General features: G+C 32.9%; 1 protein-coding gene across 1 annotated transcript; it reads right to left on the reverse strand.

The window, feature by feature from the left end:
- Positions 1-5746: 5746 nt before the first annotated feature.
- LOC127711482 (Na(+)/citrate cotransporter-like) lies at positions 5747-57618 on the reverse strand. Its single transcript, XM_052217550.1, has 14 exons — positions 57412-57618; positions 48081-48230; positions 47331-47446; positions 40214-40338; positions 39262-39355; positions 34457-34600; positions 32437-32571; positions 29921-30004; positions 26906-27001; positions 26011-26117; positions 17589-17716; positions 15241-15402; positions 14078-14215; positions 5747-9158 (listed from the first exon to the last, which is right to left on the reverse strand). Exons 1-14 carry the CDS (start codon positions 57529-57531, stop codon positions 8994-8996), a joined length of 1764 nt encoding a protein of 587 aa, XP_052073510.1. The 5' UTR covers positions 57532-57618; the 3' UTR covers positions 5747-8993.
- Positions 57619-72089: the final 14471 nt, after the last annotated feature.

The raw sequence follows: 72089 nt of genomic DNA on the forward strand, positions 1-72089 counted from the left end.
CAGACTGACGAAATCCTGAATGTAATTATGTAAAATAGAACAAGTGTTTTCTAAGGACATGTGTACATTATTAGTATGTCAACAATAATAATAATAAAAAAAAAACAATAGAGAAAAACATAACTAAAATAAACAACCCAAAAGAACCAAAACAAAAAAACTTGGACAGCTTTCAAGTAAACGGCAAAATGTTTGCCAATTTTAAAAATTCTGATAAGACAATCATTTGAAACAAAAACGTAATTTTTATCGAAAGGTAATGTTGAAAGCTTTTTGAAAGACCATGTGATATAAAAATTGAACGTAAGTTTTTGTATGAAACAGTGTTTTTGATCGTATCTGGATTTTTTGAGCTAAACCAAGTGCGTCGACAGGACGTAATACAGAAACCTAGTTTCTATACAATATGTCCAAAGGGTGATACCAAGAGGGTAATGAAAAACCATGTAAAACAAAATCATAGGCATTAAAATTTGCACCCTTCTTTCCTATTAACAAGATTTAGTAACCATGTCATCTGAAGTTTCCAAAAAATTTCATGGAAACAGCAAATAAAAAAAGAATGGTGCTTTTAAACATCCAAGATATATGTAAATGACTCAGAATTATTTTTTTGCAATGAAATGCAGGGTTAATTTCCTAGAACTGTCAAAATCAAGGGAATATTTTTTTGCGACCTATTTTGTATGAAACCGGATGTGACGAACTATGATTTGATCCTTATTTTAATTTACGCTAATGAAAATTTAAAAAAAATCATCGTATGATGAAATTGAGTATTAAATGCTTCTTGTTACAAGAGTATCAAATAAATTGAAACAGCACATAAAGAAATACAAAAATAGACAAGGACTTTATTCCTCTGATTAGATGAATAATGTAATGAAAAATCTTATTTAATATGGTTTCTGGCAGTAAATGAATTTGATTAAGTGTCCATGTTTGTGTATATTGTAAATAAGTTGTGAATATAAAGAGAAAAGTCTGGTCTTTATCAAGTGCAGTATTTATTCAATCAAAGACAAACGATTTGATTGTAATGAAGAAATTGACATTTCAACACATTGTTTTCTCTGCTTAACCTCAGGTGCAGGTACTGCTCAATGTTTTTTTTTGTTGGTTTTCGCATGCCATCGATATTGTTTGCAATAACTTAAAGATTAAGATTAGTTTACGAATTCTCAATTACGGATACAGTTTCCAATAAATGTTGCATCCATGTTGGAATTCCAAGCAATACATGTCTTGTGCATTGAAATCGACATATTAAGTTTATTTGGTTGACCGCTATGGAATATTTGCTTTACAGATTTCGACTGATATATTTCAATTGTCGGAACCACAATCCTGTCCCCGTTTCCTCGTATGTCACCTACCCGAGAAGACTGATCTCTTGCTTTGTACTTACACGAGCAACATTTGCCTATCCTTCGGACCACCTGAGATCAACCCGGTTTTTTGATAGGATTCGTCTTGCAGTCTTTAGCTTTTTATGTGTTGTGTTTTGTGTACTGTTGTTTGTCTTTTCATCGTTTTTCGTTGTTTACCATGTCATTGTCAGTTTTTTTCTCGACTTATGAGTTTGAATATCCCTTTGTTGTCTTTTGCTCATTTCTAGTTTTTATATGGTCTATTTTTCCCGTTCATAAATTGTGCAGATGTACTTATGATAAGGATCCATATTTATTTGAGCCTTCACGTTCTGTGGCTTTTGTTTTGGCCTTTTATCTTTAATCTCAAACATTCTGTCTTTTTGAAATTCCAAACATTACAGTGTAAGTATTTTTAGTTTTGTTTTGTTTTGCCTTTTCTTTAAACAAAGTATTCTTTATTAATTTTCATTAATTAAAGTTGTGTACAAATCTTTTAAGGATACAACTGTCTCATTAGAAGCCAGAACTACTGTAAAAAATAGGCTTACGGTAACATTACGTATTATAAATACATTGAATAAGCCTTGATTCTTGAACAAGAAACCATGAGCTTGGAGAGCAAATGGTTTGTTTTTTCATGAATCAATGCTTATCCATTGTTTCTTTAACATGAACTATTGTGTTGATGTCTATTCAAAATCAAGGCTTTTTCTTAAAAAGAAGGTATTGTAAGTAAGTTTAAATGCCCGATGACTAACGATACATTAATAAATCTAAGTTCACAATTAATTTTTAGAGAAATACTAATGTAACATAACAAACCTGTCTTTAAATTGTCAGGCATCTGAATATTATCCGTATTTTACAAAATAAGACACATTCGAACTTATTTCTAAGCATTTATGACATGTATGTTACCGAAATTTCTAGCAAAAAGCCGCGTTCTTGTCACATCACGATTTACTCGCATAGGGATTTGCGAATAAACATGTGTAAAGATATGTAGTAAAACAGATGAAAGCATACGGTATTTATAAAACAATGTAATCATTTTCGTTTCAAATGTGTGAAATAGCCAATAATAATCCAAAAATAAACGGAAAAACCCGCTATTATTACAAAAATATCCACAATATCATACAAAATAAGAAAAACGGCAAAACTAAAGAATAGCGTCAACAAAGAAAATACAGGGATTCGAATAAACCTAAACCGACAAATCTCTACCTTTAACTTGACCAACTACATGTACCAACTTATACTTAACGATTGTCTTGTATGTATACATGAGCCCTGTGGGACCGTTGTACTAATGTGTATTATATGTTTGTTTTTATATATAAAATAATTATCTAAAGTAGAACACATTGGTAGCCAAGAGGTTTCGTCGATGTAATGATGTCAGTCACACATAACAGATTTCAAGGAAGGGTTCAAATCCCACTGAAGGCTTATAAAAATTACAAAAATTAAAAGTAAGTTTTAAATCAATTCCATTAGTGAACAGAAATCAGTAACTTAGCTGAATTATCCTATATAAAAATATTATAAGAAAACGTTGTAACTGTAATTGGAATTTGATTTTACAACAACTTATTCTGACTATAGTCCTGCATACATAGAAAACAAAAGATGTACACATTTTATTAGAACAACGTAGAAGTCTTTTATATTTTCATATTAATTTCGACTACTTTTGTAGATTTCCTTTCCAAATACTATGGATTTATTTATTTTGGTGGGTACCAATTTCGTGGATCGAGGAAAAAAATGTATTTTCATTGATATTTGATTAATTTGTGGTTTTGCCAAATTCTGCATACAACCCTAAAGAAAACGAATCAACAGTATCTTCTGTTTTATCTGTATCAAGCTTAAGTTCAGAAAACGAACCAAATATCTTTAACTATAATGTTGAGGGCCGCTTTAATGTCTTGTCTAGATTTGACAAACAATGTTGTGTTTTCTGCAAGCTGACTGAATTTTCAACTGTATATTTTATTATCTAATGAGATTTGTAAACCTTTAATACTGTTGGCTTGTCTTAATCTACATGCTAAGATTTATACTGGTATTTTGAAGATAATAACACTGACCGGACAGCCTTGCATAACCGCCTCTGAATGTCAAAGAATGCAGAGATCCAACAATGATTTGTTACACATCCTTTACTTTTTGTATGCAAAGGATGTATTCTATTTATAAGTTATAAGACAAACGGACAATAGAAGAAATGTTTGTTTTAAATCATATAAGTACCGAATTACTGACTACGTACTGAGCTGATGATACCCTCGGGGACTGATAGTCCACCAGCAGCGGTATCGACCTGGTGCCGTAAAAAATAAAAACAACACTTTATAAATTTCATGCATCTGAGGCGCTTTTCTGGATTGAACTTCATTCTTTAGTTAAGGTGTAGTCATTGTTAGTTCCTCTATACACTCTTGAATTTCTTTACAATGTCATCTGTTTTTGTAAGTATATACCTTTCATAATATTCTCTTTCAGTTTCTAATATATTACTATGGCCATCTTTTATATTTCTTTGGTTATCTTTAATAAATATAATATCTTTGCGTGTTTTTCTAAACCAAGAAATATAAAGGACGAGGTGATGTAGCAAGATTGCCAGTGAGACGACTATCCACCAAAGTTAAAATGAAGTGGTAGTAAGCAATTATAATAGGCCACTGTACGTATTTAAATTATTTTCTCTTTCTTCGATCCATTTGAATATAAATGTCGTTTGGGCTTTCTTTTTTTTCGTCTGCATAATTTCTTAAAATACTTTTTTCTGTATCCGCATATCCTTTAATATTGATAAAATTGACAATGTAAATGGGGAATGTGTCAAAGAGACAACAATCCGACCAAAGAGTAGAAAACAGCCGAAAGCCACCAATGGGTCTTTATGGTTTTGAGATTTCGTGAATTTAATTCATTACCGCCGATTTCATTAAGATGTTTTATTTTGTTTACCAAATTTCCAAGTACTTCTATCTTTTCTTTTTTCTTTAGCCTTACAATAGTTGATAGTTGAATCCCTTACTTACAATGTAAATTTAGATAGGTCCTATCACACAATAGGTTTTTTTCTCATGCTTTTACTCTAAATTGATCTTTAAGTTTTGAAATAATATGTTGCTATTTGCTTTATTTTGTTCATTGGATATACTTTTGTTTAATTTAAAGTATCCCTTCCCCTGATCGTGTTTTGTATGTTTTTTTTAAGTTAAACTGTTTGATAATCTGTACATAATTAAAGGCAACAGTAGTATACCGCTATTCGAAATTCATAAATCGATTGAGAAAAAAACAAATCCGAGTTACAACTAAAACCGAGGGAAACACATCAAATATAAGAGGAGAACAACGACACAACAGAAACACAACACTAAAATGCAACACACACAGAAACGAACTATAATATAACAATGGCCATTTTCCTAACTTGGTACAGGACATTTTAAGAAAACAAATGGTGAGTTGAACCTGGTTTTGTGGCTAGCCGAACCTCCCACTTTTATGGCAATGTTAACTATAACATTAAAATGACAAGAATATAGACATTTAGACAATAGACATTTGATTATTGCTGGGCAGATATCTGTACTTATTATACAAAATGCAATTTATTATGTCAGAATTAATTAGAAACTAATCTATTCTGCCTGCTATATTGCTGTTGTGATTTCTTTATGTGTAAACATTTTTTGAAGGATTTAATACTCTCCAGTAATCTATTAGATTATTGTTTAAATCATACTTTTAAAACTATTAACAGGTTTTCTTTTTTTAATAGCAACAATCCTATAAGCATGCTTTAATCTTTCATAAATAAGAATTGATATCCCTAGGCTTTGGAATTTGAAATACCTAAGCTGCAGTATGTTTTCCCTCAAACTGATTTTCTATAATATTGCCAATGAGACAACTCTCCACCAGAGAACGAATGACACATAAGTTTACAACTATAGGTCACCGTAATGCATTAAACAATGAGCAAAACCCATACCATATATTTAGCAATAAGATGCCCCGAGATGACAAATGTAAAACAATTCAAACGAGAAAACTAAAGGCCTGATTTATGTACTAGTTAACTGGCGGTAAACCCTCCCATAACCTTGGATAGTGGTGTAACAGTACAACATAAGAACAAACTATAAAAATCAACAACATAAAAACAAACTATAAAAATCAGTTGAAAAGGGCATAACTCTTCAGATCGATACAGACGTTGTTTGTGCGAACAGTTCATTGCACATTTGTTGTTTACACCATTTATAAAGCCTTTGTATTGCTGTCTCTCAGCACCACCCTCCGACCCCATCCCAATCCCGTCCCCCAAATATTCGACAAATCAAAGAACAGATATGTAGCATTTTAATTTCAATTTCATATATACAACATGGTTCATTTATACACAATAAATTATACATTATATATACAACAATATTTACGTTTTTTATACTAATATCAATATAACATGTATATTTGTATAACACATTTCATCTTTTAAGCTTAATTCTATCATTTATCTGTTTTATCTATTATATTCACATTTTCAGCACACTTAAAAATAAGCTATTTTTAGGGTTTTCCATCTTTCTGAAAATTAATAAATACTGGTGATAATGACTTTGACCGTAAAAACAGTGAAAGTTTACACGGGTACAGTTTATCACCACTATGTTCATTAGGAATGAAATATATGGAAGTGGCGTAATTTTGAATCTTTTGTTTCTGTTGTAAATATAAGTTCATACTATATATATCCCGTGCACATAACATTATGTACAGGTATTTATAGTTAAACTGTATTAAGACCCCCTTTGTATTGCCACAATGACAAGTACACGGATATTTATTTGTTGATCGTACCCTGAACTTGATGAGTATTTTTCCGTAATCGTTTGATTCTATATAATACAATGAATTTTTTTGCTCATTTGAAATATTGGAGTGAGAAGATAGAGGGAAAGATGTATATAATTGACCTTTTTTTGTACAAAAAATTTAACTTGATGAATGTGGATCGAATGCGTATGTTCATGTTACCGCAGACTATCCGCGTTCATTTTGTTTACAAAAACGTGTTGACATTTCAAATAACACATATTGCAGTTGTTATAAAGATTTCGTTGTCTAAACGGCTGCGGACATGTAAATGAGGTATATTTAAAACACAAAACGTTCAAGTATTTTTAGACTTTTTGTCTCAATCACTAATTTTCTTTTCCTTGATAGATAGTAACATACACACTAAGATTACTATTTTGTATACAATATGCGATTATCAGTTTATCTGTTAAAAATATAATTATATATCTTTTCATTATTATCATGATTATTGGCATCAATTCAAATTTACTACTGTTACATAAATTTTTCATAATGTACACCATCTTTAAATATAGCATCACAAACTGACATCTTTTTTGTTTGTTTTTTACTGACTACAATGATCGTATCAGAATTAAGGATATACATTATATATAAAAAAAAATAAGCAATATATACAAGTATTGATCATACAGTATAAATGTATCCCAGATAAACGAGCCCTATTCACGTCTTTACATTTGTATTATTTAGATTGTCCCTATAATACCAAACCCATGATAGTCCAGAGTACTATGTTTATTAGATGTGTACCATTTTGAATTTGAATAATGAGCCATAGAAAGGTTCAAGTATTCAATGATAAATGTCTGATGAAATGTAAAATAACTTTAATGAAAAAACCTATAAACAAACGTGTTCCTTTGAATTTTTGCTAGTCTCCATTTAGATGAAGCTTGCTTTTGCCTTAAAACTGTACAATATTAATTTAATCACAATAACAGTTGATTTCATGAGATTTCAATCAAAATTACTAGGGTAATTGGCGTAGCGAAAATAATCGAGAAGTTAGGATTAAGGAGATTTTACATAGGACAAATCATACTCTTCTTCCCCTTTTTACAAAACAATAGTCAAGTGGCCAGCTTAAAGACATATCTTCTAGTACATGCACACATGTTAGCTGAGGCATTTATTTTGCCTTTTTAAATTCAAAGTTATAATACATTAAAATCATCAATTTATAAAAAAAGGAATAAGGAATAAAAAACAATACGAATCCTATGAATATAAACTGAGTGATACAAGTGTCCAAATCCTTTGTAGCATTCAACACCTGTTATATCAATAAAAAAAGGTTCCCTATGATTCATTGCCCCAAAACTTACAACATATGTAATAATGTTTAATGATTCATAGAAAAGAATTTGGAACTATGAGATATTTACTTTTTTCCAAATTAGCGGAGAAACTTAACAATATACATTTTATTAACGGTGACCTTATTAATTCGTAGGTAAGGCATTAATTTCAATTGTTATGTTGTCTTGATCGCCTTTTTGTGGTATTAACAGGGGTTTCTTTTACGTCTGTCTTGTTATATATGATGACACTTTAATATCAATTTTAGATAATATGAACCTGCCAAATTTATTGCACATCTTATCAATTTGATTCAAAAATTACCAAAACGGTTTTCAAGGGGAAATAACGATTTAAAGAATAACAATTAAACAAGGGTCACATACTTTTGGGTATATATATTTATACACAAAAAACAGACATAAAAGTCAAGACATACAGACAACCATTTGGGAGAAGAAAATAGCATCTGACCTTTTTGCCACATATCTAGTGAGATGAATTATATTAGCTCTTCTTTGTAATCCGTATTAGTTATAAAATGTAATAACGATGTTTTGAAATTAAAGTTTACTTATAAAACTAAGGATTCCACTTATATATTGCATGCACTCAATTAGGTAATGTAACCAATTAATAGACATTGTCCTCAAACAAAACAGTCCTATTGCATTTTTTCAAAATATATTCCAATTATTACAGCAAATAGCAATTGCAGTAAAATGTTTGAAGTGTGTTTTTGTCGTTTGCATAACAAATGATACCACAAATATACTGTACTTCAAACACCTACATGTGTTTTCAAAATTATGAAAACATCAAATCGGCAGATATTTATGTTTTCTATTTAGACTCCACAATCATCTCATTTGTATTAAAAAAATGACATGTTCCACCTTGGATGTAAAATTCTAATCATAATGAACCCTTTTAGCAAGTGTACCAAAAAGTAACGCAGATCAACAATTATCCTTTGCTATTTGTCCAGTGTGATCATACGATGAATACTTTTACAGAACTTGTTTGTTATTCTTTTGTAAATGGACCAAAAGGGACCAGGAATATGATGTGTTGCGTTCATATCGGCACTCAGTACATGAGTCAAAGAATAAGTTTTACAATAAAAGAACTCTGCTATTTTGTTTGAATAGTGTAATATTAAAGTGGTATATAAAAAACAGTTAATGTCAATTCTATCCACAGATGAATGTTCTTTCGCTGTTTGGTCATCTCCTAAAAACTATTTTGACGTCAGGGTTGCTTTGGTCGGTATACTTTATGTTAGATGATTTCTCTTGAGTAGATTTTTTTTAATATACTAGCTCCTGTTTACGTCAAATGATGTGCTTGCTTCTCACTTTTACTTGGCATCAAAATGTTTTTTTCTTAAATAAGTATAGGTATTGGATTTCACAATTCACACAGCTTAATACAATTTTCACTTGTATCGCTCGAATTAGTTGCCCTGAACATCTCCGGAATTGTATCAAGACCAAATATAGGTTCTGCCCATGTGTTAACTGCCAGCGTCAATACTCCGAGCCCGATAATATTCATAACAATACCAGCAAGTACCTATAAAATGTAAAATTAAATCTAATCAAATATGTATATTATTACCAGGGGAAAAAATACAATTACGAAAGAGTGTATTGATCCACAGAGGAATTATTAACATCAAAAAGGGTAAACTGTCAGATTACATATATAGCGTATATACTGTTTTGGATGTGTTAGTGATAAATGTGGATGCATACTAAATTCTATATTGCTTTGTAAAACAAACCAAACAGAACAATTTGTCCACGGTTATTGTTTCAGAATTAAACTAAAGGCTCTAAAGAGCCTGTGTCGTTCACTTGATTCTACTTTGGTTTTGGAAATAATGTAAAAATAGATTAAAATCATAACAGATACCCTAATAATGATTGAGGCCAAATTTGGTTTAATATTGGCACCGTAATTTAATCAAAAGCAGAAGACTTTTGTAAAGTTTACAGAAATTACCAATAAATTCATTGAACTTGTAGAAAATTACTTTATAAGGATATTAATTCCAAAAAGATGTCAATTGACAATCTTGCTCATTTTGACTTATATGTAGATCTTCTTTTCTTGATATTTTTGCAGTTTACAGTATATCTCAATCTATAAAGATGCATATATTAAGGTCTTCATCAGCACCTCATAAGGAACATTTATGCCATGTTTGGCTTCATTCCATTCAGTGCTCCTCTAGAAGAAGCATTTGTATGTATTTCCCATTGGGTCTTATGTTAAACTATGTCCCTGCTGGTTGCCATCTTGGATGATTGATTGGTTACAAAGTAACAACACTTGGCCAGCACCTCATTAGGAACATTCATGCCATGTTTGGTGCCATTCCATGCAGTGGTTCTCTAAAAGAAAACATTTGTATGTATTTCCCATAGGGTCCTATGTTAAACTTAGTCCCCGCTGGCGGCTATCTTGGATGATTAATCGCCTACAAAGTTACAACACTTGGTCAGCACCTCATAAGGACATTCATGCCATGTTTTATGCCATTCCATTCAGTGGTTCACTACAAAAAGACATTTGTATGTATTTCCCATAGGGTCCTTTGTTAAAATAAGTCATTCTAGGGCTGCATCTTGGATAATGGATCGGCTTCAAAGTAACAACACTTGGTCAGCACCTCATAAGGAATATTCATGCCATATTTGGTTTTATTCCATTCAGTGGTTCTCTAAAAGAAGACATGTGTATGTATTGTCCATATGGTCCTATGTTAAACGAAGTCCCCCGCTGGCGGCTATCTTGGATGATGGATCAGCTACAAAGTAACAACACTTGGTCAGCACCTCATAAGGAACATTCGTGCCATGTTTAGTTTCATTCCATTCAGTGGTTCTCTAAAAGAAGGCATTTGTATGTATTGTCCATAGGGTCCTATGTTAAACGATGTCCCCCGCTTGTTGCCATCTTGGATGATTGATCGCCTACAAAGTTACAACACTTGGTCAACACCTCATAAGGAACATTCATGTCATGTTTGGTTTCATTTCATTCATTGTTCTTTAAAAGAAGACAATTGTATGTATTGGCTATAGGGTCCTATGTTAAACGAAGTCCCCCCACTGGCGGCCATCTTGGATGATGGATCTGCTTCAAAGTAACACGACAAAACACGATATTGAAACTTGCAGTTACCAACGACAATTCTAAAATTCCACCCGAAGGACTGCCGATCAATTGGCAACATTCAAGACAAGGACATCAAACTAGACGCGCTCAGCGTCGAGGCAAGAGTGTTAAATGTTATTTATTTTTTAATGAACTACTGCAGTATGTATATTTACAGCAGTTATATTGAAATACAGTGAACATGGAAATATAAACAAACTATTTTGTCTTGGATACATATTTTTTTCTATTACCGGTAGTTGTTTTTGGCTTTAAACTAGCTTCCAGATTAAGTATTGAATTTTCAAATATTTTGGCCTCGTGCATCACTGGAGATACATTTATTGTCGTAATGATCATATGCTGCAAATAGGCATGGGGTAATCATAATCAGCTGTAATCAATTACATTTTGCAGTATAATCACATGTAATCAGTAATCATGCAATTTCTGATTACATGTACTCGTAATTTAATCGATTATAATGTAAAACTAGAGGCTCTCAAGAGCCTGTGTCGCTCACCTGTATTTACTGATGCTTTGGAAATCATGTAAAATAAGGTTAAAATCATAATTAATAGTATTAGATATTAGATATTATAATGATATCTAAGATAATAACAAAAAACTGCAAAATTTTTGTAAAATTACTAACTCAGGGGCAGCATCCCAACAACAGGTTGTCGGATTCGTCTGAAAATTTCAGGGCAGATAAATCTAAATCTGATGAACATTTTTTCCACCTGTCAGACTTGCTCTAAATGCTTTAGTTTCAGAGATATAAACCAAAAACTGCATTTTACCCCTATGTTCTATTTTTAACCAAGTCGGCCATGATGGTTGGAAGGCGGGGTCATCGGACAAATTTTTTCAACTAGATACCCTAATAATGATGATGGCCAAGTATGGTTAAATTTGTCTCGGTAGTTTCAGAGAAGAAGATTTTTGTAAAATATTACAAAAATTTACGAAAAATTGTTAAAAATTTACTATTAAGGGCAATAACTCCTAAAGGGGTCGACTGACAATTTTGGTCATGCCATCTTATTTGTAGATCTTACTTTGCTGAACATTATTGAGGTTTACAGTTAATCTCTATCTATAATAATATTCAAGATAATAACCAAAAACTGCAAAATTTCCTTAAAATTACCAATTCAGGGGCAGCAACCCACAAACAGGTTGTCAGATTTGTCTGAAAATTACAGGGCAGATAGATCTTGACCTGATAATCAGTTTTACCCATGTCAGATTTACTCTAAATGCTTTGGTTTCAGAGATATAAGCCAAAATCTACATTTTACCCCTATGTTCTATTTTTAGCCATGGCGGCCATCTTGGTTGGTTGGCGGAGTCATCGGACACATTAGATACCCTAATGAGAATTGTGGCTAAGTTTGGTTAAATTTTGCCCAGTGGTTTCAGAGGAGAAGATTTTTGTAAAAAGCTAACGACGACGGACGAGGACGACGACGACGACGACGACGACGACGGACGACGACGACGACAACGACGACGACGACGACGGACGGACGACGGACGACGGACACCAAGTGATGAGAAAAGCTCACTTGGCCCTTCGGGCCAGGTGATCTAAAAAAAGGGTGAATCATAATTACATTTAGGTTACATTTAGATAACATTGATATGATTACTTGCTGATTACAAATTTTGTATATGGAAATAGTTTTTGATATACAAGCATGAATACAAAATTATCAACTTATATTTACTATGATTGAACCTATGATCTATATAACAAGTTTAGTAAAAACCAAGCTTGGGCATATAGAGTGACAATGGTGTGACTTATTTTATAAACAGTTTACTAAATGAATTAACCGTCCGAATGTTTCATTTTGAGATTTAGTCCTTGTGATACCAAGAAAATTCTTTGAAAACAGTGTGTGTTCCCTGTTTATACCTATGTGTAGTTTACACAAAATTGTGTTTATAACTACATGGACATTGAATAGTATAGAACATTTATTTGGGGGATTTGAAACCAAATTTGACTTTGATGGTCGACATAAATGAAGCCATTTAAATGATAATGAAATTTAGAACCCAATTTTTTTTTTGGCAATTTGTATAATTTTTGGCGATGTGATGGTCGCAAATGCAGTTTTAGTGGCAACGCGTAGCGGAGCCAGTTAAACGGATTTTGGCGACCATCAAACCCCAATTGACGACGGCAACTCTTGACCTACGCTACTGTTATTCCGATTCTTATGCATTACAAAAAGAAATAATACGTAAGAACTTGAAGAATATCTATAAATTTGAAAATAAAAATAAGCTTCATGAATGATTTTTGCGAAAAACGTCATGGCTAAACATGACGTCATACAAATTTCAACGTTCAAACTGAAAGCTTTTACGTTATTTCTATGATTCAATTTGGGAAAAGATCACATTAAAACGGCGATTTTGGGGTAGGTTCTGTTTTATTTCCGATGATATTGTAGTAATCAAACATTTGTTGATCCAAGCAATTCAATATGGAGGCTCACTCCTTTATTACGACATGTCAACCGTGGATTTCATGTTTAATTTTAGCCAATGAAAAAAATTGTTTTATAAAAATTGCATTAAAATAATGTTTCATTGTTATTTGAGCATGTCTATTTTCTAATTGAAAATGTGCACTGGGCTAAAAATGTTATAAAACAAAATTAATGTTGTTGTTGTTGCTTTGTATCGATTCTCATGAGTAATGCACTTTTCAATTGATTTTTAGTTTTTTATTATGCTTAGCTGATACACCACTCTTCCAGTCTAGCGAAAGGGTTGGGCGCTCTCACACATGTTGAAACCCGTCGCATTAAAATATATCCGTCTGAGTTCCGCGCATTTTTGAAGGCCGTACGGTATAGTCGCTCACTTCTACCTTGTTTGGTCTCTGGTGGAAGGTTGTCTCATTGGCAATCATAACACATCTTTTTATTTTTATATTAACATTAGTGTTGGACTTCTTGATCGGCAGTGTCCAACCAGTAGTTGAAGCTACATTTGCAACAGAAAGGAAGTAACGAGCACATGTTGACCCGGCTTTCCAAATTACATGCCGAATTTTATTTTCACCTTTAAGTTATTGGTCATCCTGTCGACGACGGCATTGTTCAGGCTTTTATAGTGATTTAATTTTACGGCATATGATCTAGATAGGTAATAGGGGTCAAGTATTTGTAGTGATTCCTGATATCCTCTTATCTATTATATAAACAATTAAAAATATACATATTTTCTCGTCAGTTGGTCTCTTCTAAATAGTTGTCTTATTGGCAATCACAATCTGTCTTTTTATTTTCTTATTCATATAAACATACCATGTCGTAAATCTTCAAGTATCCCGTAGAAAACACGATTGCGTTTGGTGGTGTTGCTACTGGTAGCATGAAAGCAAAAGAACAAGCAATGCAGACACTGATCATCATATATAATGGATGAAGGTTCAATCCTATGGCCTGAAAACAATAAAAGTATATATAATACATTAGCTAAAAAAGAGAAATGATGCACACCAATTGTTTCACAAGAAAAAAATGTTGAACTTCCCTTTGTATCTAGGTTATCTCAAAATATTCAAGCTTTCGTATCTTATATTTATCTATGTTTTGTTAAAATACGAAAGCTTAGATCACAACAACATTTCAGCGATTTTCAAACATTATAGGCAATATCTATTGTAATGTGACATGAAACGAACCAAATGAAACATAATTGGCAGTTGCAATTGTATTTATGACATAAAAATACCAAATCAAACGTTAAACATGTTATAGGTAGTTGAAATTGTAATCTAACATGATCGTACTAAATCAAGCATTATATATAGTCCTTATTCTAACGTTAAATGATAAATACTGAATCCAACATCATATACAGTCGTAATTGTAATGTGACGTGATACATACTAACTCAAACATATATGCATTCGTAATTGTAATGTGACGTGATATGTACTAAATCAAACAGTAAAGGCAGTCGTAATTGTAATGTGACGTGATACATACTAGCTCAAACATATGTATTCGTAATTGTAATGTGACGTGATACGTACTAAATCAAACATTATAGGCAGTCGTAATTGTAATGTGCAATGTTACGTACTAAATAAAACAATATATATGTTTCATCTCACAGAGACATATCTTGGGAATGTTACCAGTATAAATACACATGGATAGCGGCTAAATTGAATTATGAGGAAGACCCAAAGTGAAGGGAGGTTAGTACAGAATTGAAGTATTAAGCTCTTGGAAGGTCGGGCATATAAATGTTGAAAATATACCGCGCAACCCTATGTTTTGACCTTAAAAAAAGTAGTGCATATGAACTTTAAAGTCTAGGATAAATTTTTTACGACATTTCATGGTAAAAGTGGCACAGTTTAAGCCGTAAAAAGATTTCCTATGGGAAATTGCATTATCTTTATTTACAGAAGTGCAACATATAGGCAGCAGTAATTGTAATATGTCACAGTACGTACTAAATCAAACATGATAGGCAGTAGTAATGTGGCTGTAGCAGTATTGCTTGTTACTTCTGTTGCTCCAGCAACAACACAACAAATTATTAAATTGATGATCCAGGGTTCATATTCATTTATCGAACTGAGCTCACAACTCAACCATTTAGACAATCCAGAAACCTGAAAAATGCAAAAGCAAATTACAACAAGTTTTATTTTCATTCCAGTGGTTAAAAATATGATCTTTAAAAACTCTAAATGAATCCAATTTATCTTCGTAGCTTGAAATAATGTCACCATTTAGACCGGAAGGGACTATACAAGTGTATTTAAAAACCATGGACAACAAACCAGACGCTTACCAAATTCTTTTTTATTGCGGACGGAGATAGCCGTAATAGGGGTGCTCTTGAAGTTGCAGTTAATGTGAGATTTTTTTTAATATTGAAGGTCATGGTAAGTTCATAATGATTTTATTTTTCTTATAGGTGTAATACCACCATTGATTTTCCCCTAGTAGTCTTTGTTAAATTTGCACTTTTCAAAACATTGTGCAGAATTTATCTTTGTTTCAAATAAAGAAATACTTGGCATGATTAAAGTTTTATCCTGTCTAGTACTATAGACAAAATTTCACATAACATTTCATTGCATATAAGAAAATAACTATCACTGATTAACCAATCAAATTTTCACCCCTTTTTTTCCTGTGTACCAGCTTTAGTAACCATGTATCCTCAAGTTTCCAAAATATTCTATATAAACACCAAATAAAAAAATTAGGGTGCTTTGAAACACCCAAGATATATGTTTATGACTCAGAATTTTTTTACTGCAATAAAATGTAGGATTAGTTTCCTACAACTGTCAAATTCAAGTATATTATTTTGGGAATCTTTTTCGTATGCAACCGGATGTGACGTACTATGATTTGGTGGTATTACACCTAAAGAAGACTTTTTTGTTGAATAAACTGAATGTGTGATTTTTTTCCTTTGTAATACTGTTTATTTCAAGCATTACTGTCAAGTTTTGTCATAATTAGTTCAACAGTTTGAGAAATATCTAGTATAATGTATGACGACATCTATAGCGATTCGAGCAAAATTTCTTCGACAAATCCAAATCAAGCCGCATCATGATAGAATATAGTGTGGACCAATAAATGATCAAAAATGTATCTCATCTGCCTACAAACAGTTGAATATGTTACAAAAGATCACTCTAGGATGATAAATACCACTAATGCACCTCTTTGTCTTCATTATAAGATCCCTTTTGGTCCATTTATACCTCTCATTTCCTCAAAATTCCAACTTTTTAGGCCAATAAATAAAAATTTTTGGGTAACTTTCACTCATTTATGAAAAAAATGTGATAATAAATGACTAATTGAAGTATTCAAGCTGAATGAACTATCCATATCAAAGTTTACTGACTCCATGGAGGTTTCAATAAGTCTTTACGTAAAACTTTAAATTAAGCCGCGTTCCAGAGAGGGACATAAAAAGCTTCCCTTTTAGTGAACGATTTATTATTACTGCTTCAAAAATAATTTCGTTTACTAATAACTATATATTTATTAAAGCATTACTTAGGAAAACGTTTTCTATTATAGCAAAACATAAGAAATAAGGGGAAAAAGTCAGAAAAAGCTTCCCAAAACACTGACTATGGCTTGCTCTGTCTACTAATATTCACGGTAGAGTCATATTTCAAGACAATTTTCTCATAAAATGTGTTTTTGAGACTCAATCCACTCAAAATATTTCATTTTTGTAATATTTCACTTAAATAGCATGAAATTTTAAAAAAATGAGAGTACACATAAGGTCAAAGGTGCACGTGCAGCTTTGACCTTATGTGTACTCTCATTTTTTTTAAATTTCATGTAATACCACCATTGATTTTCCCATAATAGTCTTTGTTAAATTTGCACTTTTCAAAAAATTTTGCAGAATTTATCTTTGTTTCAAATAAAGAAATACTTGGCATGATTACAGTTTTATCCTGTCCAGTACTATAGACAAAATTTCACATAACATTTCATTGCATATAAGAAAATAACCATCACTGGAATTAACCAATCAAATGTTCACCCCTTATTTTCCTGTGTAAAAGCTTTAGTAACCATGCAACCTCAAGTTTCCAAAATATTCTATAAAACACCAAATGAAAAAGTCAGGGTGCTTTGAAACACCCAAGATATATGTTTATGACTCAGAATTTTTTTACTGCAATAAAATGTAGGATTCATTTCCTTCAACTGTCAAATTCAAGGGAATATTTTTTTTGGAACCTTTTTCGTATGCAACCGGATGTGACGTACTATGATTTGCATGACACTTATAATCTATTTAGTTTACCTGACTTGCATCAGCTAGAGCGAATCCACCACCGAGGAGTACTAAAACTCCCCAAGGCACTTTCTGGTTAGTTACTTGCCAATTCAAAATCGGTCGGTAGGTTGGTTTCTCGTATTCATTAGTGCTGCCTACAGAAGTATAAAGATACAAAATGACGATTATTCAACGTATGATTAATCAAGTATACACGTTTGCATTCATCGTTTATGAATCCATCGTTACTGATATAGAGCATAACAAATTGTTCATGTTTCGTGTTATTGAATAAATACACAGAACGAAAAAAAAAAATACACGATTAACCACGTTACAGTCATATGAAACGAGTTTTTTGAAGTTTTAATAGTTATCGAAATTTTTGAACCAATGCATGCATATATACTATACTAAGTCTTGCATGCACGATATTTATACTCCTTACACATCTTTAACGTATTATCGACAAATAACATTTCATTCAAGTGCTGTTGATCGCAAGCTAATTGACTTTCGAGTTTGTTGGCGAAGTTTACTGGATCGTGACATTGATAAACAATAAAATCAGAGCACGTGGAACATGTGGAAAACGTGACATATAAGTGAATTGAAAGAGATATGACATTTGTTTTCATATTTCCCTGCATTCCAACTTGTTAATTAAGCCAGATATACACATTAGATTAAATTTGGAGTTTCATATGACTTTAAGGTGACAGTAGTATAACATGGAACTGACAAAATCCCACTTGTCTAAAATAGAATCGATATCAAGTATTATATACGGAATCTCCTGTTAATGAATTTTTATGAAGATTTTTATTTTTCTTTCGTAAATAGCATTCCTTATTATTGTGATCAATCTATCTTAATTTAACAAAATGTGTATCTATCTCTCCCATCATTCCCATGAGTCCATGGCCCGTATGCTGAAAGCTACTTAAGTTAAGATTTTTCTTGGTAAACACTTTAGTTAAAGAAACTTCGCCCTTTTTACCTTAGTTGTATGCATATAAAAATCTGAAAATAAGTATTTCCTTAGTAAAATCTTAGTTGGTTTAAGTCACGCCCACACAACTTAAGTGGAATGCATAAAACACCTTAAACTAAGAAAACGCCTAAGATTCTACTTAAGGATAAGGTACCTATGGAGCTACCTTAAATTAAAAAAAAAAAGATAAAATCAGTCAAAAGTATGCGTTACTGCAGAAACATTGATATATTAGCTACCATTTAATTGATTTATAATCATATCAGTAATATTTCATTAATCTACAGCTATAAAATATTAACGACCATTGCATTTTTTTTAAATCACGTATACATGGTTTAATCATCAAAATCAAGAGATAACAGATAGCTATATAATTTCATTATACCCTTATGTCTCAATCTTGCTATTCCGTAAAGTACTCACAAATTTGTTGACAGTTATGAAATATCCATTTCACAGATGATTACGGTTATGTTCCTAATGTCGTAACTACAATCCCGTCCCCTTTTCACGAATGTGACCTACCAAATTAGACTTATTACCGGGTTTGTACTAACATAAGGAACTCGACGGGTGTCACATGTGGAGCAGGATCTTTCGCATCTCTTTTACACGCATGAAATTCATGCTATTATTTTTCTGTTGATTCCTCTATTCGTGCATGCTTACATAAATAACATTGATCGTTGTATTGTTTAATTTAAGGTAGATAGGGTGTCTTCCTCCATGTTGGATTTTGAAATACCAGAAAATAATCGGTCTAGACCTTTAATAAAATGTGCAAATTTTGAGAGTAGTGGGTAAGTCATGTGTAAGAATTTACATTTTAATATAGAAAATGACATGTTTAATTATATTTATGGTTGTATTTTACAAAAAACAGAATACTTTTGTTTGATTCAATTTTTTCCAACTTTGCCACATAAGGGGAGGCAACTCAAATGTAAGGGCAGATAATTCAAATATTGTTACTTTTACAATAGAATGTGTTAGGAATTTATCTATTTTATTATGTAGCAAGAAAACGGGCCCGGTGACCCCATTTTTTCTTTTTCTTATCTGAAAGTATAATATTACAGCTATCTTCTCATATTTTATCTCAAAATTCTATGGTGCAGTTTTCGTTTTATGGCAGAAAATTGCGTTTTCCATGCATAATCTATACAAAATCTGTCAATCTTGCACAACCTGTAGCGTGAAAATAAGCCCCGTGACCCATTCTTTTTATTATTTTTTCCAAAAAAGCATGATATAAACTACATTTTGGCAAATTATTAAAAAATTCTATGGATTATAATTTAGACACCCCATCTACCTTAACTGCCTGGTATCGATTGTTAGTACAAAACAGTATGAAGAAAGTAATGAGGAGCTTTAGGCATGTACATTCCTTTTTCAGGGAGGAGGGTGGGGAATTGGTTTAATATCTCCAGAAGTACATGTGTAACAATTAAGGGAAGTTTTGCATTACAAATATTTTGTCCATCAAAATAACCCTTTCTCTTATGCGCCAATTGGGACTTTGTTGTGACATTTTAATTGGTGACGTATTGTTTTATTTGTTTACACACTACATCAGATTCTATTCGCAAACCTCCTCGTGCGTTAAGACAAAGATAAATAAAAAAAAACATCAAAGTAAATAAACAACCCTTTACTATATATTCTAGTATCACTCGTCAAGTCACTAAAACGAATACAAGAGGATCTGGATGGGGGTCGTTCATTTCCTTATTCTTTCTTTTTTAGACTATTTTTCTATGCATTTATTAATTTGCCCTTTATTCTGCACTTTTTGCCCATTATTCTCTATTAGGTAAACCCAATCCGGACCCTTTTACAAAAATACAATATTATTTGCCAATTAGGAATCCCCAAGGGTAATTTACAACACAAACATAACCTAACAATGACATAAGGATTTGGTCGTTAAATAAATTGATCATCAATTCTCTTGAATACATCAATATACTGGTTTGATATTATCTACAAACTCCTCATAGATACCAGAATTAAAATGGTGTCCGTTACAAAAGACTTATAAGTGACGCTCGAATAAAAAAAGTTTAAAAGGTCAAATAGATATCAAAGTTGAAGTGCATGAGGACCTAAAATCTATGTTTTCATATAAAAACCCTTACTGCAACAGAAAACAATACAGCTTCAAAAGAATGCTGGAATTTTCACAATTGAATGCCCGATACAGTATATTGAAGAAAACGAAAGGAAAGTATTATCATATATACAAATACAAAAATGGAGGTTAACATATTCCTCAACTATACAAGCAAATACAGTTCATCGCCAATTTGATTCCACAATTTGATCCCTTTAGAGAAATTGGTAGTGCCAATTTTCCTTGTATCCATTTTACCGTCATGGTCATTTCCAAAAGTCAATGAATCTTGAATAAAATGTATGTTCATTGCATCATGTAATTACGTTGATGATCGTATTTTTCAACATGCATTTAACATGTGATTAATGAAAGTGTAAATAATTACGAAAAGGATCTAAATCAATTCTAGGTCAACATGTTTAAGGAAGTCACAATCTAAGTTTTAGCATTATTACTTACTGCATAAACTGGAACCTAAATATATATAGAGAGAAACTGAAGATGAATATATATATATATATATATATATATATAAGTGCCTATAAATAGCAGCACATGACATACAAATCTATGGGAGTGTGGATTAATCAGTACAGAGATTAATTCAATTACACAAATAAAATTATAGATTGCCTAACAATGTAATTTTAACACACTATTTAGTATGTAAATATAAGAATGTTTAAAATATTTACAAAATGATGAAAATAAACGCAATATTTCGCTAGACTAACTAGCTTTATCAAGCGTGCATCTATCCAGGTGAAATCGGATGTAGATGATAAGAAACTTTTGCAGCTCAATGTATATGTTGCACTTGAATTTAGCTGCCTTGAAAATAATACATAATTTGGATGAAGTTCAAGATTTTTACAAAATTGGTAGTTGAAGTTAGCAACGTCCATTGGCCAATATTACAGAATAAAAAGGACGATGCTGTGTAATAAATTATTCTTTATCATTCCTGTATCTTTTCTCATCTTTTTCGTTAAGACCATCAGGTTCTAAAGATCCACCAACTCCACACTTTAGAACCTGATGGTCTTAACGAAAAAGATGAGAAAAGATACAGGAATGATAAAGAATAATTTATTACACAGCATCGTCCTTTTTATTCTGTAATATTGGCCAATGGACGTTGCTAACTTCAACTACCAATTTTGTAAAAATCTTGAACTTCATCCAAATTATGTATTATTTTCAAGGCAGCTAAATTCAAGTGCAACATATACATTGAGCTGCAAAAGTTTCTTATCATCTACATCCGATTTCACCTGGATAGATGCACGCTTGATAAAGCTAGTTAGTCTAGCGAAATATTGCGTTTATTTTCATCATTTTGTAAATATTTTAAACATTCTTATATTTACATACTAAATAGTGTGTTAAAATTACATTGTTAGGCAATCTATATATATATATATATATATATATATATTGCTAGGACCTAATGTTGTTCAGATCAGGGCATTCCCTTACATGTATATTTGCAAGTGAATCAACTACCGAAGTCACCTATCAAACATGATGTTGCTTAAGGTAGCACAATACAAAGATTTTTCACTCCCAATCATACAACTTTAAACTGATGTAATTACTTTCATCCAGCTCTAAAATTCTTAAATGAGGAACCAAAATAAAGAAGAAAGATTAATCTTTCAAATGGTGATAATTTCATTATACATGTAACATAATTATTCCATAATTGATTATTATGTAATTAGTTGCTAGATTCGGATGTTCACATTTGAATGAAATTAGCTTCTTTGTTATTCATAGCATTCCAAAATTTTTGATAGATTCTTGTGCAAAACAGTTTGACCTCCAAAACCGTGTCCCAGATTTTTCCTATTGTATTTCATTTTCTCCTAACCCTTCAATTAAGTTTGCAACCTTCTTTCATAAGAAATCAATCAATTTAATTAGGTATAAAATTTGTTTTATTGATGTTTTTGGAAATCTGAAACATGGTTTTGAAGATAACTGTTCAAGGAACAATATGTGCTAAAATCAGGCATATATGGCACCTGTCTACGAGCTAATTTCAGTTAAAACTACATTCTCATGACAAAAATGTATGTGTCACATTTGAATAGATAAGGATTTTTCTATTTGAACCTCATTTACTTCAATATAATTCACACATGTACCATGGGGATACTTCAGGATTGGCCTTTAATCATAAATCAATTAGGTTTTGACCAGTAAGAAAGCATTCTATTTCAGCAATTCTAAATATAAAAAGTAAATGCACACCCTGTGCATCAAGTACCAGATCTGGCGGGAGAAGTTATATCATTATTGACACTGCCTGTAACCGAGTACGGCAGAAAGTGATTTTCCCCCGATTATAGTACTGATTTTCCTCGATTTTGTACTGATTTTTCATGATAAATTTTACACTATAGTTCTGTTATTCAATTTAAGTAGCTTGAACTAATCAATTGGTTAAAGATCATTTATTCTGTCTGGTCAGCAGTCATTAGTAAGTGATATCCTGAGGTGGGATTGCTTTGAAGTTACATCATGACCTTCCTTATTCTTTGTTTTGATGCTGTTGTAGCTGATTTGAGTAAACAAAAATCTGTTTTAATCTGCTTTTAGAAAACTGGGAATATAAATTAGATTTTTTTTCATGAAATTTTGTTCAAATATAATAATCTGAAAAATGCAAGTAGAAATTTGGACAAAATAAGCATTTAAATGGGAAAAAAACTAGCAATTAAACTTGAGCTTTGGTGTACAGATTGTCCCCGATCAGCTTGTGTTGATTACAGATTTTCCCTGATACCTATACAGATTGTCCCCGATTTTGAAAAAGCTAATCCTTCAAAAATAAAACTAATATGTGGATCTTCATATACACTTAGGCATGTGTATAAATAAAAAATAGTGGAATATATGAATAATTTTCCTGCAAACCTGTAATTCTACAATTTTATATATAAAATTGAATTAGAGATTTTTTTGTTCATTGATATTTCATTGGTTGGTTCAGAAACTTTAAACAGGTTTCTTCTTGCTTGGGGTTCATAACTTACTGTTTGTATATTTCTGGATTCATAGTTTGGCGAATTTGATAAATTGTCTGAAATGGTTAGAGATTGTGATGATTTGCCTTTTTTGATAATCTTTTGTGGTGTATTTGTTGATAAGTTACAAATTATAATTTTTTCATCTTGTATTTTAATAAAAGTTTTTCCTTTTCTGTCAAGAAGTTCTGGAATGAATGCATGGTATGTTAGCTTTCACCACCCTCTTCAAGTCTTCTCCAAATGACAAGTTTTTCAGATGGATGTGTCTTCTGATGGTGAGCTACTATTTCTTCAAAGATGACATTTTTAGAAAGCTATCAAAGCTATGTTGATATTTTTTTGCAAGTAACAGTTAAAAATAAAACTTAGAATGAACCTTTTTCCTTATGATACTATAAGAGAAAATCGGGGAAAATCTGTAATTAACTTCATCTTCTCTGGGACAATCTGTACACTGATAGTGGACAATCAGTACACTACATCAGAAATTGAAATCATATTTTTTTTAGTATTTTCCTAATCTCCGTAAAAAAGTACTCCCAGCTCTAAGTTTACTTAATTTGCACATTTGAATAAGTATTCTATAATTAAAGAAATAACATTTAGATATTTGAATAATATAAGAAAATCACTTCCCATGACTTCCTTGCTTCGGAAAAGTTTCTATTTTTAGGATTGGTCATTAAAATCCATATTGCCCATGGGAGGTCAATGATAAAAATGTATGAATGAAAAGGAAGGTTGCATAATTATTGACACAGATTTTCATTAATTCATATATAATTACCCTTTTGATGTTCTCTACATAGGAAAATCGGGAAAAATCAGTAAACAATCGGGGAAAATCAGTACTGTAATCGGGGGAAAATCACTTTCTGCCGTACTCGGTTACAGGCAGTGATTGACCTTGCTGTAAGTCAGTTGCTACTGATATGGTAAAAACTCCGACCACCTGGATAAACATCAACCATTAATGATCACAGAAGTTTAATTACACATTGAATTTGCATTTTTCAATATGGATTTTTTATTCAAATAGTACACGAAACAATATATTTTGTTTTTAACATTTTCCCAAAAAGTAAGTTATCATGGATGTGTACATAAAATCATCAGTTAGTCAGTCTAGAGGATTCTTATGGGGGATTTCTAGAATTATAATTGTATACAATAAAAGTATGGTGTTTTACACAAAGTAGAATTTTCTAATGTTTGTATAGTTTGAAAATAAAATATTTAATTTTTGTTTTCTTTTAAAAAGAATTCCATATTTACACATTCTCCTAAAGAAAATCTGATATAAATATCAGCATTAACATCAGCAACATTAATTGTTGTACAATTATATTTGTTTAATATCTGTACATTTATATTTGATTCCCTCTATAGCTCCAAATTATTTTTTTGTTTTTTTTCTCCTGACAGCTCCAATAAAGAAATATCTTTTTATTTGGATTTCATTATTTTCTTTTTTTCTATAAACCCCGAATTCAACCTCTTTTCTATGACTGTTATCTTTATAGCAGGTCAGTGGTCATAAAGCTATCAAATGATTCTTTTGATTAACCACAAAGTACTGCCCACATGTTCTTATTTGTATCATTCAGACACGTGCATTTGTTTATAAAACTAATTATCATCAAAACTCTTTAACAGTGCAAGATATGGAAATTTATTTTTTTCTGTGGTTTTGTAATATTAAGAAGTAACAAAAACAGTTGAAATGAAATTTTGATAAAATTTAGTTGCTTTTGTATTGTGATACCTTTAATAAGTATCTTCCTTAGCACACATTAAATATTCGTATTGAATGTGCTTGTCAACTTTGAAATAAATCATTTGCTAATATGATATAACAATTACTTAGTATGTGAAATTGGTCATTAGGTTCTTAGTATAGGCATCTGCTCTTTAGTCGGGTTGTTGTCTCTTTGACAAATTTCCCATTTCCATTCTCAAATTTATTATTAAAAATTAACACTTCGGACGCAACAAATTTATGATCTATTATTTCCATGATATATACAAGGATGTGTACCGTAAAAACATCCCTTTTGTATAATAAGAATGATGACACAAATAACACAGTTTTTGATTTATGAAATTTATGAATATTCAAATTTTGATAGAATATCCACTTTGTAATTGAAGGGTCCTGAACCCTTAATGTGAGAGTCCCCCAAGGCCACTGTTTGGACAAGAAACTTGTATACGTTTGTGTGCTCTCACCAATATTCAACTTCAACAGTTTCCGAACTAGTCAACGGGTTGATGAAAGTTTATCACTTAGTCACTTACTTGAAATTTTATTCCAACAGAAAACATTTGGTATCTCTGCAGGCAAAATAAAAAGTAAACAGGCCATTAAGATGGATGCTGTTGAGTCACTAACGTACTTAGTTTTACTGTAAAGACAAAACATATCGGTTGCTATAAAGGATTCATGAGAAACTTCATGAAATGTCTATAGATCATGGGAAAGAAAATGAAACGGAGGAGCATTAGAAAGTCGTAGACTAAAATAACTAAGCGCTTTTATAGTAAATGTAAATTAAGAAGTTATTGCGATGTTTTAGTAATGCAAAAAAAATGTGACGGTATCATGTTCGCAATGATTAGTTCTTGATTTATAATTTCAGACGTGATTTTCCTTCATAAGTTTTCTGTATTCGCTTTAGTTAGATCTATAATTTTTGCCAGAGGTTAATGATTCGCGATACGTTTGCGCGAACAAAAAAATCCACATTTGCGTTCAAATGAAACGATAAGACCTAACAATTTACATTCATACAAAAGTCGTCATTGCCATTGTCTTTTGTGGTATTCTCTGGTAATCACAGAGAGAAGATAATTAAAATATTTATGAAGTGCAACATCAGCGACAGTTAAACGTATGAATACACATAAAACATACCGTTTTCAGTGCGTACGTCGCGCATTCTTGAATATTTGTTTAAAAGAAAAGGTTCCAAACAAATTTAAAGTATGTGTATAAGACATCGTGAAAACAATCGATAAGTTTGCACACGCATAAGGTTTCGTGTGTTTTTTACTGTGTTGTAAAGCTGTTAAAGAAAAAAAAAAACAGAAAGTAAGATGTACGTAAATACTCGTGATACATGTAGCATTACTTCCGATTTTCTCAAGGTAATCCTTCGAAATTGGTAAAACTATTAAACACAGATATACTTACAATCCAAGTGACCAGCCGTGAATATCAGGAAGATCACGGAAAATCCACAGTATTGCTAAACAGATAAATACTATCAACACTGTTATTTCTGCAAAACTAAAAGTATAATAAAGTAAACTATTATTGGAATATTGCTTCCAGAAGGACCTTTTAAGATTTACAGTTATACATTTACGGCATGCATCATTATTCTGCAGTTTTTAAATTTGTGTGTTTGCCTTTTTTCATCTTTACTTTTTTAGTTACAAGTCTTTCGTCTCCGCATTTTTAATGCAGCGCTACGTTCGTTGATTTAAAAAAGAATGCTTTCTTTGATACTTTGAGCGTTTATAACAACAGTCGCTTTTGTGTATATTTTTAAAATTACTTATACATTGTACTATCATTAACTGTACCAATTTTACTAAACCAAATGCGCATTTCGACAATAAATGTTTCTTCAGTGATGTTCGAGGGCAAAGTATTTGAAAATCCAAAACTTATTCAAAAATAAGACAAGAGCCGATAAAACCAAACAAGAGGCTCCCAAGAGCCTGAATCGCTCACCTGAAAATTTTTGCTTAAATCTTTCATTAATGATTATTTTTGCTTTTCAATATATATTAATGAGTGGCTTAAAAATGCCATTTAAATGTTCTTTGTATCTGTCATATTTTATTCTAAAGCAAAAAAATGCATTTACCCCTATGTTCCATTTTAGCCATAGTGGCTATATTTCTTGACGTACAAGAAAATAAAATACAAAATTTATACTAGATACTCTGAAACTCATTCAGCCCAATTTTGTCTGAAATTGATTCAGCAGTTTCAAAGGAGAAGATCTTTTAAAGTAAGCAGACTAGATGAACAAATTGTAAAATAAACAGCTGCGCCATGAGCGCATGATACGCCCGTCGTCTTGTGTGTGAATTTTTATGCAATAAGCATAAATAGTTTCTGACATACGGCGTGACATGCGAAAACCCCCCCTTTTTTTTTAACAAAAACTCAATATCTCTAAAATATAATTTTGAATAAAAACCAAAAAGTATACAGATCTTTGGATTAATATAACTAAGAAGTGTGTAAAATTTTAAGCAATAATCATAAATCGTTTTTGAGATTTGGCGCGACATGTGAAAACCCCCCTTTAAAAAAAAAAAATCAATATCTCAAAAATAAAATTTTGAATCAAAACCAAAAAGTATACAGATCTTTAGATTAACATAACTAAGAAGTGTGTAAAATTTTAAGCAATAATCATAAATCGTTTTTGAGATACGGCGCGACATGTGAAAAACCCCTCCCCCTTTTTTTAACAAAATACTCAATATCTCTAAAATAAAATTTTGAATCATCACCAAAAAGTATACAGATCTTAAAATTAATATAACTAAGAAGTGTGTAAAGTTTTAAGCAATAATCGTAAATTGTTTTTGAGATACGGCGCGACATGTGAAAAAAAAAACACACACCTGTTTTAGTTACTAAGTCCCGTAACTCAAAAAGTTTTAATCTTATTTTCACCAAAAAGTATACAGATCGTTTGACCATCATAAGAAACAACTATGTTAAGTTTCATGAAATTTGGATAAGTCATTCTCAAGTTACGGTGCGATATGTTTACGCCGGACAGACAGACGGACGGACAGACGGACGGACGCCGGACATTTGTATAACATAATACATTTTTGACGGGCGTATAAAAATTGTCTTTAAAGGGCAATAACTCCTTAAGGGGTCAACTGACAATTTGGTCATATAAACTTATTTGTAGATCTTACTTTTCTGAACATTTTTGCTGTTTACAGTCTATCTTTATCTATAATAATATTCAAGATAATAACCGACAACTGCAAAATTTCCTTAAAATCATCAGTTCAGGGGCAATAGCCTAAAAATCAGATACCCGATTCGGCTGATAATATCAGGGCAGGTAGACCTTGACCTAATGAATTCTTTAACTTCTTGTTAGATTTGCTCTAAATGCTTTAGTTTTTGAGATATAAGCCAAAAACTGCATTTTACCCCTATGTTCTATTTTTAACCATGGCGGCCATGTTTTTTGACGAAACAAAAAATAAAACACAAACTTTATTCTAGAAACACTAAGGATCTTTCAGCTTAAGTTTGATTGGAATTGGTTCAGTACTTTCAGAAGAGAAGATGTTTGAAATAGTTTACATCGGACGATGGACGACGACTGACGCCAAGTGATGCCGAAAGCTAAAAAGTACAAAAAGTATAGCTAAAGTCGTAATAAGCATTTATATTTTTGATTTTAAAATTTGCTGATTCACAGTAATCTAAAATCATCGGCTTTGGACAAAATATGTAATGTTTTGTTGAATAAAAAAAAAACATTTAAAATGTGAATAAATATTAGAGAGTCTGGTCTGCTTTTTTGTTTTCTGTTTTGTATCGATCTGATGAGTTAATCCTTTTTTCAAATGATTTTAAACAGTTTTTTATTATGTTCTGCTGTAGCACCACTGTAGTGAGAACGTGTCGTAAACAATTAAACATACTTTTCTGCATTTTTATTGACAATTAATTTGCAAGTTTTTCGATTGTTCAACATCCTAACATGACTTCCCGAAGATTAAATTTATAAGGAAGCAATTAGCCATTTTCTATCAAAAAAGCTGCGGCGGCATATGTGTTTTACAGTTTTATTCGCTACCATTGTCGCCTATGTAAATAATTACTTCATTTAAACCATAAACAAGGCCGTACGGTGACCTATAGTTGTTAATTTCTGTGTCATTTGGTCTCTTGTGGAGAGTTGTCTCATTGGCAATCATACCACATCTTCTTTTTTATAATAACCATGTTGATAAAATTTCAAAAAAAGACATAATTTACAAGAAATGTAAACGTATTAAATTAATTTTATTAAAACTATCAATTATCATATTCTTCAGTTATGAACTATGAGACAAAGTGAAAAAATCTGAATTAAGATTGACATTTCACTGTCAATTTTATACTGACAAAAATAAATATACGTGAAGTAATTAATGTAACTAAACTCACGTAATTTCTCCCAGTTTTTTAACCTCCTTATCTATTGCTATCTTGATGGCTTTAGATCTACTTCTGTTTGCCTTGTTCAAACACCTGAGAAATGTTAAAGGTACACAATGTGATTTTCCGTCAAAATACAAATATTGTTACTTACCTTAATTCACTCTTTTTCGAATTTCATTGACCGGATGTCATATATTTCACATACATGTATATAAATATATATCAAATTATTATTTCTGTGACTGCATCTCACGATCCTTTACGTCAGATAATTTAGCTTATCTGCAATCAATTCCATCTTCATGCCTAATATATCATGTACTGTGTTACAACTCTAGATTCTACTGACGATGAAAGGTAACACTAGGCCACCGAAAGCTGACTTGTTTTTGTAGTCTAGCTGGCCAAGTGGTCTAGAGCGCTGGACAGATTGCAGGCGGTGTTGTCACGATATCCCAAAAGCATGAGTTCGAATCCCGGCGAGGGAAGAACAAAAATATGCTTCCGCAAATTTTAACATTGGTGTGCTGATATTTAGAGTAATTATGAATATAATATGTGTTTTCAGCCGTGTATCACCTTCACTGGTGGATCTGTCGTAGAGTTGTCACTTGTTTAGACGTACTTATCGAATAATTATTTCTGTGACTGCATCTTACGATCCTTTACGTCAGATAATTTAGCTAATCTGCAATCAATTCCATCTTCATGCCTTATATATCATGTACTGTGTTACAACTCTAGATTCTACTGACGAGGCCATCGAAAGCTGAATTGTTTTTGTACAGTGTAGGTGGCCGAGTGGTCTAGAGCGCTGGCCACAGTGCAGACGGTGAAGTCACAATATCCCAATAGCATGAGTTCAAATCCCGGCGAGGGAAAAACAAAAATTTGCTTCCGCAATTTTTCAGATTTAACATTTGTGTGCTGATATTTAGAATAATTATAAATATTCAGTTCTTATATATTTCGCGGAATGTCGACTGCTGCTACGGGATTTTGTAACGGTTTTTTAACTATTCATTCGGGACTATTGAAATTCATCTCAATTATCAACGTCGATTCCAGAGTCGTTCGAAAACACACATAGTCTCATCAGACGATCGACAGGATCATGGCTTAGTCAGGCCAATTTGCGATGGAGATCTGGAAGGATTAATTAAGGACACATACACAAAATCGGTCGTCCGAACTGTTGAAAAGATCATTTCCGACTACATTAAAGAAAAAGACGGCGATCTAAAAAAACTAAGAGGAGTTACACGAGGTGATAAAAACAACTGTTCTCAATTCCTTTTCGCTATCAGCAGTATCAACAATTGTTCTGAAAATTTTTACTTTCAACAAAAGCTATGACAGATCACATGAATTCGTTTAAATTGTTGTGCTGCTGTTGAATTTATTCTGTGATTTTGAATAAAAAAAATTAAGCTTTACACTTACAATTGCCTGCTTGTTCTTAGAATGCATATTTACAATAGGATAATTGTCATCACTAGGTGACCGTTATCTCTTATAAATGTAAAAATGAAAGAAAAAAAATGAATTTTGGTTAGCTGTTTAGTTCAGTCCTTGGCATAACTTTATGTGTGTTGTCTCTTTCGGTATAATTAAACACTTACTGACTGGATATTTGTGGAATAGTAAGCTACACCTCAGGGCAATAGCCGCACCTCGGGGGACAATAAACTTACTATTCCACTCGTACCCAGTCATTAATTATAAACTATATTACTAAAATAACGAGGTCCATTTGTTTGCCGGCATGACGTAAAAACGACAAATCAAATAATTCAACTTTATATACAACGAATAGAGGACAATTGTGTTGTTTAATAATTACACCGTCCCAAGCCCTTTTATTCCCCATATAATTAATATTACCAATAATTAACATGTTCCGGGTCGACGACAAATTCAGAAAAGCTCGTCCAACGCACGAAATTTAAAAAGTGTTGTTTTCATTTATTGGCACAGTATATATAAAGAAGTTTATTTGCTTTTGTTTGCTGATACTATACCCTCGAAACTGACAATGGCATTTTATCGTACAGTTTTTTCTTAGGTCTTCTTTATCGATAGTGTTATTTTTGCCATTGAACACAAAACAAGGACGTGTAAGTAGTATATGTACATATTTATCGACAATTTGTTTTCCTTTGATCTTACTGCCTCATATTTTTAAGATCATGGACATGACTTGATACTTTTATTTTTTGATACTGACTTTATCAGCTCGAATATTAGCTTTTGCGGTCTCGCTTGATACTCTTTTTGATAAAAACAGTATCAAGAACACCAATTGTTATTCTATATATATCAGTAAATCATTTACAGAACTTACCACCAAAGCTAGTAAAATTTATTTTTTATTTTTTCTTCCCTCAAAAATTGTTATTAAAACCAATCAAATTCATGGATCGTAAAAGTACGGGAAGTTTTCCAAGTTAACATTTTTTATTTGGTTAAATATCATGTTAAGGAAGAGCAGCACATGACGTCATTCCACTAAATATACTCACCCACATCGAATGAAAAGTAATTGAATCCAAAACCATGAAACAATGAGCATAATGAGCGATAATAAAAATGCGAATCCCATCCAGTTTGCAAACGTTATTCCTGAATCTGTGCCTTTTTTAACCGCATCGTACTTGCTGAAAAATTATCTGCAGATATCATGTACAATGTATAAAGCAACGATATATCCAGTCAGTATATATAGTAAAAACGTCGAAAGCATGTATTAAATCAACCGTTGTCAAGTGATGTTGGAAAGTACATACTAGGATTGAAGTCACGTGATTGGGCTAATATGGCGTTAGCATCCTAGGTGTGTTCTTACATCATTTGGATATTATGATAACATACGTCTACATAGCATATTATGACATATCGACACGGCTATCACCCGTTGGACCATATCAAATCCTTTTCTGGAGTCTCGGGCTGGTATTGGAGTCTCATGATGATATACGGGACCGACATTAAAAGGCAATACATGTATCAATTTGTATATAAATCTATCCTCGTTGCATGTAAAACATTATTTTCGCAATCGGTTTTTCACAAGTTTGTTTGGTTGTATGTATGTTTGTTATGTTTTAATTCCATTGCTGTTTATCATCGCATAAGTCCAGAATCGAAGTAATACACATTCCTATATACGTGTATCATCAATACACAGGTCGATAATTTATTTGAAATATTGATACTGGATTCAGTGACCATTTCCAATGAGTGACTAGCAGAATAAACATGTGTACTAGATTTTTTAGGTTTTGCTATTATGTGAGAATTCTGTTGTTTTTGTTCTTCTCACAGTTTACATGTATATTAGCATTACATTTATTCGCCGAAATAATTGTCTTTCTGAATATGCAAGAAACATTTACCACCGAACGTTAAGCAAGTATCAATTAATCAAAAATTTGCATAAATACTTTACTCATATGATAAGTTAGACTTTAACAAATAGAAAAGGGAAAAAAAATATTAGAGTACAACCAACAGAAAGTTCCCTACAAAAATAATCATAATAACATTTACGGTACCATTTTTAATAAATTATATGTATGGTTTGACAATTGGTGTCTCTTCAATGATGATAGGGATCAAAACTTCTGAATATCTCAAACCTAAAACAAACTGTTAAAATCGGACCAAAAGTGAAAATAACTCGTACAAGGATACAGAGTTATATGCATGATGGATAGCAAATTTTATACTAGCAATATGGTACAACAAACAAGATGTCTTGGTACTAACGCTTTTTGATTTTTGATACTACGTTTTTTTTTAATCTTTCTTTGAAATGGAGTAAATGACGTCGTGTAAAATTTATCTAGATTTCAACTCGCCTAAGGAAGATCGGGTGTATACCGCCATCTTGGTTTGTAAAATAGCAGAACACAAGCGGTCTAGATCGTTCATGAAATGTGCAGATTTTGAGGTTTGTTAGACTTTTTATCTCAATGAGCAAAACTATGTGTTTTAAACAAAAATTCTACTGTTTTTTACAATTACAAAATGTTTTTGGTTTGATTCAATGTATTGTAACTGTGCAATATAATGGTATATAACTCGGATTATACTAATTTTATTAATGAATGTGTTTTGAATTTACCCATTTTATTTTGTTCGAGAAAACGAGTCCCATGACCCGAAATGATTTGTTTATATTTTGAAAGAACATTATAAAAGCTATCTTTTCATATTTCATCTGAAAATTCTATTCTTAATTTCTTTTTATCACACAAAATTTAGTTTTCCTTATCAAAATCTGACAATCTATATTCCCAACTTATAGCTTTAAAAACAGCTCCGTGATCCATATTTTTTTTTTATATTTTTGAACAAAACATGATACAAACTACATTTTGGCAAGTTATTAAAATATTCTATCGATTCAAATTTAGTCCTCCCATCTACATGTACCTTAAAAAGGACGATAAAGAATGATTTTGTAACCTTATATTATGTAGTTGATATATATATTCCTTTGTTACGATTTGAAATAATGTAAAATATAGATAGACATACTCATTTGCAACTGCCTGTAAAACAAGGTTCGGTGGTGTACCAACAAGCGTTGCAATTCCTCCAGTATTAGCGGCATAAGCGACGCTAAGTGCAAATGCTTTACTGAGCCTCTTTATTTCTTCTGATTTACGTTGTGTCGTTTTCCTAAAAATCAATCACAACAACATCATGGCATGTAACTTGTTGTGAACTCTACTGTAGTGAGGGCCCCTATGTGAACATGTGCACCTTGCTATGGAATGGTTCACAATGGCCACCGTTACCATGGGAACAGCAAAAATGTGAAACAAAATCAAAACTCTAGAATTTTGTTATTAAATCTAACCTATTGAAAGTTTATGCAAATGTTGCTTTTGATGTCTTGAGGTACCAACAGTACTTAGACATTCCAAACTGGCTGCCATTGCCATGGAAACTGGAGAAAAGTTTAACATTGTCACTATGGGAAAAAACATTAAAGCAGCATTTTGTTAAGGAATATTAGACCAAACACATAGAAACTTCATGAATATATAACATGGCATAAGTCAATGTTGCAGCTGTTGTTGGAATTTTCGACATGGACACCGTAACCATGGAAACAGCAAAAATTTCCAAAAATTTCCAAATGTTCGAAACTTAATGAAACTTTAAATAAATGTTCACTGGCAAGTAAAGATGACATTTTTTACCTTGAACTTTTCCGAATGGCCGCCGTTGCCATGGTAACTGCAAAAATGTGAACAATTTAAAAATCTCCAAACTTCCAGATAACTTGTGATGTATTTACGTGCATTGACTGTTAAAAACTTTTAAAATAGCTGCAGTTAAGGGGCAATTTGGGAAGGGTGCCATCCGCTATTGCTTGCAATGGCAAATCTAGTCTTACTTGTATTGCTTACGAATAAATTCATTATTATAATGTAAAAGAAATAACCGTATACAAAACGAAAACTATACATATGTACGTTCATTATATTTTCATGTTTTTAAATGGTTTAAATCGTTTTACAGTACATGCATAAATGGATGTTGGATGCTGGATGTTAGATGTGTACTGATTAGTTTTAGATGCTTTATCTTTTTATTAGTTGTTATTGGCTTTGAACTATCAGTCAATAACTGCCAGTACTCTCAGATCTGTTCTTAGTGTCTTTTTTGTTGTGGGGATGTATAAATACCCTGCCACGTCAGGTCTGTGTTTTTGTTAGATTTTTTTCTTTTTAACTGATTGTATAGTGTGTTCTTATGTTGTACTGCTACACCACTATCCCAGGTTAGAGGGTGGGTTTGGCGCCAAAAAACTAGTTTAACCCCACCACTATCTGTATGTGCCTGTCCCAAGTCAAGAGCCTGTTATTCAGTGGTTGTCTTTTGTTGCTGTATATCATATTTGTTTTTCATCCATTGTTTTATACACAATTCAGGCCGTTAGTTTTCACGTTTCAATTGTTTTACATTTGTCAGTTCGGGGCCTTTTATATCTGACTATGCGATATGGGTTTTGTTCATTGTTAAAGGCCGTACGGTGACCTATAGTTGTAAACTTCTATATCATTTGGACTCTGGTGAAGAGTTGTCTCAATGACTTTCATACCACATCTTCTTATTTTTATACCTAAAGCATTACGCAGACAAACAAGTAATAAAAAGAAGCAACACAAAAAAAACAAAAAAAAACAACACAGATACAAAAAAAAACTAATGTGACGTTGGTTCATTTCGGTCATTTTTGTTTTTCGTAAATTGTTTTGTTATAAATTAGGCCGTTAGTTGTCTCAATTGAATTGTTTCATATTTTTCATGTCGGGGCCTTTTAAAGCCGACCACACGGTATGGGGTTTTCTCATTGTTGAAGGCCGTACGGTTGCCTATAATTGCTTACATCCACTTCATTTGAACTTTGATGGGATAGTTGTCACAATGGCAATCATACCACATCTCCATTTGTTTTATATTAATGCCATATATCTTACTTGTTTACCTCTACAAAGTATCTGGATCAAATGTCTCATATCTTACTGATTTGATTGAACATGTTTACACGAACAAAGTTACTGACTTAAATGTCTTATATCTTACTGTCGATTTGAAAAAAAAAACTCATCATAGATACCAGGATAAAAATTTTGTACGCCAGACGCCCGGTTCGTCTACAAAAGATTCGTCATTGACGCTCTTAAAGAAAAGGTTTAAAAGGCCAAATAGAGTTCATGAATAAAGAAAACGAATACATGAATAACGTAACTGCGAAAAATGTCTCATAAAAAGTAAAATAACAAAAATACCGAAGGAAAATTCAAAACGGAAAGTCCCTTATCAAGTGGCAAAATCAAAAGCTCAAACACATCAAACGAATGGAAAACAACTGTCATATTCCTGACGTGGTTCAGGGTTTACCTTGTGTAGAAAATATTGGATTAAACCTGGTTTTATAGCTAGCTAAACCTCTCACTTGTATGACATTCAGTTAAAATTCTATTATATTGTCAATAGTGTATGAGCAAAACGAACAGACATAACATAAAAAAGTCAAACATCGGGGTACAGCAGTCAACATTGTGATATTAATCACTATAAAAAAAAAACATCTATAGTTTACTGGTTCGATTGAATACGTGTATTCAGAAATTAGTGCGTGCATTTATTATTGCGAATTTTGAAGAATGGATTAAAATGCAAAATTAATTATTGCGATTTCAGGAAAATTTGCATACAGTATAAGATTTCAGAATGCGAGTTCTTATTGCGAACTTCATTCATTCTCATTATTCGCACTAAGAAAAGCCTCGCAATAATTTCTGAATTTACAGTAACTGAACCAAATGTCTTACTTCTCATCTGTTGTACTTGTTCGATTGAACATGACTGTCTACACTAATATAGAAACTGAACAAAATCTCTAATATCTTACTAGTTCGACTGAACATGTCTACACGAACAAAGCAACTGAACTAAACGTCAAATATCTTACTGGTTTGATTGAACATGTCTACACGCACAATGTAACTGAACTAAATGTCAGATATCTTACTGGTTTGATTGAACATGTCTACACGAATAAAGTAACTGAACTAAATGTCAGATATCTTACTGGTTTGATTGAATACGTCTACACGAACAATGTAACTGAACCAAATGTCTAGTATATTACTGGTTTGATAAAACATGTCTACACAAATAAAGTAACTGAACTAAATGTCTGATATCTGTCTGGTTTGATTGAACACGTCTACACAAATAAAGTAACTTAACTCAATGTCTCATATCTTACTAGTTCAATTGAACATGTTAACGCAAATTAAGTAACTGAACTAAATGTCTGACATCTTATTTTTTTGATTGAACAACTCCACACAAATAAAATAACTGAACTAAATGTCTGATATCTGTCTGGTTTGATTCAATTCGTCTACACAAATAAAGTAACTGAACTAAATGTCTGACATCTTACTAGTTCGATTGAACACGTCTACACGAATTAAGTAACTGAACTAAATGTCTGATATCTGTCTGGTTTGATTGAACACGTCTACACAAATAAAGTAGCTGAACTATATGTCTCATGTCCTACTAGTTCGATTGAACACGTCTACACAAATAAAGTAACTGAACTAAATGTCTGATATCGATCTGGTTTGATTGAACACGTTTACAAATAAAGTAACCGAACACGTGTACGCGAACAGAGGAACTGAACTAAAGGTCTCATAGCTTACAAGTTTGATTGAAAGTTTCTAAAGCTAAACGAACAAAATAACTGAGTTAAAGGTCTGATATATTACAAGTTTGATTGAAAATTTCTAAAGCTTAATGAACAAAGTAACTGCACTAAATGGCTGGTATCTTTCAAGTTTGATTGGAAACTTCTAAAGCCAAACGAACAAAGTAACTGAACTATAACTTAATCGATGGAAATGAAGAAACCAAACCAGTACCTCGTGACTTATAAATACTAATACTGGAACCTTGTTCGTCCATTTGCCAAGGCATTTTCTCTAAAATTACAGTATACATTGTACTCATGACATCTTATTCAGAACACCCATTTTATGAATTAAGGAAAAGATAAAGGTACATGTTAGTTGCAATCTTTGTCATTGATAATGACTGAGTGGGCTGCTTGTACTGCAATAAATTACCCCCCCCCCCTTTTTTTTTAAATAAATAAAAATGTTCCGCTTAAACAGCCAAAATGTATACTTCATTTAAGGAGTGGGTACCGTTTTATTAATTTTTTTATTTGCTTTGATTTGGTAAAATTGACAATCTGGTTAGAATACAGATCCTGAGTCCACGCTCCTCCCCTTGAAGCTAATTCATCTTTCCTGTCAGATAATTATCATGCACCAACATAGGAAATTTCTGCCTTCAAATGTTATGAGATGTGTTATGACAAAACCCATCCTTGAAAGGTCTCCAATACGGCAAGGTGGTCACAGTGTTGTTAGGTCCTTGTTTCATTGCGCAGATTGGAGGCAGAATCTGTATTTAAATCAGATTGGGGAAAATGTTATGAGATGTGTTATGACAAAACCCATCCTGGAAAGGTCTCCAATACGGCAAGGTGGTCACAGTGTTGTTAGGTCCTTGTTTCTTTGCGCAGATTGGAGGCAGAATCTGTATTTAAATCAGATTGGGGAAAATGTTATGAGATGTGTTATGACAAAACCCATCCTGGAAAGGTCTCCAATACGGCAAGGTGATCACAGTGTTGTTAGGTCCTTGTTTCTTTGCGCAGATTGGAGGCAGAATCTGTATTTAAATCAGATTGGGGAAAATGCAAGGCATATATTAATTTAAATAAATATAATGATAATAATTACCTCTGTGTATCACTAATTTCAATTTTGATATCCTTTTCACTGATTGGTCCGTTCGAATTATCTTTCTTATCTGAGACATTGTTTGAGTCATCATCTGATAAAATAAGACATTGTATTTTAAACAGGGATACACGAACATGCACTGCCAATCGTTATCATGCTTCCAAACCCTCATCATGCACGTGAATATATATGGAATTTCATGCGGGATTCCACTAAAATCCAACACCGAGTTACGGCTTACTTACAATGTTTTACCGTATATCGGATTAGTTTTGCGTCAGTTTTTGTTCGCGATTATTCCTAGTAAAGGACAAGTTGAAGTTGAAAAATATTTTCATGACTGTAAGTACAATATATTTAAATGATCCTTTTTTGCATTGATTTTTTGAGATATTTAGATAATTTTGAATCCGCAAAATCAAAAATACATTAATCAAAAATTTAAAACACAAAAAAATCCGATATACGGTATGACTTTTAAACTTACCACTACAAAACCGATCATCGCAGTTATTTTCCAAGTTTTGATGATTTTCATATCTATTTGACAACATAAGTGTTTCTTCCGATACTTCTACCAAAATACAGTAAACATAGTTTAAAGTTTGGAAGACCGTCACCATCACAACTAGCCAATTGTTTTCAGGCGAAACTGTCACAACTGACTGTAAGCAGTATTTCATTTGTGATGTTTTATATTCGATTAATTTAAAAGTGTGCATTATGTACAAAAAGGAGACATTGTGAAACATTACGATTGGAAATGTGAGAATATGAAATTAACGTTTTTTTTTTTAGCATTTTCAACCATTACATACATGGTAACTGAAAAATTAGAAATGAATGGCAGTAACTAATTGATGGCCAAGACTACTAATATATATTTTTTTCTGCTATGGAACAACATTCTGTATTTCTCAAACTTAAAATTTATGAAAAATAATCCAACCTGATTCAGCTATTTTCATTTGATCAACAACAGCTGTGATAATGGGTAACATCATAGATGTTGTCGCTGTATTACTGATCCACATAGACAGAAACCATGTAGGTACCATTAATCCAAGAAGCAACCTACAATAGAAATATTACTGGTACCATCAATCCAAGGAGCAATCTAGAAGAGACACATAACTGGTACATTGTATCATAAATCTGAAAAGCCAACCTATAGCTAGAATTGAAATATTTCTGGAACCTCAAATTAAGGAACAACATATAATAGAACATATAACTAGTACCATCAATCACAAGAGCAACTTAGAATAGAAATATTATCAGTAACATCACTCAGATGAGCAACCTGGAACAGAAATATTACTGGTGCTACTATTAAGATGAGCAACCTAGAAAAAAAAACATTACTGGTACCATCTATCCGAAGAGCGACATAGAATAGAATTATTACTGTTACCATCAATCAGATGAGCAACCAGGAACAGAAATATTACTGGTGTCATTATTCAGATGAGCAACCTGGAACAGAAATATTACTGGTGCCATTATTCAGATGAGCAACCAGGAACAGAAATATTACTGGTGCAATTATTCAGATGAGCAACCTAGAATAGAAACATTACTAGTACATGTACCATCCATCCGAGGAGCGACATAGAATAGAAACATTACTGTTACCATCAACCCCAGGTACAACATAGAAAAGATACATTACTGGTACGATATATCCAAGGAGCAACCCAGAACAGAAACATTATTGTTACCATCAATTCCAGGAGCAAGCTAGAAAAGAAACATTCTTTGTACCACTTATTCAAGGGACAACCTAGAACGGAAACATTACTAGCTGTTACCCCAATCTAAGGAGCAACTTGAACAGAAAGATTACCGGTACCATCAATTCGGGGAGCAATCTAGAACAGAAATATTAATTTTATCAGCAATCACAAGAGCAACGTTCCTGGAACAGAAACAAAAATGATACCATCAATCCGAGCGAGAAGTAACCTATTATACAGAATATTATTGGCATCATCAATCCAAGGGGCAACATAGAATAGAAACATAACTGGTACCATCAATCCGAGGGGCAACCTAGAATAGAAACATAACTGGTACCATCAATCCGAGGGGCAACCTAGAATAGAAACATAACTGGTACCATCAATCCGAGGGGCAACCTAGAATAGAAACATAACTGGTACCATCAATCCAAGGGGCAACATAGAAATACAACATGTTGGTACCATCAATCCGAGGGGCAACCTAGAATAGAAACATAACTGGTACCATCAATCCGAGGGGCAACCTAGAATAGAAACATAACTGGTACCACCAATCCGAGGGGCAACCTAGAATAGAAACATAACTGGTACCATCAATCCTAGGGGCAACCTAGAATAGAAACATAACTGGTACCACCAATCCGTGGATCAACCTAGAATAGAAACATAACTGGTACCATCAATCCGAGGGGCAACATAGAATAGAAACATAACTGGTACCATCAATCCGAGGGGCAATCTAGAATAGAAACATAACTGGTACCATCAATCCTAGGGGCAACCTAGAATAGAAACATAACTGGTACCATCAATCCAAGGGGCAACATAGAAATACAACATGTTGGTACCATCAATCCGAGGGGCAACCTAGAATAGAAACATAACTGGTACCATCAATCTGAGGGGCAACCTAGAATAGAAACATAACTGGTACCATCAATCCGAGGGGCAACCTAGAATAGAAACATAACTGGTACCATCAATCCTAGGGGCAACCTAGAATAGAAACATAACTGGTACCATCAATCCGAGGGGCAACCTAGAATAGAAACATAACTGGTACCATCAATCCGAGGGGCAACATAGAATAGAAACATAACTGGTACCATCAATCCGAGGGGCAACCTAGAATAGAAACATAACTGGTACCATCAATCCGAGGGGCAACATAGAAATACAACATGTTGGTACCATCAATCCGAGGGGCAACCTAGAAATACAACATGTTGGTACCATCAATCCGAGGGGCAACCTAGAAATAAAACATAACTGGTACCATCAATCCGAGGGGCAACCTAGAAATAAAACATGTTGGTACCATCAATCCGAGGGGCAAACTAGAAATACAACATGTTGGTACCATCAATCCGAGGGGCAACCTAGAAATAAAACATGTTGGTACCATCAATCCGAGGGGCAACCTAGAAATAAAACATGTTGGTACCATCAATCCGAGGGGCAACCTAGAAATAAAACATGTTGGTACCATCAATCCGAGGGGCAACCTAGAAATAAAACATGTTGGTACCATCAATCCGAGGGGCAACCTAGAAATAAAACATGTTGGTACCATCAATCCGAGGGGCAACCTAGAATAGAAACATAACTGGTACCATCAATCCGAGGGGCAACCTAGAATAGAAACATAACTGGTACCATCAATCCGAGGGGCAACCTAGAAATAAAACATGTTGGTACCATCAATCCGAGGGGCAACATAGAATAGAAACATAACTGGTACCATCAATCCGAGGGGCAACCTAGAATAGAAACATAACTGGTACCATCAATCCTAGGGGCAACCTAGAATAGAAACATAACTGGTACCATCAATCCAATGGGCAACCTAGAATAGAAACATAACTGGTACCATCAATCCTAGGGGCAACCTAGAATAGAAACATAACTGGTACCATCAATCCAAGGGGCAACCTAAAATAGAAACATAACTGGTACCATCAATCCTAGGGGCAACATAGAAATACAACATGTTGGTACCATCAATCCGAGGGGCAACCTAGAATAGAAACATAACTGGTACCATCAATCCGAGGGGCAACCTAGAATAGAAACATAACTGGTACCATCAATCCGAGGGGCAACCTAGAATAGAAACATAACTGGTACCACCAATCCGAGGGGCAACCTAGAATAGAAACATAACTGGTACCATCAATCCAAGGGGCAACATAGAAATACAACATGTTGGTACCATCAATCCGAGGGGCAACCTAGAATAGAAACATAACTGGTACCATCAATCCGAGGGGCAACCTAGAATAGAAACATAACTGGTACCACCAATCCGAGGGGCAACCTAGAATAGAAACATAACTGGTACCACCAATCCGTGGGGCAACCTAGAATAGAAACATAACTGGTACCATCAATCCGAGGGGCAACCTAGAATAGAAACATAACTGGTACCATCAATCCTAGGGGCAACCTAGAATAGAAACATAACTGGTACCATCAATCCAATGGGCAACCTAGAATAGAAACATAACTGGTACCATCAATCCTAGGGGCAACCTAGAATAGAAACATAACTGGTACCATCAATCCGAGGGGCAACCTAGAATAGAAACATAACTGGTACCATCAATCCAAGGGGCAACATAGAAATACAACATGTTGGTACCATCAATCCGAGGGGCAACCTAGAATAGAAACATAACTGGTACCATCAATCCGAGGGGCAACCTAGAATAGAAACATAACTGGTACCATCAATCCGAGGGGCAACCTAGAATAGAAACATAACTGGTACCACCAATCCGAGGGGCAACCTAGAATAGAAACATAACTGGTACCATCAATCCAAGGGGCAACATAGAAGTACAACATGTTGGTACCATCAATCCGAGGGGCAACCTAGAATAGAAACATAACTGGTACCATCAATCCGAGGGGCAACCTAGAATAGAAACATAACTGGTACCATCAATCCGAGGGGCAACATAGAAATACAACATGTTGGTACCATCAATCCGAGGGGCAACCTAGAAATAAAACATGTTGGTACCATCAATCCGAGGGGCAACCTAGAAATATAACATAACTGGTACCATCAATCCGAGGGGCAACCTAGAAATAAAACATGTTGGTACCATCAATCTGAGGGGCAACCTAGAAATACAACATGTTGGTTCCATCAATCCGAGGGGCAACCTAGAATAGAAACATAACTGGTACCATCAATCCTAGGGGCAACCTAGAATAGAAACATAATTGGTACCATCAATCCTAGGGGCAACCTAGAATAGAAACATAACTGGTACCATCAATCCGAGGGGCAACCTAGAATAGAAACATAACTGGTACCATCAATCCGAGGGGCAACCTAGAATAGAAACATAACTGGTACCATCAATCCTAGGGGCAACCTAGAATAGAAACATAACTGGTACCATCAATCCTAGGGGCAACATAGAATAGAAACATAACTGGTACCATCAATCCGAGGGGCAACATAGAAATACAACATGTTGGTACCATCAATCCGAGGGGCAACCTAGAAATAAAACATGTTGGTACCATCAATCCGAGGGGCAACCTAGAAATATAACATAACTGGTACCATCAATCCGAGGGGCAACCTAGAAATAAAACATGTTGGTACCATCAATCCGAGGGGCAACCTAGAAATACAACATGTTGGTACCATCAATCCGAGGGGCAACCTAGAAATAAAACATGTTGGTACCATCAATCCGAGGGGCAACCTAGAAATAAAACATGTTGGTACCATCAATCTGAGGGGCAACCTAGAAATAAAACTTGTTGGTACCATCAATCCGAGGGGCAACCTAGAAATAAAACTTGTTGGTACCATCAATCCGAGGGGCAACCTAGAAATAAAACATGTTGGTACCATCAATCCGAGGGGCAACCTAGAAATAAAACTTGTTGGTACCATCAATCCGAGGGGCAACCTAGAAATAAAACATATTGGTACCATCAATCCGAGGGGCAACCTAGAAATAAAACATATTGGTACCATCAATCCGAGGGGCAACCTAGAAATAAAACATGTTGGTACCATCAATCCGAGGGGCAACCTAGAAATAAAACTTGTTGGTACCATCAATCCGAGGGGCAACCTAGAAATAAAACTTGTTGGTACCATCAATCCGAGGGGCAACCTAGAAATAAAACATGTTGGTACCATCAATCCGAGGGGCAACCTAGAAATATAACATAACTGGTACCATCAATCCGAGGGGCAACCTAGAAATAAAACATGTTGGTACCATCAATCTGAGGGGCAACCTAGAAATACAACATGTTGGTTCCATCAATCCGAGGGGCAACCTAGAATAGAAACATAACTGGTACCATCAATCCTAGGGGCAACCTAGAATAGAAACATAATTGGTACCATCAATCCTAGGGGCAACCTAGAATAGAAACATAACTGGTACCATCAATCCGAGGGGCAACCTAGAATAGAAACATAACTGGTACCATCAATCCGAGGGGCAACCTAGAATAGAAACATAACTGGTACCATCAATCCTAGGGGCAACCTAGAATAGAAACATAACTGGTACCATCAATCCTAGGGGCAACATAGAATAGAAACATAACTGGTACCATCAATCCGAGGGGCAACATAGAAATACAACATGTTGGTACCATCAATCCGAGGGGCAACCTAGAAATAAAACATGTTGGTACCATCAATCCGAGGGGCAACCTAGAAATATAACATAACTGGTACCATCAATCCGAGGGGCAACCTAGAAATAAAACATGTTGGTACCATCAATCCGAGGGGCAACCTAGAAATACAACATGTTGGTACCATCAATCCGAGGGGCAACCTAGAAATAAAACATGTTGGTACCATCAATCCGAGGGGCAACCTAGAAATAAAACATGTTGGTACCATCAATCCGAGGGGCAACCTAGAAATAAAACTTGTTGGTACCATCAATCCGAGGGGCAACCTAGAAATAAAACTTGTTGGTACCATCAATCCGAGGGGCAACCTAGAAATAAAACATGTTGGTACCATCAATCCGAGGGGCAACCTAGAAATAAAACTTGTTGGTACCATCAATCCGAGGGGCAACCTAGAAATAAAACATATTGGTACCATCAATCCGAGGGGCAACCTAGAAATATAACATAACTGGTACCATCAATCCGAGGGGCAACCTAGAAATAAAACATGTTGGTACCATCAATCCGAGGGGCAACCTAGAAATAAAACTTGTTGGTACCATCAATCCGAGGGGCAACCTAGAAATAAAACATGTTGGTACCATCAATCCGAGGGGCAACCTAGAAATAAAACTTGTTGGTACCATCAATCCGAGGGGCAACCTAGAAATAAAACATGTTGGTACCATCAATCCGAGGGGCAACCTAGAAATAAAACTTGTTGGTACCATCAATCCGAGGGGCAACCTAGAAATAAAACATATTGGTACCATCAATCCGAGGGGCAACCTAGAAATAAAACATGTTGGTACCATCAATTCGAGGAGTAACCGAACAGAAGTATCACAGCAACTTTGAATAAAACTTCTAAAGGCACCACCAGTCTGGGCAGCAGCTTTGGATAGTAATATTAGGTACCTTAAATCAGAAACCAAACAATAATAGTACCATCCATTGAAAAAACAACATAAAACCGAAGCAATATCAGTACAAGTAATCTAATAAGCAACTATTCAATAGAAACATGAAAGGGTTATCGATTCGGGGTTTATTTCTAAAAGAACAATCAAAGGTACTTTAAATCCGATGAGCAACCTAGAACAAAAACAAAACATCAAAAAACCAACAACATAATAGTACCATCAAGTCTAGGAGCAACTTTAAAAAGCAACAATACTGATATTCAATACTGATTTAGTCTTCAGCTTGAGGATACCTTAGTATCATGTTCTAAATGGCTGTTTTTATTGCTGCTTTAAGCGGCCTTGAATTGATGGTACATGTAATGTTTCTATTCAATGCTGCTCGAGTACAATCATTTCCAAAGACATGGGTCACACACAGTATTAATATGAAATATAATTATATCATTAAATAGAAATCAAAATTCTGAAAAAAATATAAAAGAAAGCTCTATTAACTGGAACATACACAATGTATATGATACAAAAGTTGAAAATATGCGACATTAAATGAAACAGGAATAAAATTACAGTAATTGTAGGAAAACTAAATCGTATGATGTTTTAATATAAAATTAAATACATTATACCAAATTAGACCGATGGATTCAAGACCCCCCCCCAAAGGGGGGCAGGAAGACTTTATTCACGATTAACAGGCAAATGATTAACCACTGACTATACATTGACTCACATATTTGGTGAAACTCCTACCACCTTCATAATTCCTAAAGCTATACGTTTGTGTAGTCCTGTTTCTTCAATAGCAACAGCCACTATCAGACCTCCGAAAAACAGCATTGATGTATCCTGTAAATTGTAATTGTAAGAATAATGTTGCGCTCATATTCTTTGTTTAATCTGAATATCATTCAATGTTTTTCAATTTCTGCACGTCGAATGTATCCAATCCATTAGATCACTCACTTTGCACAAGCTTGCTATGATTGTGAAATCTGTAATCATTAATTACATATTAAGATTCATCTTCCACAAATTTGCTCATTTGTTTTGATCTTGACTTTGAAAAAAAATACCTTGAAGCAGAGCATATTGTTTTTTTTAATTTCTTAGTGTCATAAATACCCTTGCAATTAATATCATTATACATAAAGATTATAGTACTACATAGACCAAAATTTACCGTTCGTGTTAACTGATAAATTTCTTTACTGTTTTTCTAAGGATGTTGTTTCTGTTTCCTCATAAATACTTAATGGAGAAACTATTTAACTCTTTCAAAAGACTATTTCATTGGTCGTTATTATTTCACTAACGCTCAGGATAACATTTTAATATCACGTTCCAGGCCATGTGTACATCTCAAACAAATCTATGGCCTCCATGAATTATTTCTTAAATAAATGTAAATGTTGTCAACGATACTCACATTTACACATTTTGAAGATACGTTTTTTTGCTGTTGCTATTCAACAATACTCACATTTACATATTTTGAAGACACGTGTTTTGCTGTTGCTATTCCTAGCATTGGAAACAGGAAGATAGGAAACAAGGATGTGACTGATATTGGGACTGCTTCCGTCACATAACACAGTCCCATCACACATATAACGTAAAGGCATTTCGACTCCTACAAAAAGAAAAAGAAAAACAGGCATATCAAATAATGCACGATCAAAGTCTACACTTAATGCTACTTTGTCTTATTTCTGTAAACATTTCAAAACAAAAGGACACTTCCTGTTTTTTTTTCGGTTCTTCTTCTTTTTCTTCTTCAATACGTCGTCTTATAAACATATGGAATTAAAGGTGCATAGCTAATTTCCCCCTGTAATGATTTCGCTCACATGGTCAAATCTGGAAATATGAATACTGATAAAACAGTCTTTATCATAAATTTAATATATTGTTTTACAATAATACATATTAATGTTAAATCAAAATGCTATTCAGCACAACATGCTCCCGGTGAATTCATTATAATATAAAATTGCAAATGATTTTTTCGTCAAATTTTGCATTTAGGACTGTGCTACCGAAAATGATTTTATTTCAATCCGAAAGAAAATGCAAAGCAGAGTACTGGCGTTGGTTATCGATCTCCTTCTAATATATTTTAGGAATCGATACTCAAAATTTGCCAACATCTCTTCTATTGCAGTTTGGCTACCTCAGGCGTTTATAATTTGGTGATCTATTTAGAAATAAGCCATAATATTGTTTGAACCTTATAGGGTACACACATTGGAATACTATAAGTTTAATTAAGACATTTCGAAAATGACCCTGGTGTGAAAAAAATTAATGGGAAATTGGCCCTTCTGCTTTCGACTGTTATCATGCCGAAAACTGATCATTTTTATTAATGTGTGAAAACAGAACGCAAAGTGTGCATTTTGTTGAAATTTGGCAAAATTGGCTTGAATGAGTGGATTTCGGGAATAAAGAAAACATGCTTTATTTTGTCAAAAGTGTCACTATATGTCAATATCGGAAATACTATACAAAATTTATCTTTGCATAATGATTTTTTTCACGCAGAAGATGATGTAAAGCCGACCCATAACACTTACACTGAACATTTTTGACCAGGTAATTATATGACTAACGTCTGTGAAAGTTGCACCAAGCATGCATCTGAACCAATTCGATGTATAATATCCAAATTGCGTGATACCTTTTTTTTATTTAACAGACTTATAAGTATTGCTCAAAATGATACACAAGAATAAACGACGTGATTCGCTTCTTAAATCCTTTGGATGACCCAGACAGTCATAATCCAACAAGTGCAGGTCATTTATTATATCATCAGCTCGTCATGGTAGATTATCCGTTTCATCAGGGCATGCATACCAGTTTTTCTATTACATCATTTCAATTAAAAGTTTAAAAAAAGAAATTTAAACAATATCTATATAATGGTTGAAAGTGAAGTAAAATTTTCAAACTTTGATGAATCTGCACACGAAATAGGTAAAAAAGGAAATGTACACCTTTAAATCAAACTTTATGTACAACTTAAATTTTCACATGTTACAACAAAACAACATTCATTGTGTTTACAATTTATAAACGTCAAGGTAATATGAGATTAAATGCAGACCTTGTGGTATACGTGAATAAAAAGATTAAATCTATTGAACATGTTGAACAACAATAACAAAGGCTGATTTTTTACTTCCTGGTAATTTGTTTAACCAATTTTCAGATCTAATGAAAAATAAAATGCGTTCGACATGTTCAAGGTCATGTGTACATAGATATAAGAAGATGTGATATGAGTGCCAATGAGACAACTCTCCATCCAAGTTACAATTTGTAAAAGTAAACCATTATAGGTCAAAGTACGGCCTTCAACACGGAGCCTTGGCTCACATCGAACAGCAAGTTATAAAAGGCCCTAAAATGACTAGTGTAAAACCATTCAAAAAGGAAAACCAACGGTCTAATCTATATAAAGAACGAGAAACGAAAAACAATTATGAGCCACATCAACAAACGACAACCACTGAACATCAGGTTCCTGACTTAGGACAGGTTCAAACAAATGCAGCGGGGTTAAACGTTTTAAAAGGCGCCAACCTTCACCCTACCTGAAACAATAGTGTAAAATCACAAAATAGAAAGACACACTATAAAATATCTATTGAAATGGCTTAACTCAATCAAAAGACATATTAACAAAAACAAGTGAACATACACCGAACGAATAAATTTGATCTATGACACAATGTAAACACAAAATTAATAAAACAAGGGGGTCAGATGTTTAACAATATCAGAAAGACAACCATAACCATGGACAAAATGCCGCCAAATAAAATTACGTACACAGGTAAATTAAAATAATTTTGTTGTGTGGTATACATAGAGTACGGAAATAATTTTCATAAAATAAATAATTTTGTTGTTCCTAGTACGAGAACAAAAGTGAAAATTTATCGTCATACTAAACACTTATCAAAGGTGGTATATATCAAAAATAGTGAGACTAGATATAACACTGAATAAGTAAACATTAAATAACAAAAATACATTACAAATTGTATCAAAAGGACAAATTAACTCGAAAGTACGATTTGAGAGTACTCGCAGTTACTGAAAGCTAGTTTTAAAAAAGCTAAAAACAATTAATAATAAAAAAATCATGCATCAGAGACTAAAAGCAGCTAAAACACATCCCAGGGATTCAGTGTTTTAACGTCACGGACAGTCAAAGAAGACATGATTTGTGCAATGCCAAAATAAAAGTATCGACAGGCAGTAGGATAGTTAGGAGTTAACCTGTTAATACATGTGTATAATGTAATACATAGATAGAGTAATCTCTATATAGAAAATGAACGTGGATGTGTATTTATACATCCCAAAAACACCGTTTGAAAAGAATGCAAATTAAGTTATGTTTTAATCTGCTGATAACAAAAAATCGATATTTGTGCCAATATAAACTATATTCAAAGATCTAATTACAACATTGGTAAGATAACCTTTACTTATACGTTTGTTTAAAGGTTCGATGAGTTTACACGGATCACATAGTGACTTCCGCGCTTTTAGTACAATATTACCGTAAAATTTAGGATGTGAAATACCGTTTTTAATAAGTTTTCTACAGGTACAGCAACATTTACTAATCAAATCTTTGTATCTATGAAAGAATTTATTAAAAGTTTTAAGCAATTTATGGTAACGAAATCCCTGACTTAATTATTTACCAGTGATGCATTGATTACGTTCGTTAAAATCTATGATATCACTACACACACGGGTATAACGTACGAGTTGGGATATATAAACACCGTATGATGGAGCCAAAGGAACATCGCCTTCTAAAAAGGGAAAATTAACAATAGGGAATGAAAAATCGTCTATTTTGACGTAAATCTTAGTATGGAGTTTCCCTTTAAAAATTGAAATGTCTTAATCTAGAAAAGGACAACCACTGCTGTTTATGTTAGATTTATTTAATAAAAGTACGTTCCTTTGGGTAAATTTCGGTAGTATATTTAGAGAACTCTGGATTATTTAACAAAATAATATCATCAAGATAACGGTAGGTATTGTTGAATGTATCAACCAAATGTAACAATGACGTGTCTTTACTGAGTTTGGTCATAAACTGAGATTCATAGTAATACAGGAATAAATCTGCTATTAAAGGGGCACAGTTAGTGCCCATAGGAATACCTACTACCTGTCGATACATTTTATCGCCGAACCGTACATATATGTTGTCCAGGAGAAAATTTAAAGCCTCAATCATATCTTCACATTTCCAGTAAGTGTATCTAGCATACTATCCTTTTTCGTTACAGAAAAAGGCTTTAAACGAGTTACAGCAAATAAATTTGCATTTCGATTTTTCAAAAGACCATTTAATTAAATACAAAAACTTTTTCTTGATAAGATTGTGTGGAAGTGTAGTGTAGAGAGTAGAAAAACCATAACTGTCAACAGAATTAAAAGGATCATTAAAAACACGTATTTTATCTAAAACCTCTAATGAATTTTTAACACTCCAAAAATAATTAATACCATTATTTTCATAAGCTTTATTACAAAAGTTTATAACAAGTTCTTTGATAGTAGTAAGGGAGGTAGTTAGAAACACTGACAGATTAGTAGAAGAAAACTTACTAGATGCGGAGATGAAACGGAATTTGAATGGTTGTTTGTGTAATTTAGGTAACCAGTACATAGTCGGGACTTTCAAATGTTCGGAAGAGGCTTTAAGCTGGGTAGTGGCAGAGATATGTTTGTTTACAATTTGACTCTCTGTGGAGCGTACGGACCTGAATGTAGACGAATTAATAATTTCGTTTTGGAGAACTTCCGTGTAGTATATGCGTCACACCACCACTACATTATTGGTTGCTTTGTCTGCCGGTACGAACACAAACCGCTTTGCTAGTATTTGGAGATTATTTTTTATTCTAAAAATGGGTATATCATGGACCCTTTTATTAATTTCAGAATTGTTTTTAAAATGAGATATACGAATATCAACAGTATTCATAATATTATTCAAATAACTGTCTACAGTTTTTTTATCAGATTTTTCACGTTTACACCAATTTTTACAGTAAGCAAAGTAAGTGTCTTTAATGACCTGACGACACTGTTTCCAATCTATTACAGATGGAGGACGATATTTAGGTCCTTTCTTAAGAAAAGTTTTGACCTCACGGTCTTCGACGATGTTGAGGTCTCCTGTAATGACATGACCATAGGGAACATATCTTAGACTAGATGTTTCACAGTCTCAAGTGGAAGGAGCAATTTTTTTCTATATTGACGTCTGCTGTAACTGACGTATAATTAAAAATCAAACTTCTGCTGTTTTTTTTATAAGAATACGAAATATTAGGTGGTTCTGAATTATCAAAATATGAAGTATATGACTATGTCACGGTATGGTAGAGTCATTGAATATACTAGATACGTTAATAAAATCAATACCTCTATTTATATATTTTAATTTAAGAAAATGCTCTTTATGATTTTCAGGTTTATCGATACTAGGAAACAGCCTGTGATGACAAAAGACTGAAATAATACGGGTGTATTCATACAAGGAGCTTAACTATGAAATTTTATCACACTCCTGAAAAATATCATATAATTTACTTATTGGTATATGACCCAGTTTACATAATACTTGATGTCTACCATTATTTTTTAATATAGATGACAGATCAGTAAGTGCATAATTTATTCGATGTTTAATACGTTGATTACGGTTTTTGCGTTTACCATGCACATTAAGACCTCCCCTCCTCCCGCAAATCAAAATACTCCAAAATACAAAAAAAAAAAAAACAAACTAAAACTGTTTATTTGTTACTTGCGGAATCTTACAGCAATGGTATGTGTAAAGTTGTAAACAGAATGAAGCATTTAGTAAGTAGTAACTGTCAAGTACCAATATCAAAGTACCTGTGTAAACAAGACCAATATCAAAGTATCTGAGTAAACAAGACCAATATCAAAGTACCTGTGTAAACAAGACCAATATCAAAGTACCTGTGTTAACAAGACCAACACCAAAGTACCTGTGTAAACAAGACCAAAATCAAAGTACCTGTGTAAACAAGACCAATATCAAAGTACCTTTGTAAACAAGACCAATATCACTGATCAAAATAACACATCAACGTACTGTTATGTGCCTGTTAACGATTCTTGTCGACATATACATTATTATGATAGTTTTTGCATATGTGTAACGATCAGAAGTGAACTAGTCATAAATTAACACACAGGCTGATAACCCATATCAGGAGCCTCTCTTGCAAAAAGCCTGTTACAGTGCCTCTCGCGCAAGTTACTTCCGGTATTTCCGGACAAATAATACCTGCAAAGATATGACAGAGGGTGATCGGTTTATAAATGTTGCAACTGTGCTATTTGTCCAGTCAAATCGCATTGCCCGTATATTCACATGTGATATATACAGTCACTGACCGTATATATATATATATAGCGCCTTGTTTATGACGTTGACAGGGCGTTATCGTAGAGTTTTATTATAGGATTAAACACATTTTTTCTAGAAGTTATTGATGTGTAAACCGGGGCGATTAACTCACAAACTGAATAAAAGTCCGAAGGACTTTTATGTTTAGATTGTGAGTAAGAGATGTGTTTAATCCTTATAATTCTTAAGCCAAATATTCGAGATTTAATTTAATGCAATGGCTACTATATTTACTATCAAATGCACAAATGACATGTCGTAACTAAGGAGTTAGCCACCATATTGACTTTCTAAAATCCATAAATGTTCGATAAATGCAACAGAATCTAAAATGAAATAACACCTACCTCAAAAACTTCCTTTTAATGACATATTATTCGAATGTGAAGCGTACAAGTAACGAAATAATCTTTCGCATGAAAGTTTTCATTCGTATGACGTCGTGTTTTGCCATGACGTAAATTCGCTCAATCATTCGTGAAATTTCGCGGATTTTTTTTTTCTTTTTTTTTTAATTTTATACATTTTCAAAGCTTTAATGCATTATTTCTTTTTTTGTTATATATGCATTAGAATAGAGACAACTGATATGTATTTGTTTTTCAATCTCAATATGCTGAAAATCCCGGGATCCCTGCATGCATGTGTATCGCGCATGAATAGATCAAAGTGAAGGTTACGAAAGTAGTTTCGGAAACATGGTTTATCGAAGTGTAAACCAAAGGAAAAACTTCTAATTGACCCAATCCAATTCAAGTGTTTATAGATATGCAAATCATATAAGAATTATTTATTTATGACGTAAATATTTCATTTGGAACAGTTTTAAGGGTTGCAGTTTAAAAAGAATAAACATACATCGTCTCGAAATATAAATTTTATGTGTACTTGGCTCCAAAAAAGATTAAAATGGTATTTGTCTCATATAAGAACAATTTGTCGGAAATATATAATAAATAGATTAATACATGTCCTTTTCCATATCGGCCCGGGTATCATTCCTCGACCCATATAAGCACTCGACTAAGTCTTGGACTCATATGGGGGTCTCAGGAAGATACCTGGGCCGATATGGAAAAGGTCATGTATTATTTTCTATTTAAAGCTTATACAATTATAACACATCTGACATAAAGTGGACTCGCATGGTGGGTTACGCATACGTAGTAGGAGACGCTTACACTCCTTTTGGAGTTCATGCTATTCACAACTTTTACACCAACAATGAAAATGTAAGCATTTTTGTTTCAAACTTTTATTTTTGTGGACTATGGAATAATTTGAGACGAAACACGCGTCTGGCGTACAAAATTATAATCCGAGTATTTATGATGAGTTTATTCGCTTGAATGGGTCTCTAAATAATAGAGACTAACACTCTGAGGTACACGATATTTTGTGAAAAGACCCATTATACAGTTATGACAATTATAATCCGAAACTAAACATGAGACGACAGACAGAAACAATACTTACTTAGAATAACTTCGGTGTATAAAACTCAGATTGAAACTAAATCACTTTTCGAATCATTCAATACAATTGAAGTATACATACATATTGGATTTTTTTTATATATAGAAATAAGGAGATGTGGTATGATTGCCAATGAGACAGCTATCCGCCAAAGTTCAAATGAAGTGGATGTAAGCATTTATATGCAACCGTACGGCCTTCAACAACGAAATAAAACCCCATACCGTATGGTTGGCTATAAAAGGCCCCGACATGAAAAGTATAAAACAGTTCAATTGAGAAAACCAACGGCTTATTGTATAACAAAACGATTTACGAAAAACAAATATGACAAACATGCACCAACGACAACCACTGAACTACAGACTCCTGACTTGGGACAGGCACATAAAGAATGTGACGGGGTTAAACATGTTTGTGAGCGCCCAAACCTACCCTATCCTGGGACAGCGGTGTAACAGTACAACATAAGGACAAACTATAAAAATCAGTTGAAAAAGGCATTACTCATCAGATAGATACAAATAGAAATACATCTAAAAAAAAACACCGAGTGAACGTGAACGGTTACTTATACATCCTCACAACAAAAAGACACTGAGTAGAGATCTGAGAGTACTCGCAGTTACTGGCAGATAGTTCAAAGCCAATAACAACTAATGAAAAAAAATCATGTATCTAAGACTAAAATATCCAGTCAGAAAAAAAAAAAACATGACCTTGCGCAATGCCAAACTATAGGTATCGACAGATAGTAGTACCGTGAAAGTACATATTTGTAATATTTAGTTTGGTTTTAATTTGATAATAATTATTATGTTTTTGCTTTTGATAGTTTTCTATTTAACGCATAATATAGGTAAGTCGTATCGTATTTATTTAAATTAGTTAGATTTCGGTAAAGTTGGTACATTCAAACTTATATAATATATATTCAACATTGCAAAATCAATAAGATTAGGTGGTTCCTATCAAGAGTAAACATATTTCAGATTATATTCTTAAGTAAAAGCTACCGAGGTATCATATAGGAGTTGTGTTTTGTGTTGTCGTGTCCAAAAATGAAAATAATAATAACATTTTTTTTGTAATTACATGTATAAGAAATCTTAATTGCTTAAAAAAAATGTTTCCGACATCAAACTCCGCAGAAGAAGAAAAAAACGTACAAAGATAAACAACAAAGAAAACACATGATCCATATAGTCTGACTTGGTACAGACACAGACACTTAATGTGGTTAAATCAGTGTTTTTTCTTCACCTAAATTTGTGTGTAGACCATATGTCGTAAGACAAAAAATTAATTTCATTAACTAGCTTAATCAGTATCTAGACAAGCATCAACTTATCAACTTAAAATCAAGAATAAGGGTAGCAACTGTTTTGTCGATATGGATTTAGAAATAGGTTTTTGGCATCCCATAAATGTATTAGATTTCAGAATAGGAATATACCTTACACTATGAAGATTATGATTTAATGAATTCCAAAACTTGTTCAGAACTACATGGAAATGAGCTGTGTAAACTGATTAAGGAGGTCAACAACAATTTGAACTTTTCTGTGTAAATAACTGTAAATGTCTCTATCTTCTTTCGTACTTGATATATGTACTAATATAATTGTAATTAAATATGTATTTTTATCTCTTTACCTTTGTAATTTGGTTTGTGAAAATAAAGATATATACAAAAAAAAAAAAAAAAAAAAAAAGAGAGAAAAAAAAAAAAAAAAACGACGCAGATTAGGCGATTGTCGACGCAAACATATTTACAGATTTACAATATGCACTAGCTGTATAACTATTGAGCAGATATTAAAACAAGTTAATATGTGTCCTTACTACTTACCGGAGTATCACATTTACTAGTAAGCAGAATACATGGTCCTACGAAGGCAATTATAATTATAATCAAGCTCCTTATGGCATACACATTTTTTAAAAACCAGAAAGAACCTCTGTTAGCCATTTTTCACCTTTTCTTAAGGTTTACTTTTATAACTATTTACGTCACGCCTACTACACTCAGGTGTGTATAGACGGATTTAAAAAGAGGTGAACACAGAAGTACTATTTATTACTGTAACTGTACTATCATATCGCAGGTTCATCACACACATATCAAATTAACTACACGTTAGGTATAATAGCCGTATAACAGCAATAAACATGATATGTGTTGACATATCCTATTCATTATACTATATAACTTATAAGGGAGATAACTTAGACTAAACAAACATTTTGATTTATTAGATATATATATAAAAACGATGTCAGGTAAACATCAAAAGGCAACACCTCAATGACACAAACAACGAAAAGACCTCTGTATATAACATGTTACCTTACTTAAATTGTCAGTAAAATAATATAGGATAGAAAAGAATAGAATTGGATAGAGTAGAATAATTGTATTCACCAAATTAGGGACCAGGACATATAGCATATAAATAGTATCATTATAAACAATAGCATATGCAATGCAATCTATACAATAGACATGCAACATGTGTATATAAACTATTCAGAAACTTTTTTTTTTCAACTCCCTCAGGTAAAGGTGATCTTAGATTGATGTAGCTTTTCTTTTTAGGTCCATTTTCACCATATTTTCATTTTCTACCGCTGGGTCGTCATATCGAGGAGCGTTTAGTACAGTGATTTTGTAATAGTTGTTATCAAATAGTCCGTTTCTTTTATGTTGGCGTTTGTTTTTGTAGCAGTTCAGTGTTTCTGTTGTTCCGTTGTTTTCCTTTAATAGTGGATGTGTTTCCCTCAGTTTTGGTTTGTGACCCGGATGTGTTTCAGTTAAATAGATTTATGACCATTGAACAGCGGTATACTTCTATTGCTTTTATTGGTTATGTTTGAGATGATTGTGTTGTTAAGTGTTTTTAATGACAAACAATGAAACAATATAAACATTTGGATTTTTTGCTAAAGGAACTTCTGAACATGGATTCAAGCTGGGAAGTATATTTGTTTATGGCTAATATGTTAGTACATTATAATTTGTATCATATAGATAATAATGTGGCACAAAATAATGCCTGCGTATGTCAAAATTTAAAAGTTATTCGTTTCTTATGCATAAGGAAAATTGTTTTGCTTACCGTCTGTTACATCACATATTTCGTTATGATATAAACCTGCCGTCAATTATTAAAAAGAAAAGCGACATTTGCACACAATTTAAGAGTACTGAAAATTCGGTGTCATGGTTTGGTTCAGTAGTGTCATGGTTTAGTTCATGTTCGACATAGTTCAGTTTTGATATTACTGTCGTGTATGATAGAAGAGTAAGGATCAAAATAAACAGACTTTATAGAAATATTGAAATACTGTTAAAAACAATATTGTCGCCGATACTTTTTTTTCGCGTTTAACCCATTCTATCCTATCTTTAGGCAACATTTAGTTGCCATTTCCTAATGTTGTTGTTTTGTTCCCATACGAGTAGATCGCAGTTTCACATACTTACGTTGATCTTCTACTCACGAAAAATTATCGCTCTACAGTAAATTTAAGATACTATAATTATAATTATCATTATAGAGCACGCATGTATAAAGAAATCACGACGATAATATATTAATGCATTTCAATATCAATTTTCTTTCAAAGTAGTTTTTATTTGAAATACAAAAGGACCTAAGAAAGCACATAGCAATATATAATTAGTAGATGTGGTATGATTTCCAATGAGACAACTATCCACTCGAGACCAAATGACGAACATGTTAGATCGCCGTACGGTTTCAACAATTAATAAAACCCATACCTCTTAGTAGGCAATAAAAGGCTCTGACAATATCAAATGTAAAGCAATTCAAATGAGAAAACCAACGGCCTGATTTATGTTCAAAACAATAAGCGTAAATCAGATATGATATACAGCAACAAACGACAGCCACTGCATTACATACTCTGGACTTAGGACAGGTACATACATGGCGGCGTTTAACATGTTTGCGCGTTCCAACAACCTGGGCAGTGGTGAAACAGCTCACCAAAGATGAACAAACTATAAAAATCAGCGGAAAAGGACTTTACTCATCAGATCGATATAAAGCAAAATAATCATGTCACATAAACCCCAAAGACACACAGAGCCGATCTGCGAGTATTTGCATTTACTGGTAGTTCCAAGCCAATAACAGATAATACAAAAAAAAAATAATTTCAGAATGGAATTCTGCTGCCAATATTAAGCCAACCATCTTATTCTCTGCTATTAAGAATGGTAATTTCTCTTCTAGGCGGGCCAGAAATAAGGTCGAACACAGTTTAAATGTACTTGTACTAAACAAAATAACACGTGTATCTTGGAATTTAAATAGTTTTTTTTTTTCAATCACATGTAATAATGTACATTTTCTCATACTAAATACTGACCGACAGAGTTTATTTCTGATACTATCGAAACTTTATTACAGAAAAGAAAAAAATGCTTAAACTGGTTAAGTGATACTACACAATAAACTTATACCATATGATAAAATCATCATCATTTTCCTTCATTCGTATTAATGATTGATAAAAATGGACATCATATCGACCTGTTTCTAATTCTAAATTGTGATTTTTCATATATTTAAATTCGGAACTTTAAAATTATTTTTTATTGTAATTTCACTTATACTTTATTAAAAAATAAGTTTAAACTGTTGTCCATGTGAACATTTTGTTCCGTGGAGTGCTGAAGACTGTATGGTGCCCTCTCGATATCGTTTAGTTAGTTGTGTAGTTGGATTACCGTATCATGGGCGTATAACCCCACACCTTTTATTTATCACAAAAAAAAATCTGGTTCAAATAAAAACAACAGATACATATTTTGCTAGAAAACATATAAAACATAGATTGTTTTTTTGCTAGCTGCTACGTTTTGCAACTCTAAGTAGACGTCTTTAATCATTTGACTAGTGACGCCACTCACGATATCCCCGGTAGAGTCCATCTGGGACATATGGAGAAAAGAGTCTAGGTGAAACAGAAACAATGCTTGATGTTTTTGTAATTTAGTTTGTCGAATGTCAGTTAAAAAGAGCTCTGGCTATATATAAATTCTATCTTAGGAACACTCCAAAAGTAAAAATGTATAAATGTACGGTTTGCCGATTACGTCCCTCTTAGTCAATTGGTAAATTGTGTAATTTCGTTTTTTCACAAGCGCCTTAAAAAAACTATCAATATCAAGATGAAATAAATATGTAATAATTTGGATCCAAACTATGACAAATTTGATCAAAACCTTGACGAATTTCTAGACACTTAACTGAACCATGTCAATCGCTTAATCAAACCATACCAAATTCGATATTTTGGTTATCCTTACTTTCTTAAATACAACAATTTCAATTTAGATCGTTTGTCTTACAATATAGATTCATATATGTTATTTGCTGTTTATTTGCTCATGAGAAAAGACAAATTTGATCAAAACCATGACGAATTTCTAGACACTTAACTGAACCATGTCAACCGCTTAACCAAACCATACCAAATTCGATATTTTGGTTATCCTTACTTTCTAAAATACAACAGTTTCAATTTAGATCGTTTGACTTACAATATAGATTCATAAATGTTATTTGCTTTTTATTTGCTCATGTGAAAAGAACTAAGGAAATCTTTCTGGGAAGTAACCTTACTAAACCATGACCAAAAAAGAGGCGAAAGATACCAAAGGAACATTCAAAGTCATAAGTAGAAAATAAACTGACAAAGCCATGGCTAAAAAAGAAAAAAAAAAAAACAAACAAACAAACAATAGTACAACAACACAACATAGAAAACTAAAGACTGAGCCACACGAACCCCACCAAAAACTCGGGCTTCAGAATTGTAAGCAGATCCTGCTCCATTTGTGACACCTGTCGTGTTGTTCATGGTAGTACAAACCCGGTAATAAGTCTAATTCGGTAGGTCACATTCGGGAAAAGGGGACGGGATTGTAGTTACGACATTAGGAACATATCCGCTATCATCTGTGAAACGGATATTTCGTAACGGTCAACCAACTTGAAACTCTTGTTTTAATAGCTTCGGTGTGAGCATCAACCCTCTATCAAGGAATCATGATAGGAAACACAAGCCCTGGAGTATCGTATCAACTTTGAGATATATACTCCGTATGCAGGCGCTGCTGGAATGTTGCTACAAAAAATTGGAAAGTTCACAATTGGGAAGCTGAACTCATGTCTTTTGTCATAAAGTTTTGTTTTCAACCGACCCTCATTGTCAATTTCTAGATGTAAGTCAAGATATGAGGCAGACTTAACTGTATCTCTTGTATTCTTTATCTCAAGTTCGATGGGATAGATGCGTTCAACATAGTTATCAAATTTAGAATTATTTAGTGACAAAACATCATCTATGTAGCAGAAATTAAAGTTAGAGGATACTGCTAAATTCTTTTCTTTCAACTTAAGAAGTTCCTGTATGAAATCAGCCTTATATGATTAAAAGAACAAGTTGGGAAGAAGAGGGGCACAATTGGTTCCCATGGAAATGCCGATTGTTTGTTGAAAAACACATCCTCCAAATGTAACAAATATGTTGTCAATCAAGAAATCAAGTATCTTGTTAATGTCAGTTTCAGAGAATTTTTTGTTAGAATCAGAGTAATTTTTTACAAAGAAGGATTTATCCCTCCGTAAGACAAGATACTTGTATCTACGTTGACCATGTTTTTTTATGAAACAAAGCAGAACTCTTTCAATTTGTCTTTTAGTTCGGACTTGGGAATACTTGTGTAAAGTGTAGACAAGCCAAATGTTTTAATACTATTGCAAGATGAAAGAGTCTTAGATCGTATGTACTCCAAAAGAGCTTTGGAATTATTTTAGTATCCAAATCTGATTCACGCCATCTCTAGAATAGGTAGTTTCACAATAACTTTGAAGCCCGGCTTTGATTGATGATAAAATTGATGTTTATAATTTAGAAAGAGGTTTCGTGGAGAGCTTGGAAAACCAAGCAATATACCGTTGTTTGTAAGGACACTTATGTAGTTTAGGTATCCAATACTGTGATGGAAAATCCAGTTCTTCATCTTTGGTTGAAATAACAAAGGAACATCAAACTAACCTTATCCAGGATTTCCTCTTTAGTAAGTGTCTTTGGGGGACATATGTTAAGTTTCAAAGTGAATTGTCAATACCTAATTAATTTATCAAGCAGTTTATGTAATGTGATTTACACATAAACACGATGTTGTTTAGAACTTTATTGGCGGGGACAACAACATATTTGTCATGGAGGTAGGACTAGTGTTTAGCAACATTTGGGTTTTTAAAGATTGATGTAGCATGGGTATTGATAGACTCATGCAGTTTCTTAATTCTGATTTTTATTAACGACCTCACAGCCTTAATCCATTCGGAAAGAGTATCCAAGTCTTCTTTCTCGCGTTTAGCCCATTGCCTGGCATAATCCTCGACTGAATCCATCAGTATTTTGAAGTTGTGTTTCCAAATGATGGATTTAGGCTCACGATATTTCTGGCCTTTGGATAACACATTTCGCAAAGAAGTGTTATTGACAATGTTTAGGTCTCCAGTAAAAACGTGGCCAGCCGGATTATATACAAATGGAGAAATAGCACAGGTGCAATCAGGAGGTTTAGACTTGAAGTCGTTAATATTGAGATCCGGCAAAACGTGTTTGCAATTGAAAATTTTAGGTGCAATTGGTTTGGTATAGGTATAAGAAATGATAGGTACAGACTGATCTTTAAGATAGGGAGGTACTTTCGAGTGAACTAATTTATGATGACGGATATTGCCCAAGTCGATGGCATCGAGACCTTTGTTGGCAAAGGAAAGTTTAAGAAAGGATCTTTCTCTTTTTCATCTTATCCAATGCGAACTGGTTTGAAAAGTCTGGGACTTGTAATATCCGAAATTATAGCTGTTTTTATTTGTTTGAATGAGGGTTTGTAATGTGGTTTCCAAACTTATCCAAACTATGACTAAATCACTGTACTAAACGCTCCTCGATATGACGACGTTACTACCTGTGACTTCGGTGACATGATTTGCAAAAAAACGTCCATTAAGTTTCCTTCGGAAGGAGAAAAAGGTGAATTAAGAAGAAGAATATTTTATTTCAATTAAGGACCCCGAAGAGCATGAACATTTGACCAGATAATAACATTATAAAACTAAAAGAATAATTGGAAAATAAAATTTCAATTCCTAAAAAAAAGTAATTGTAGGTGGATTTGGATTTTGTTATTACGTCCCGTTAGGTAAAATAGCCCCTCAAGGTTTTTAGTATTTTTGCATCCTTACATTCCTATGTTTGGGTTTGTTCATTCCTGCAGAAGGCAGTTCCAGAAAAGGCTCTTCCGACGCACCTTATTCATTTAGTGATTTAACAAGGACTATTAAACATCCTCCATCAAATGCTTTAAATTGGAATAGGCACACAGAAACATGAGGCAGGGTTTGGGTATTCAACTCTCCAGTCTCAACCTCGATTAGTAGAGTAATACAATACACGAGATAGGGGATATAAAAAAAGCAGAAAAGCAACAACAACTTTCTCTTTAAAAGTTATAGATATTTTAAAAATAACAAAGTTATAAACTAAAAAAAATGTTGTACGACATTTAAAGATTAAAAAAAATTTACGACGACGGACCACGACAATAGACATGGCGTTGTCATTTTTTTTTTCGATCTATGAGTTTGACTGTCCCTCTGGTATCTTTCGTCCCTCTTTTAGACGCCAAGTGGTGACGAAAGCTCACATGACTTTTAAGGCCAGGTTAGCTTAAAACATATACGATTGGTCGTGTATAAACAATCAATTTGCCATTTACGATCGTCTGTTCTTCCTGTTTCAGGACAGGATCGTTGGAAAGAATTCGTTATAATTCCCACAGGCAACATGAGAACGACAAATGTTTTTGTCCTTTATAAAAACGATGTCTCCTGAAAAAGATCGTGGCGTTCTTTGGTCCGTTGTCATCGTTGATGCAGTAAATGCAAGCATTTGTTCCTCAAACGGGATCATAAAATACTGACTGGGGGCTTGCACATGTCATCATCCGACCAAACATAGATTTTTTTTTTTTAATAATTAAAGTCAATTATTGGTGAAACGTCTGTTAGACATATGTTGTACACGTCAGTAGAGTTTTACCTCTACGGGCGGAGATGACAAGCATACAGTCTTTTCCTGGAAACTATCCCCTCCAAGTCTTCACCTATGTGGAACGAATACGGCAGGTTGAATATATACAGGTGTTTCAGAAAGGAATTTTGAGAAGTCTGCCATCTTCTTTTACCAAGTCGTTGTGCCATCAATTATGTTCCATAGTACGTAGGAACGGAGAGTCTTTGATTGGTCCCTAAATGACACTGAATTTTCTGACGATATTGATAAAGGCTGAAGAGATAATTTTTTGGAACAGATCGATGTGAGTAGATTTTTTACTATATCTACTAAGAGAATCGCTGAACGGTTTTGTCTAGCGTATTCACTACGGGTTCTGAATGAAAGCATTATCCATGGTCTAAAGGTATCCACTCCATCGTAGGAAAACAGAGGTTTGGGATAAATCAGACCTAATTTGGCATTCGGTTTTCGACATGTCACATATCTAGGAATAATGGACATGCGTTTTTCTCCGCCAAGAATCATCCTGATGATCTAATCGCTCTGTGAAGTGGCAAAAACGTTGATCGATCTTATCATAATAATGTCGTTACTATATGATGGCGTCACGATATATGTGACCAGCCAATAGTTTTTCAGGCTAATGAAGGTACCAGGGTCAAAATGAGTTTTTTTTGCATTTTTATGAAGTATATATAGATTCAAAACACCTTGACAAGTTGTTTTGTTAGATTCTTCAAAATAACAGAATTATGGTCATTTTTGTTATTTTCGATTTTATCCAAAAAAATTAAAGTTGTTTTTTATTTTTTTTTTGGAAAGGGGGGAATGTTCAAGTCTCTTTTAATTAATCAAAATTTATATGAAGTTTTAATTACTAAATAAAATGAAGAATTTTAATTCGGTTGCCATAGCAACAAAGTACCGGAATATGCCATCAGAATAATTGTTATAACTTAAACGTCTTTCTTTCTTTCGTAAGGAAAACTACATCATTGCTAAAAAAGTGAATAACAAGATATAAAATAAACCATCAGGGAGCTCTTCATTATTTAATATGCTTTCTAATGTTCAGCTATTATCGTATTGGTGAATACATTTTGCACATATATTCTGACAAAGTGATTAAATCAAAGATCTGTCAATACAGAGTAAGATGAAAATATCAAACAGCATGATCAATAATATTACGGTATGTAGGTGAACGGGATGAAAGAAAACTTTCAACAACACATACATTTTGTTTATGTAGTTCTTAGACAGTCGTAGATAAAAAATATTAGGAATAAACATGGTACGAGATACTATTGGGGACCTAATGGTTCGGTATATCTTGCTTCATTTACATGTACCTGTATATGTCCATACATATGTTCATATTTTCCCGTACAATGTGAAACAATGAGAATTACCCCAAAAGCTTGGTGTTCATGCTGCAATCTGATTCGGAAAAGTTATATTTTTTTGGAATTTATTTTTCGAAATAATATCTAGCAATGGGGATATAATTTAAACCATTTTCAATACTTGAAAACGTATTAATGATTCAAGAGAATGTGATTTACGGAATGAAATATAAAAAAAAAAATGTGTTAATTAAGAACGCGATTCTAAACGGGATTTTAACTTAAATTATTCATTGTACGTAAAAAATCTACTTGCTTTGTATATCTTAATATAAAATTATTCCCACGAGTCACGAAAAAATGAAACTATTTTACCGCATTATATAATTGGATATTCAATAACATGTGCCCCGATTACGTTAGGTGATTTACATCGACGTTTTCTCATTATGACCTTTACCGCCATAAGCCTGGAAATGTCATGGTGGGTCACATATACGATCAGTTGTTTCTTTATATAATAATTTGAAAATATATAATGCAACCCTCTTTTACCAGAGTTGATGTGAATCATGAGTTATTTTTATAGTTGATTTTCTTGAAGATTACAGTAAATGTTTGACTTCCGCAGAAAATACAACCTTAATATTATTCCTGGAGTGTCATTCGACACTCCATATGATATAAAAGCTTGGAAAGATCTTATCACTATTTCAGAGAAAATTACATGCATATCAAATGAAAAAAAATAATTTTATTAAAATCAATAAATTACAACTCTGGTCAATTCTTTTATATACAAATCTTGTCTAGGTAGACAGAGTGTACTAATAGAAAAGAAAGGAAGAAAAAAATACATAGGACGGAACACTCACATATTCATTTATAGTTTATCCTTTTGTTGTACTAAAACAATTAATTTGTGTTCAATCTTAAAATTTTACAAAGAGTTCTTGCTACAATGTACAATTGCATTATAGTATCAATGTGGGTTAATACCAAAACAATGTTTTTAGTTTCTGTAAGGACACTTAGGAAACTGTAAGTCATCATTTATGGTCATGTACTCTAGTTAGAAAATTATAAGGATAGAAATATCAACACCTTTTGTAATTTTCTAATGCTTTATAATGATTTATTTAGAATTTATAAGATGTTGATTCAGTTGTTATTATTACTGTTTTTTTTCATAATAAATAATTCTGTGCCTTTTAATTAGCTTTTATACCTATATATATATTTGTTTTTATTTTATTGTAAATCGGAATTGTCTCCCATTGACTATGGTTGTAATGCAATTCAACATGTCGTGTTTGACACAGGGGAAGAAAACACCTTAGGTTTTTGAATGATTTAAACATATAATGAACATTTTAAAACTTACGGAAATCTCGATGAGGCGATCTAAGCATCTAAGGAAAGCAAATTAACGGAAAAGAACCGCTTAAATGATATTTTTTTTATGTCTTGTCTATCAAATTATACACCCGGAAAGGAACACATAACAGTGGCTACGACATAACAAAAAATTGCAATCTTTTACGCAGATAAAACATGCCAGTAAACCTGTCAGGATAGTGCCAAATAATACGTGTGCAGAAATAACTCCGACTTCACCTTGTTAAACCTCTGCTTCGGTAGTTTTATAAAAAGAAGATGTGGTATGATTGCCAATGAGACAACTCTCCACAATGGACCAAATGGCACAGAAAATTAACAACTATATGAAACAGTACGGCCCTCAACAATGAGCAAAGCCCATACCGCATAGCCAGCTATAAAATGCCCCGAAATGGATTGTAAAACAATCCAAACGAGAAAACTAATGGTCTAATTTATGTACAAAATAATGAACGAAAAACAAATATGTAACACAGCAACAAACGCCAACCACTGAATAATAGGTTCTTGACTTGGGACAGGCACATCCAGAATGTGACGGGGTTAAACTAGTTTGATGTTATGCAAAGTAACATTATATGCAAAAAAAATCTTGATATGACATTGAAGCAATAGAATATGGTTACAAAAGTCATTTATGTTATAAAAAAATTCCAAAAATCTCCAAATTCTATTTCTGTCTATCAACCAAGACCAACAACATATTACAGACAAATTTTGAAAGGCAATTTATTAGATATTTATGAAATAAAAAGAATGTCTTGTGTTTTTTGTTTCGTTATAGAAATATTTTTATTAAAACATTGACTATTTTGTCAAAAATTCCAAATTGCCATACATATGTATAAACAGGAAACTTCGTGTCATTTGACAAAGACTCCAACAAATTTTGGTAACATTGTATCTGTATTTGATGCCAGTACGGGCCACTGGGATGGTGATACATTTTTTAGCCATGATGGCGTTGTCAGTTTATTTTCGACTTATGAGATTGAATGTCCCTCTGATATCTTTCTCCTCTCTTTTCCAAATACAGGTTGAGATGGAAAGTTTGATTTAGCCAATACATGGGCAAGGAGTACGTATTTATAAATATGTCTTTTTTTTTAGATATATTTTAACCGCAATGTTTATAAAACGGAAACAATAAATGTGTAAAACATTCTATAACTCTATCATGTAGGAAAGTAAGCGGATGTTAAGTTAGGTATTATATCGTAGTAAAACAATAAAATACAAAACTTCAGTATTGACTTATCAAAAGGATATATCTAGATTGACAAATGTCATATGACCCTTCATGCTACCAGCTGATCGAGCAGATTTTATATGCGTATAAAAGAAAATGTTATTGAATTTGATACATATAAACAACTTGTTCTTTAGAAAAAGAAGGTAAGTTGAAAAATAACAATTCTTTTTCATGATTTACGAATTTTCGATAAGGATATATATCTTAAAATCATTCCAAAATCATTGTTTAAATATTTATTCTGACGGATGAAACTGATAACTATGTGATTTTCATCTCTTTTAGATTGAATTTTAAAACATGAGTTATCATTGTTTACAGCCTTGTTGTTATGTATCGCTGTTATGTTTCTATTCTATTTTCATTTAATGTTTTTTAGTGTATTTTTATAAGATCTTTGTCGTTTGGATATTTATTTAATACTTAATGTATCTTGGCTTGATGCAAAAAAATAAATAAAATAAAATAAAATAAAACCACTTTTTGCAACAGAACAAACAATGTCGATTTGAAATATTCTTATTTTTCGTGTTTTATATGTACAAAATTTGGTAAATCAAGTCTAAATTTTTGATGGAATATATACTTCTAAATGTATAATAAAAAAAAATGACAAATAAACTTTTAATCAGTTATAGGATAGAGTTTACAAATTCTTGAATAACATGTACAAATGATAAACTTCAGATTTTAAAAATATTCAAAAAGAAATAAAATCCGTCTCTATCGCCAATAAGAAGTAAATACTTTCATTCTTATCTTTATTTGTTTAGGTATAAGTTACAAACAAAGATACACATGGACTGTTTACTTCAGAGACACATGAAAAGAGTATCTAAACCGAGGGAATCCCCCCCCCCCCTTATTTACCAAAAAAAAAAAAAGATTTGTTTTATTAAATGTGCGAACAGCCTACCAATAATCTTACATACTTAAAAAACATTAATGAATAGTTTCATTTTATGAAAGTTCAATCTAATTATTTTTTTACCATTCAAATTAACTTGAAATTAATGCACTTTTCTGGATTGAACTAAATATAGTTTCAGAACATTTGTGCTGAGCTAATATTAAGCACAGGAATCTTTAAAAATATTAACAATAGATTAACAAAAACACACTTCATATGTAAATATTTAGACGATGAGTGTGCTCTTTATTTTTTCTAGAAAAGAAATACATTTTCAGAAACAAAATGAATATGTGAATACCACAAATGTCAGGACATTTGAGAGTTAATACACCATATCATTTTTTCTTCAAAGACATACTTCTATTATTAATTTCATCCTTGGCCAAAACTTCGTTTTTTTTTGTATTTTCTTGCTTTTGTATTTTTTTTTTGCTTTTGTATCTTCTGCCTTTAAGTGTCAAATTGAGTGGTCGATCAGAGACTGTTTAAAGCTTATGAAAGACCTGTCATACGATTTTTATGTAAACCTTGATTTAACATGTTTAAGGCGTCTAAGAATAGATAAGGAAAAAAAGAAAAATTAACTGGCATTTATATAATGAGTCAAATACTAACATAATAAACCTATTACGAATCTGGATCAGTACATACCTGCACCTATAAATATACGTTGAACTCCATCCTAAGTTCGATTTTGAATTGCTACAGCTCTCCACAAAAACATTATATTTTAAGGATATTACAAAGTCAGAAGTTTTAACTGGCTAACTTGTTTGAATGTGTTATTCCGTTACATTAATTGCTGATTTCATTTCTTTTAAGCATTGACAGTCCAATTCAGTGATGCAGATAAGTGAAATGCATATTTTTATCATTTCATGCCAATATGAATTATATCAACATATTCATAATACAATATACAACATGTCTTATTTAAATTTGTGCCAAATAAATGGACACAAAACGGGGTTTTCTAAATTCCGAAATTATGCTGTTCTTTTTTTATTCTAGATATTTTATTTTTCAACGATATTGTGGCCAATGCATTAACAAAGTTGATAAACTTTTCTTTTCAATGTTATTGTGGCCAATGCATTAACATAGTTGATAAACTTTATGTTTTCATTGATGTTGTGGCCAATACATTAACATAGTTGATAAATTTTATATTTGCAATGATGTTGTGGCCAATGCATTAACATAGTTGATAAACTTTATCTTTTTAATGATGTTGTGGCCAATGCATTAACATAGTTGATAAACTTTATCTTTTCAATGATGTTGTGGCTAATGCATTAACATAGTTGATAAACTTTATCTTTCAATGGTGTTGTGGCCAATGCATTAACATAGTTGATAAACTTTATCTTTTCATTGGTGTTGTGGCCTATGCTTTAACATAGTTGATAAACTTCTATTTTAATGATATTGTGGCCAATACATTAACATAGTTGATAAACTTTATCTTTTCAATGATGTTGTGGCTAATGCGTTAACATAGTTGTCGGCTGATGCCTGTATGGGGATATTTGTGGCAATATTAAACTACCACTTAATAATTTCGTGCGTTCGAATCGCTTTTCTGAATTGGTCTCATCTTGAACTCTCTGTTATATTGGCGAGGCAAATGTATATTTCCTTGATATATATACATAAGATTGGTTATAAGTTATATTCTAATCTAAACTATATACATGTTTACAGTAAAGTATAAAGCACACAAGTAACGATATTGTAACAAACCTAGGGTTTATATAACACGGTTTAACTCACTCAGGAGGAGTGGAATCATCGTTTAACTCAACGGCAGTGTGAAGAAACAGATTTGTAATACACATAACAATAATATTTATTTCAGCAGTAATTTGACTTCTTCTTTCAAAAACAAGAAATACACATTCATCATTCAACAGACAAAACAATGCATAGGGTGGTCAATATAAAATGTAGTTGACGGTTCAAAAGATTGATTCAGAATGCCATGTTATTCTGCAGGCTCTTTGCACTAACGATGACGTAAGAGTAAACGTCAAATCATCCAATCAAAAGCAACGTTTCTTACGTCTTTTGGCTAGTAACGTTTAGAAAGACAAACAGATTTCGTTATTCATAAATAAAGAAACGTTATTAAGTAGTCCTTACTTTGTCTTTCTTGTCCGAATTATATTTAAAAGCGAATAAAACTAAAAGGACATTTCTATATAATGCTATTTTTAAACGGACAGTAAATTCCTTTCTCAATACGGCATATGAACTTAGGTGTAAATTCTAAAACCTTACGCATTAGATATAATGCTTAAATGAGATCAATGAAAACCCTATCCTATCATAAATATAGACAATGTTAATGAAAAGGGAGGCACAAACATAATAAATACGCAATTTATCTGCATTGACAAGGTGTTAACTTAAACAAATAATGATATGAGATCGCAAAGTGAAAGTACAGAACGGTGTCATGGCGGATGTAAACAAGTTGAATC

The sequence above is a fragment of the Mytilus californianus genome, unplaced genomic scaffold (assembly GCF_021869535.1).
Source record: "Mytilus californianus isolate M0D057914Y unplaced genomic scaffold, xbMytCali1.0.p SCAF_8, whole genome shotgun sequence".
NCBI lineage: Eukaryota > Metazoa > Mollusca > Bivalvia > Mytilida > Mytilidae > Mytilus > Mytilus californianus.

What these genes read in the sequence shown, in the direction of transcription:
- LOC127711482 (XM_052217550.1), bottom strand. Translation starts at nt 57,531, where the DNA reads ATGGCTAACAGAGGTTCTTTCTGGTTTTTAAAAAATGTGTATGCCATA. An exon ending in CTAGTAAATGTGATACTCCG is followed by an intron (nt 48,231 to 57,411) that starts GTAAGTAGTAAG and finishes TTCTTTTTGTAG; the next exon opens with GAGTCGAAATGCCTTTACGT. An exon ending in GTAGGAGTTTCACCAAATAT is followed by an intron (nt 40,339 to 47,330) that starts GTGAGTCAATGT and finishes TTTCTATTGTAG; the next exon opens with GTTGCTTCTTGGATTAATGG.